This window comes from Pecten maximus, chromosome 10, assembly GCF_902652985.1.
Source record: "Pecten maximus chromosome 10, xPecMax1.1, whole genome shotgun sequence".
Lineage (NCBI taxonomy): Eukaryota > Metazoa > Mollusca > Bivalvia > Pectinida > Pectinidae > Pecten > Pecten maximus.
Window position 1 is genome coordinate 6,943,326 of NC_047024.1, and position 68,845 is coordinate 7,012,170.

The window sequence follows — 68,845 nt, forward strand, 5'->3', positions numbered from 1 at the left end:
GGTAGGATACCTTCAGTGGCGTCCTCTCTAGATCATCAGATTGTGGGGGTAGGATACCTTCAGTGACGTCCTCTCTAGATCATCAGATTGTGGGGGGTAGGATACCTTCAGTGGCGTCCTCTCTAGATCATCAGATTGTGGGGTAGGATACCTTCAGTGGCGTCCTCTCTAGATCATCAGATTGTGGGGGTAGGATACCTTCAGTGACGTCCTCTCTAGATCATCAGATTGTGGGGGTAGGGTACCTTCAGTGGCGTCCTCTCTAGATCATCAGATTGTGGGGGTAGGATACCTTCAGTGTCGTCCTCTCTAGATCATCAGATTGTGGGGGTTAGATACCTTCAGTGACGTCCTCTCTAGATCATCAGATTGTGGGGGTAGGATACCTTCAGTGGCGTCCTCTCTAGATCATCAGATTGTGGGGGGTAGGATACCTTCAGTGGCGTCCTCTCTAGATCATCAGATTGTGGGGGTAGGATACCTTCAGTGACGTCCTCTCTAGATCATCAGATTGTGGGGGGTAGGATACCTTCAGTGGCGTCCTCTCTAGATCATCAGATTGTGGGGGTAGGTTACCTTCAGCGGCGTCCTCTCTAGATCATCAGATTGTGGGGGTAGGATACCTTCAGTGGCGTCCTCTCTGGATCATCAGATTGTGGGGGTAGGATACCTTCAGTGGCGCCCTCTCTATATCATCAGATTGTAGGGGTAGGATACCTTCAGTGGCGTCCTCTCTAGATCATCAGATTGTGGGGGTAGGATACCTTCAGTGGCGTCCTCTCTAGATCATCAGATTGTGGGGGTAGGATACCTTCAGTGGCGTCCTCTCTAGATCATCAGATTGTGGGGGTAGGATACCTTCAGTGGCGTCCTCTCTAGATCATCAGATTGTGGGGGTAGGATACCTTCAGTGAGGTCCTCTCTATATCATCAGATTGTAGGGGTAGGATACCTTCAGTGGCGTCCTCTCTAGATCATCAGATTGTGGGGGTAGGTTACCTTCAGTGTCGTCCTCTCTAGATCATCAGATTGTAGGGGTAGGATACCTTCAGTGGCGTCCTCTCTAGATCATCAGATTGTGGGGGTAGGTTACCTTCAGTGGCGTCCTCTCTAGATCATCAGATTGTGGGGGTAGGATACCTTCAGTGGCGTCCTCTCTGGATCATCAGATTGTGGGGGTAGGATACCTTCAGTGAGGTCCTCTCTATATCATCAGATTGTGGGGGTAGGTTACCTTCAGTGTCGTCCTCTCTAGATCATCAGATTGTAGGGGTAGGATACCTTCAGTGAGGTCCTCTCTAGATCATCAGATTGTAGGGGTAGGATACCTTCAGTGGCGTCCTCTCTAGATCATCAGATTGTGGGGGTAGGATACCTTCAGTGGCGTCCTCTCTAGATCATCAGATTGTGGGGGTAGGATACCTTCAATGGCGTCCTCTCTAGATCATCAGATTGTGGGGGTAGGGTACCTTCAGTGAGGTCCTCTCTATATCATCAGATTGTGGGGGGTAGGATACCTTCAGTGACGTCCTCTCTAGATCATCAGATTGTGGGGGTAGGGTACCTTCAGTGAGGTCCTCTCTATATCATCAGATTGTGGGGGTAGGATACCTTCAGTGGCGTCCTCTCTAGATCATCAGATTGTGGGGGTAGGGTACCTTCAGTGAGGTCCTCTCTATATCATCAGATTGTGGGGGTAGGATACCTTCAGTGAGGTCCTCTCTATATCATCAGATTGTGGGGGTAGGGTACCTTCAGTGACGTCCTCTCTATATCATCAGATTGTGGGGGTAGGATACCTTCAATGGCGTCCTCTCTATATCATCAGATTGTGGGGGTAGGATACCTTCAATGGCGTCCTCTCTAGATCATCAGATTGTGGGGGTAGGATACCTTCAGTGGCGTCCTCTCTAGATCATCAGATTGTGGGGGGTAGGATACCTTCAGTGACGTCCTCTCTAGATCATCAGATTGTGGGGGGAGGATACCTTCAGTGGCGTCCTCTCTAGATCATCAGATTGTGGGGGTAGGATACCTTCAGTGGCGTCCTCTCTATATCATCAGATTGTGGGGGTAGGATACCTTCAGTGGCGTCCTCTCTATATCATCAGATTGTGGGGGTAGGGTACCTTCAGTGAGGTCCTCTCTATATCATCAGATTGTGGGGGTAGGGTACCTTCAGTGAGGTCCTCTCTATATCATCAGATTGTGGGGGTAGGATACCTTCAGTGAGGTCCTCTCTATATCATCAGATTGTGGGGGTAGGGTACCTTCAGTGAGGTCCTCTCTATATCATCAGATTGTGGGGTAGGATACCTTCAATGGCGTCCTCTCTAGATCATCAGATTGTGGGGGTAGGGTACCTTCAGTGAGGTCCTCTCTATATCATCAGATTGTGGGGGTAGGATACCTTCAATGGCGTCCTCTCTAGATCATCAGATTGTGGGGGTAGGGTACCTTCAGTGAGGTCCTCTCTATATCATCAGATTGTGGGGGTAGGATACCTTCAATGGCGTCCTCTCTAGATCATCAGATTGTGGGGGTAGGGTACCTTCAGTGAGGTCCTCTCTATATCATCAGATTGTGGGGGTAGGATACCTTCAGTGAGGTCCTCTCTATATCATCAGATTGTGGGGGTAGGGTACCTTCAGTGAGGTCCTCTCTATATCATCAGATTGTGGGGGGTAGGATACCTTCAGTGGCGTCCTCTCTAGATCATCAGATTGTGGGGGGTAGGGTACCTTCAGTGAGGTCCTCTCTATATCATCAGATTGTGGGGGTAGGATACCTTCAATGGCGTCCTCTCTATATCATCAGATTGTGGGGGTAGGATACCTTCAATGGCGTCCTCTCTAGATCATCAGATTGTGGGGGTAGGGTACCTTCAGTGAGGTCCTCTCTATATCATCAGATTGTGGGGGGTAGGATACCTTCAGTGACGTCCTCTCTAGATCATCAGATTGTGGGGGTAGGATACCTTCAGTGGCGTCCTCTCTAGATCATCAGATTGTGGGGGTAGGATACCTTCAGTGACGTCCTCTCTAGATCATCAGATTGTAGGGGTAGGATACCTTCAGTGGCGTCCTCTCTAGATCATCAGATTGTGGGGGTAGGATACCTTCAGTGAGGTCCTCTCTAGATCATCAGATTGTGGGGGGTAGGGTACCTTCAGTGGCGTCCTCTCTAGATCATCAGATTGTGGGGGGTAGGATACCTTCACTGGCGTCCTATTTAGATCATCAGATTGTGGGGGTAGGATACCTTCAGTGGCGTCCTCTCTAGATCATCAGATTGTGGGGGTAGGATACCTTCAGTGGCGTCCTCTCTATATCATCAGATTGTGGGGGTAGGATACCTTCAGTGGCGTCCTCTCTAGATCATCAGATTGTGGGGGTAGGATACCTTCAGTGGCGTCCTCTCTAGATCATCAGATTGTGGGGGTAGGATACCTTCAGTGGCGTCCTCTCTATATCATCAGATTGTGGGGGTAGGATACCTTCAGTGGCGTCCTCTCTAGATCATCAGATTGTGGGGGTAGGATACCTTCAGTGGCATCCTCTCTAGATCATCAGATTGTAGGGGTAGGATACCTTCAGTAGCGTCCTCTCTAGATCATCAGATTGTGGGGGTAGGATACCTTCAGTGGCATCCTCTCTAGATCATCAGATTGTGGGGGTAGGATACCTTCAGTGGCATCCTCTCTGGATCATCAGATTGTGGGGGTAGGATACCTTCAGTGGCGTCCTCTCTAGATCATCAGATTGTGGGGGTAGGATACCTTCAGTGGCGTCCTCTCTAGATCATCAGATTGTAGGGGTAGGATACCTTCAGTGACGTCCTCTCTATATCATCAGATTGTAGGGGTAGGATACCTTCAGTGGCGTCCTCTCTAGATCATCAGATTGTGGGGGTAGGATACCTTCAGTGGCGTCCTCTCTAGATCATCAGATTGTGGGGGTAGGATACCTTCAGTGGCGTCCTCTCTAGATCATCAGATTGTGGGGGTAGGATACCTTCAGTGGCGTCCTCTCTAGATCATCAGATTGTGGGGGTAGGTTACCTTCAGTGGCGTCCTCTCTAGATCATCAGATTGTGGGGGGTAGGATACCTTCAGTGTCGTCCTCTCTAGATCATCAGTATGTGGGGGTAGGATACCTTCAGTGGCGTCCTCTCTATATCATCAGATTGTGGGGGTAGGATACCTTCAGTGGCGTCCTCTCTAGATCATCAGATTGTGGGGGTAGGATACCTTCAGTGGCGTCCTCTCTAGATCATCAGATTGTGGGGGTAGGTTACCTTCAGTGGCGTCCTCTCTAGATCATCAGATTGTGGGGGGTAGGATACCTTCAGTGTCGTCCTCTCTAGATCATCAGTATGTGGGGGTAGGATACCTTCAGTGGCGTCCTCTCTATATCATCAGATTGTGGGGGTAGGATACCTTCAGTGGCGTCCTCTCTATATCATCAGATTGTGGGGGTAGGATACCTTCCGTGGCGTCCTCTCTAGATCATCAGATTGTAGGGGTAGGATACCTTCAGTGGCGTCCTCTCTAGATCATCAGATTGTGGTTGTAGGATACCTTCAGTGGCGTCCTCTCTATATCATCAGATTGTGGGGGTAGGATACCTTCCGTGGCGTCCTCTCTAGATCATCAGATTGTGGTTGTAGGATACCTTCAGTGGCGTCCTCTCTAGATCATCAGATTGTGGGGGTAGGATACCTTCAGTGGCGTCCTCTCTATATCATCAGATTGTGGGGGGTAGGATACCTTCAGTGGCGTCCTCTCTAGATCATCAGATTGTGGGGGTAGGATACCTTCAGTGGCGTCCTCTCTAGATCATCAGATTGTGGGGGGTAGGATACCTTCAGTGGCGTCCTCTCTAGATCATCAGATTGTGGGGGTAGGATACCTTCCGTGGCGTCCTCTCTAGATCATCAGATTGTGGGGTAGGATACCTTCAGTGGCGTCCTCTCTAGATCATCAGATTGTGGGGGGTAGGGTACCTTCAGTGACGTCCTCTGTAGATCATCAGATTGTGGGGGTAGGATACATTCAGTGGCGTCCTCTCTAGATCATCAGATTGTGGGGGTAGGATACCTTCAGTGGCGTCCTCTCTAGATCATCAGATTGTGGGGGGTAGGATACCTTCAGTGGCGTCCTCTGTAGATCATCAGATAGTGGGGGTAGGATACCTTCAGTGGCGTCCTCTCTAGATCATCAGATTGTGGGGGTAGGATACCTTCAGTGGCGTCCTCTCTAGATCATCAGATTGTGGGGGGTAGGATACCTTCAGTGGCGTCCTCTCTAGATCATCAGATTGTGGGGGTAGGATACCTTCAGTGGCGTCCTCTCTAGATCATCAGATTGTGGGGGGTAGGATACCTTCAGTGGCGTCCTCTCTAGATCATCAGATTGTGGGGGTAGGATACCTTCAGTGGCGTCCTCTCTAGATCATCAGATTGTGGGGGTAGGGTACCTTCAGTGGCGTCCTCTCTAGATCATCAGATTGTGGGGGTAGGATACCTTCAGTGGCGTCCTCTCTGGATCATCAGATTGTGGGGGTAGGATACCTTCAGTAGCGTCCTCTCTAGATCATCAGATTGTGGGGGTAGGATACCTTCAGTGGCGTCCTCTCTAGATCATCAGATTGTGGGGGTAGGATACCTTCAGTGGCGTCCTCTCTAGATCATCAGATTGTGGGGGTAGGATACCTTCAGTGGCGTCCTCTCTAGATCATCAGATTGTGGGGGTAGGATACCTTCAGTGGCGTCCTCTCTGGATCATCAGATTGTGGGGGTAGGATACCTTCAGTGGCGTCCTCTCTGGATCATCAGATTGTGGGGGTAGGATACCTTCAGTGGCGTCCTCTCTAGATCATCAGATTGTGGGGGTAGGATACCTTCAGTGGCGTCCTCTCTAGATCATCAGATTGTGGGGGTAGGATACCTTCAGTGGCGTCCTCTCTAGATCATCAGATTGTGGGGGTAGGATACCTTCAGTGGCGTCCTCTCTAGATCATCAGATTGTGGGGGTAGGATACCTTCAGTGGCGTCCTCTCTAGATCATCAGATTGTAGGGGGGTAGGATACCTTCAGTGGCGTCCTCTCTAGATCATCAGATTGTGGGGGTAGGATACCTTCAGTGTCGTCCTCTCTAGATCATCAGATTGTGGGGGTAGGGTACCTTCAGTGGCGTCCTCTCTAGATCATCAGATTGTGGGGGGTAGGATACCTTCAGTGGCGTCCTCTCTAGATCATCAGATTGTGGGGGGTAGGATACCTTCAGTGGCGTCCTCTCTAGATCATCAGATTGTGGGGGTAGGATACCTTCAGTGGCGTCCTCTCTAGATCATCAGATTGTGGGGGGTAGGATACCTTCAGTGGCGTCCTCTCTATATCATCAGATTGTGGGGGGTAGGATACCTTCAGTGGCGTCCTCTCTAGATCATCAGATTGTGGGGGTAGGATACCTTCAGTGGCGTCCTCTCTAGATCATCAGATTGTGGGGGGTAGGATACATTCAGTGGCGTCCTCTCTAGATCATCAGATTGTGGGGTAGGATACCTTCAGTGGCGTCCTCTCTAGATCATCAGATTGTGGGGGTAGGATACCTTCAGTGGCGTCCTCTCTAGATCATCAGTATGTGGGGGTAGGGTACCTTCAGTGGCGTCCTCTCTATATCATCAGATTGTGGGGGTAGGATACCTTCAGTGACGTCCTCTCTAGATCATCAGATTGTGGGGGGTAGGATACATTCAGTGGCGTCCTCTCTAGATCATCAGATTGTGGGGTAGGATACCTTCAGTGGCGTCCTCTCTAGATCATCAGATTGTGGGGGTAGGATACCTTCAGTGGCGTCCTCTCTAGATCATCAGTATGTGGGGGTAGGGTACCTTCAGTGGCGTCCTCTCTATATCATCAGATTGTGAGGGTAGGATACCTTCAGTGGTGTCCTCTCTAGATCATCAGATTGTGGGGGGTAGGATACCTTCAGTGGCGTCCTCTCTAGATCATCAGATTGTGGGGGTAGGGTACCTTTAGTGGCGTCCTCTCTGGATCATCAGATTGTGGGGGTAGGATACCTTCAGTGGCGTCCTCTCTAGATCATCAGATTGTAGGGGTAGGATTCCTTCAGTGGCGTCCTCTCTAGATCATCAGATTGTGGGGGGTAGGATACCTTCAGTGGTGTCCTCTCTAGATCATCAGATTGTAGGGGTAGGATTCCTTCAGTGGCGTCCTCTCTAGATCATCAGATTGTAGGGGTAGGATTCCTTCAGTGGCGTCCTCTCTAGATCATCAGATTGTAGGGGTAGGATTCCTTCAGTGGCGTCCTCTCTAGATCATCAGATTGTGGGGGGTAGGATACCTTTAGTGGCGTCCTCTCTAGATCATCAGATTGTGGGGGGTAGGATACCTTCAGTGGTGTCCTCTCTAGATCATCAGATTGTGGGGGGTAGGATACCTTCAGTGGCGTCCTCTCTAGATCATCAGATTGTGGGGGGTAGGATACCTTTAGTGGCGTCCTCTCTAGATCATCAGATTGTGGGGGGTAGGATACCTTCAGTGGCGTCCTCTCTAGATCATCAGATTGTGGGGGGTAGGATACCTTCAGTGGCGTCCTCTCTAGATCATCAGATTGTGGGGGGTAGGATACCTTCAGTGGCGTCCTCTCTAGATCATCAGATTGTAGGGGTAGGATTCCTTCAGTGGCGTCCTCTCTAGATCATCAGATTGTGGGGGGTAGGATACCTTTAGTGGCGTCCTCTCTAGATCATCAGATTGTGGGGGGTAGGATACCTTCAGTGGCGTCCTCTCTAGATCATCAGATTGTGGGGGTAGGATACCTTCAGTGGCGTCCTCTCTAGATCATCAGATTGTGGGGGTAGGGTACCTTTAGTGGCGTCCTCTCTGGATCATCAGATTGTGGGGGGTAGGATTCCTTCAGTGGCGTCCTCTCTAGATCATCAGATTGTGAGGGTAGGATACCTTCAGTGGTGTCCTCTCTAGATCATCAGATTGTGGGGGGTAGGATACCTTCAGTGGCGTCCTCTCTAGATCATCAGATTGTGGGGGTAGGGTACCTTTAGTGGCGTCCTCTCTGGATCATCAGATTGTGGGGGTAGGATTCCTTCAGTGGCGTCCTCTCTAGATCATCAGATTGTGGGGGTAGGATACCTTCAGTGGCGTCCTCTCTAGATCATCAGATTGTGGGGGTAGGATACCTTCAGTGGCGTCCTCTCTAGATCATCAGATTGTGGTGGTAGGTTACCTTCAGTGGCGTCCTCTCTAGATCATCAGATTGTGGGGGGTAGGATACCTTCAGTGGCGTCCTCTCTAGATCATCAGATTGTAGGGGTAGGATACCTTCAGTGGCGTCCTCTCTAGATCATCAGATTGTGGGGGGTAGGATACCTTCAGTAGCGTCCTCTCTAGATCATCAGATTGTGGGGGTAGGATACCTTCACTGGCGTCCTATTTAGATCATCAGATTGTGGGGGTAGGGTACCTTCAGTGGCGTCCTCTCTAGATCATCAGATTGTGGGGGTAGGATACCTTCAGTGGCGTCCTCTCTAGATCATCAGATTGTGGGGTAGGATACCTTCAGTGGCGTCCTCTCTATATCATCAGATTGTAGGGGTAGGATACCTTCAGTGAGGTCCTCTCTAGATCATCAGATTGTGGGGGTAGGATACCTTCAGTGACGTCCTCTCTAGATCATCAGATTGTGGGGGGTAGGATACCTTCAGTGGCGTCCTCTCTAGATCATCAGATTGTGGGGGTAGGATACCTTCAGTGGCGTCCTCTCTAGATCATCAGATTGTGGGGGGTAGGATACCTTCAGTGGCGTCCTCTCTAGATCATCAGATTGTGGGGGTAGGATACCTTCAGTGACGTCCTCTCTATATCATCAGATTGTGGGGGGTAGGATACCTTCAGTGGCGTCCTCTCTAGATCATCAGATTGTGGGGGTAGGATACCTTCAGTGGCGTCCTCTCTAGATCATCAGATTGTGGGGGTAGGATACCTTCAGTGGCGTCCTCTCTAGATCATCAGATTGTGGGGGGTAGGATACCTTCAGTGACGTCCTCTCTATATCATCAGATTGTGGGGGTAGGATACCTTCAGTGGCGTCCTCTCTAGATCATCAGATTGTGGGGTAGGATACCTTCAGTGGCGTCCTCTCTAGATCATCAGATTGTGGGGGTAAGATACCTTCAGTGGCGTCCTCTCTAGATCATCAGATTGTGGGGGGTAGGATACCTTCAGTAGCGTCCTCTCTAGATCATCAGATTGTGGGGGTAGGATACCTTCGGTGGCGTCCTCTCTAGATCATCAGATTGTGGGGGTAGGATACCTTCAGTGGCGTCCTCTCTAGATCATCAGATTGTGGGGGTAGGATACCTTCAGTGGCGTCCTCTCTAGATCATCAGATTGTGGGGGTAGGATACCTTCAGTGGCGTCCTCTCTAGATCATCAGATTGTGGGGGTAGGATACCTTCAGTGGCGTCCTCTCTAGATCATCAGATTGTGGGGGTAGGATACCTTCAGTGACGTCCTCTCTAGATCATCAGATTGTGGGGGTAGGATACCTTCAGTGGCGTCCTCTCTAGATCATCAGATTGTGGGGGTAGGATACCTTCAGTGACGTCCTCTCTAGATCATCAGATTGTGGGGGGTAGGATACCTTCAGTGGCGTCCTCTCTAGATCATCAGATTGTAGGGGTAGGATACTTTCAGTGGCGTCCTCTCTAGATCATCAGATTGTGGGGGTAGGATACCTTCAGTGGCATCCTCTCTAGATCATCAGATTGTGGGGGTAGGATACCTTCAGTGGCGTCCTCTCTAGATCATCAGATTGTGGGGGTAGGATACCTTCAGTGGCGTCCTCTCTAGATCATCAGATTGTGGGGGTAGGATACCTTCAGTGGCGTCCTCTCTAGATCATCAGATTGTGGGGTAGGATACCTTCGGTGGCGTCCTCTCTAGATCATCAGATTGTGGGGGTAGGATACCTTCAGTGGCGTCCTCTCTAGATCATCAGATTGTGGGGGTAGGATACCTTCAGTGGCGTCCTCTCTAGATCATCAGATTGTGGGGTAGGATACCTTCGGTGGCGTCCTCTCTAGATCATCAGATTGTGGGGGTAGGATACCTTCAGTGGCGTCCTCTCTAGATCATCAGATTGTGGGGGGTAGGATACCTTCAGTGGCATCCTCTCTAGATCATCAGATTGTGGGGTTAGGATACCTTCAGTGGCGTCCTCTCTGGATCATCAGATTGTGGGGGTAGGATACCTTCAGTGGCGTCCTCTCTAGATCATCAGATTGTGGGGGTAGGATTCCTTCAGTGGCGTCCTCTCTAGATCATCAGATTGTGGGGGTAGGATACCTTCAGTGGCGTCCTCTCTAGATCATCAGATTGTGGGGTAGGATACCTTCAGTGGCGTCCTCTCTAGATCATCAGATTGTGGGGGTAGGATACCTTCAGTGGCGTCCTCTCTAGATCATCAGATTGTGGGGGTAGGATACCTTCAGTGGCGTCCTCTCTAGATCATCAGATTGTGGGGGTAGGATACCTTCAGTGGCGCCCTCTCTATATCATCAGATTGTGGGGGTTAGATACCTTCAGTGTCGTCCTCTGTAGATCATCAGCTGGTAGGGGTAGGATACCTTCAGTGGCATCCTCTCTATATCATCAGATTGTGGGGGTAGGATTCCTTCAGTGGCTTCCACTCTGTATTTTGCTGAAAAACATATTTTTTTTACTGACCCGAGCTAAAATAAACCATTTATCTCACAATACTAACAACAAATCAATCAATGTGTTATCTGGTTCACAATCTGGTAGTGTGTATTTTCCATGTCGTGTAAGAAAATTTCTGTCGACTTTATATGAGATATAAGTACAACTTTCACGTACTGAAGGTACCATAGGATATAAAACTAATTTTGCTTTCCTTACGAAGTATAATTTTACATGTTTGTGTACGATCAAAAATATACAATGTATATATATATATATATCTAAATCTGATAAACAATTAATGACACTACTGATGGATATGAGGTACAGGTATAATCGTCGCTTCCGGAATAAAAAAAAATAGCTTTGATAACAAGAGATTATTTCTGATGAAGAATGTCTGATGCAATGTTGTAAAAATATAAAGGGGGAGATTCAGAGTTTAAAATAGTAAATATTGTTTAAAACTATTCTTATCTTAATTCCGGTATCCATACAGTGATATTTACATTTGCTCCGCATTTCCATATTGACACAATGCTAAGAGGCAGTTGCCACCATACGCCTATAACACTCAGTGCCTCAGGCTATAACACCCAGTGGGTCATGTGACATTATAAAGGCGGGATTTTTTGTGTCGGTTTAGTTTTTTTCAAAGTTGACGAAAATGGTAAGACAATGTAAATATAAGTATTGAACAGTGATTTTAATGTTGTTATAGTCGATATGGAAGCAAGATGTATATGGCACGGGTTCCCATGCCATTTGCCCATCATACATCTTGCTGCCATATCGACTATAACAACATTAAAGCCACTGTTCATTGCTTAATTATTTGCGCATGATTTTAGTGTAATTACCTATTTTGTGGAACACTCTTTCGTGTCGTTCAGCACTCACCTCGTGAGCCTATAACTTCCTAGTGGTCAGGTTAATACCAAACTTTCGAAAGCTAGGATGCATTTACTACACCTGGTATCCAATCACCTGATTAACTTATATCATTAAGTGGCTTACCAAGTCAAGAATAGTTTTGATGGTTGTTGTAGTTGTTTACATGTATATAAAAGTCAGTCTCTCCTCGATCGATTACCTATTTAGGTCCATGTTAGGATCGCGTGCTGTGTAAATGACTTGAAATACCACATTACCTATAGTGTTAACGTAGGTCTTCAATAGCTGGGATTGAACAGGTTTTTGTTTTGATGTGTGATGAAGATGGACTCCTAATGGTGTTACCTTTCCTAGATCAAAGCCATGGGCCGCGTTACACCTGTTAGAACACCTGCCAGAAACCAGTTAACAGTTATTTTACCCGTCTCTACTGCGAGCTCGAACGCTATTCAATGAATATTGTAGTTACTTTATAAGAATCAGCCATTTCGTGCCGCCAGCAAAACTCCTTATTTTATTTGGATATATCCTACAAGTTTTACATATATATACATGTATATTGTATAAGCATGTAATGTTTATGTATAAAACGGACTCATATAATATATATTTGAGATGAAAATATTTCTTTTAAATCAGAAGCTATTAAAAAAGAAGAAGAAGAAAATGTCTAGATTGTAAGTGGGCTTGGTCTTACTCAATTTATCATGACCTACAGGGATGTTAGAAGTTAAGGACAATGACGATGCTCGCAGACGATGGACCGCTACTTTAGATAATCACGTTCAGCAATAGATAAGAACAATTTGTAAGAAGTGTACCATATCGTCACACCAAACACACGGAATATATTACACCGTCAACAAGCCTTTCTAGTTGTAATTCTGTGTTTCCACATTCTGTGTATTGATTGATGAAAAGTTCCGCTTCTGTGAACTCTCCGAGCAATGCCTCTGTCGTGTCTATGTTCATTTGGGTTTTCGGGAAATGCCTCTGTCGTGTCTATGTTCATTTGGGTTTTCGGGAAAATCACCGAAGACTTGATTGCTTTTCGTAGACCTCCAGTAAGGCTTTCTTTCAGCGGTTCTCCTTTTCCTTTGTAACAGTACCAACAATACTATGTGTATTTATGTTGTTTTTTTAAAGTCATCAATTCTCTCAAAGATATGTACAGATATTTCGAGCTCGTTGACACACAATGACAAAACATGCCACACCGTCAACACGCTAGGACATAACTTTAATAAATGCCTTTGCCAATCAACCAAATCTGATGTAACGAGTTTCTTTTAAATATATATATATATGTATGTGAAAAGAGGAGTGCATTTATTGATAAATAACTCAAAAGAACAAAGGTTACTTCATCTAGGTAACACTGACTTCCACCTTTTAGAGCTTCACCGAGAGTTTCCCAGAGAGTGAAATCCCAAATAAAATGGAACCTCATCCAGTCCACTAGCCCGACGCCCGGCGCTACCAGATTTATCATTTTAATGTTGTTTTGTCGCACATCTACCCATTACCTACACGTCGTTGTCCGTTATACAGGTTAATGTAGCGAATGTTTCTGTTATACTGTATCCTAGACTGAATTATAACTAAATTATCATTGACATCTTTATGTTTGTTTTTGTAAACCTGTCGTTGTTGTTACCGTTAAGCGTTGTGAGATAATTATACTATATAAAGCAACACGAGGTGAATCCTAATGATGTACAAAATTGTCGACATGTGTCACATTTTATTTCGTTTTAAAGTTGTTTAGCAGTTTATGCTTCTGAAAATAATTGACGTCTTTAAACCAGAAGAAAACTATACACGTCTTAGAGTAATGAACACCAATGTTTCTAATGATCTCGCCTTTGGTTGAGATTGAGAAATAAAGAATAATAATCAATATTGGTTTATATCTCAGCACATTTCACCAGATACGCATGCGTTATTATTTAATGCTCTATTAAAAATAACAAATTTATACGTAATCAAAATTTCAAAAACAATTTAGAAACATTTCGAATGTCATTTTTCAGCAAAAGCCATAGATTATTCAGAGACGAATTCCATACGAATATATATTTTTATTTCAAAAGAAGGCATTAATTAAATCTAAAAATGTCGAATTCCAGAATACCAGCGAAAATTGAATCACAGTTATTACATTAAATTGCAATGACTGAATTGAGAAAATGACGTTTTAATGAAACTAAATCTCCTATGACTGTCCCCACAAAGCCCTTCCCCGGAACTACAATTCCTCCCGACTACGAACCCTAACCTAAATGCACACTGGTTAATGCTAAAGCAATACATGTCCCCTACCGGCCCCCGCTAAAAGAAGTTGTAGTGACATTGACGTAGACCCAAAATCTATAAATCTAAAACCGAGATATGATGGTCCTTTATCATTGTGTGAAGTTGGACCAAAATCCCTCAAAGAATGAAGCTCCTAGAGTGCTGACAAACTTTGGCGTTACATACAACCAATAGTCCTATCGGTTACACCGGTAGGGGACTAATAAACACATAATCACGCCAATAAATAAGCCGTCATTTGTTCTGTAGACAGTGAGGAAACTAGATATCGACAAAACAAAACGGTCTGCATTGTTCTAAAAAAAACTTCAAAATGGCCAAGCATTCCACAAACAAAAGGCTACGATCTTTCTGTAGTTCAGCGCCTCAGCCCGCCGATATAGCTTTCATGGAGGTGTTTTAGTGTTCAAACTACGACGAAGGCCTACACACTATTGCTTGTTTGATTGATTGATTGGTTGGGATCTTAGAGGAAGACAGACAGTGTTATATGAGGACGGGTGTCTAGGGAGTCGCCACACAGCTAGGGTAATATGAAATGGGTGTCTAAGGTGTCGCTAATAGCCAGTCATTTGTGGATCGGTGTCTAGGGGGTCGCCAATAGACAGGGTCATATGAGGACGGATGTCTATGAGGTCATTTATACAACCACGTTCATGTGACGACGGGTGTCTTGCAGGAGAACAACAGCCAGGGCTATACGAGGACGGGTGTCAAGGGTCGTCAACAGTCAGGGTCATACGATATTGGGTGTCTAGAGGGTCGTCAACATCCGGGTCATACGAGGACGGGTGTCAAGGGTCGCCAACAGTCAGGGTTATAAGATATTTGGTGTCTAGATGGTCGCCAACAGCCAGGGTCGTACGAGGACGGGTGTCTAGGGGTCGCCAACAGACAGGGTCGTACGAGGATGGGTGTGTAGGGGTCGCCAACAGCCAGGGTCATACGAGGACGGGTGTCTAGTGGTCGCCAACAGCCAGGGTCATACGAGGACGAGTGTCTAGGGGTCGCCAACAGACAGGGTCGTACGAGGATGGGTGCCTAGGGGTCGTCAACAGCCAGGGTCATACGAGAACGGGTGTCTAGGGGGACACCGTAGTCAGAGTCAGACGTGGACTGGTGTGTAGGGGTCGCTAACAGCCAGGGTCATACGAGGACGGGTGTCTAGTGGTCGCCAACAGCCAGGGTCATACGAGGACGAGTGTCTAGGGGTCGCCAACAGACAGGGTCGTACGAGGATGGGTGCCTAGGGGTCGCCAACAGACAGGGTCGTACGAGGATGGGTGTCTAGAGGGACACCGTAGCCAGGGTCAGACGTGGACTGGTGTGTAGGGGTCGCCAACAGACAGGGTCATACGAGGACGGGTGTCTAGTGGTCGCCAACAGCCAGGGTCATACGTGGACGGTGTCTAGGAGGTCCCCCAGCAGCCGTGACCATACGAAAACGGGTGTCTAGGGGAACACCATCAGCCAGGGTAATTCGTAGGCATGTGTCTAAGTGATTGCCTACAATAAGGGTCAAGCAAGGATTGGTGTCTAGAGGGTCGTCAACAGCTAAGACCTCTCTACAGATATATTATGATAATTGATAACGGTACATATGTAAACAGCAAATCAAGTCAAAACAGTGATATTTTACAAGGTTTTAAATACCTACAAGGGTGTACATTAACAGAAGTAACTTCAACGACTTTTGATCATGTCAAACTGTGGGTCTTGCTGTTGACATTTAATTTGTTTGTAAATTTCAACAAACCTTGAGAAAAAATGCATGTTTCAAGAGGACATAATTAGCTCATTTGTATCGCATATAGTACACAAAATAGCCATACCGTTTTGCTCACCAGTGTCTAAAGCACACAATAAGAGTATTGGTTTGACCAGATTTGACTTAATAATATGTATCAACACTGATTTTATTTTGACCTTGAAATGCAAATGGCGGTTGTGAATAATATCATACAATTATGGCATATAAGGAGGTATTTTAAACATCAAAAATGCTCTTATTAGATACTACATTGTGTATAAAGAACTCTAGACATAGCAGGAAGAATCCGATGTCTTAAAAGTATTTTACAGGCGCATTTTTATTGACTAAATGCCTCTCTTTATGCCATGTTTGTGTACTATCATTCACAGCCAACATTTGCATTTCAAGGTCAAACAAAATAAGTGTTTATACGTACATAATGTCAAATCCGGTCAAACAAATGTTCCTACCCTGTGCTATAGACACTTGTAACCATAACATCTTGGCTATTTTTCAGTTTTGGTTATTTTTGTGACTTAGAATTATTCCATGCTACAACTTACCACTAAGTAACTCTATAGAAGACATTGTAAGCAACTACAGCAAATCATTTGTGACTTTAAACTACATGTCCAAATAAAGATTTTGGTACATTATATGAATATTTTTGTGTCACATTTTTAGATATGTATTCGTGTTTAAATTCAACATTATTCTGCTATAAAGATGACCCTTAACAATGCTCAAAACACATAGCATGTTTTTGTCGTCTGGACGAAGAACCGTTCACTAACATCCGTCATATGTCGTCTGTTTACGACAGGCCATTAAGGTAAACCAATAACAGACAAAGCTAAAAATAGAATTGTGTTCAACACTTAACAGATCTTTTATGTCGACGTCAAATGCCAAGTCCGTTTCAAGTTAAGCCTCCCCGCTCTTAATGGTTCCTGCTGGAATAACACTACGGTCTAGATCGGTACTAACTCACATGTTTTAGAAAAGTCAACTTTATTTCCAAATTGTTTTCTTATATTCTCGGAGAGGCGTTTTATCTTTTTACTATCAGACGATGATATGTCAGTCGCACTGATGTTTCATAATCTTACCTTTTTGATGCTTCACTATTGATGTGGCATGGCCAGACGGCCATGTCGGTTTGTTTCGACGTTCTATGAGGGAAACCCAGGATTTTGTAAGGCATAATTACTTAAATCGCTTTTAAAAAATTGGTACTAAAAAAATAGTCATTCTAACTCCCCCTGAAACAGGATCACAGTAACCAAGTTATCCCCCCTGATACAGGATCACAGTAACCAAGTTACCCCCCCCCCCCCCCCCCTGATACAGGATCACAGTAACCAAGTTATCCCCCCTGATACAGGATCACAGTAACCAAGTTATCCCCCCTGATACAGGATCACAGTAACCAAGTTATCCCCCTGGTACAGGATCACAGTAACCAAGTTATCCCCCCTGATACAGGATCACAGTAACCAAGTTACCCCCCCCCCCCCCCCCCCTGATACAGGATCACAGTAACCAAGTTATCCCCCCTGATACAGGATCACAGTAACCAAGTTATCCCCCTGATACAGGATCACAGTAACCAAGTTATCCCCCTGATACAGGATCACAGTATCCAAGTTATCCCCCTGATATAGGATCACAGTAACCAAGTTATCCCCCTGATACAGGATCACAGTAACCAAGTTATCCCCCCTGATACAGGATCACAGTATCCAAGTTATCCCCCTGGTACAGGATCACAGTAACCAAGTTATCCCCCCTGATACAGGATCACAGTAACCAAGTTACCCCCCCCCCCCCCTGATACAGGATCACAGTAACCAAGTTACCCCCCCCCCCCTGATACAGGATCACAGTAACCAAGTTATCCCCCTGATACAGGATCACAGTATCCAAGTTATCCCCCTGATATAGGATCACAGTAACCAAGTTATCCCCCCTGATACAGGATCACAGTAACCAAGTTATCCCCGCTGATACAGGATCACAGTAACCAAGTTACCCCCCCCCCCTGATACAGGATCACAGTAACCAAGTTATCCCCCCTGATACAGGATCACAGTAACCAAGTTATCCCTCCTGATACAGGATCACAGTAACCAGGTTATCCCCCCTGATACAGGATCACAGTAACCAAGTTATCCCCCCTGATACAGGATCACAGTAACCAAGTTATCCCCCCTGATACAGGATCACAGTAACCAGGTTATCCCCCCTGATACAGGATCACAGTAACCAAGTTATCCCCCCTGATACAGGATCACAGTAACCAAGTTATCCCCCCTGATACAGGATCACAGTAACCAAGTTATCCCCCTGATACAGGATCACAGTAACCAAGTTATTCCCCCTGATACAGGATCACAGTAACCAAGTTATTCCCCCTGATACAGGATCACAGTAACCAAGTTATCCCACTGATACAGGATCACAGTAACAAAGTTATGGAAATTCTTCTGCAGTTACCGACCAAACACGGGTAGCCAGTGTTTCATATAGACATTCTTGCTACCGAAGAAAATATCCAAAAGGGATTTTTTAAATTTTCGCACTACACCAACACTTTTCTCTCATATGTGTTGTATTTGATTTTTTTTGTCGAAGCAAACAAATCCACAAATCGTTTGCATGCTGAGGAACGAATAAAGAACCTTTTATTTCTTATTGACTCACTATTACGACCATCCTTTTTAATCTATTGAGCCAAAAATGAGATTTTTGTCCTTTAGAAAATGTATTTATTTAAAGACGGTTATATATATAAAGAATAGACAGCTTTAACTTCAGGGCTATTTTCCTTAAACAATGCTTCTGTTCTTTGTTGCCAACACGAAAAGAAATTTTGAACCAGGAAGGGTAAAAACACGTACGCAATACAAATAAATGTAAACAAATTCGCTTTGATGATCATTTGTGTTATAAAGACAGTATTTTCCTTTTCCTTAAAGTTAAAACGGCCTTGCTGTCTAAATCATGAAACTGCATTACTCAGCAGCGATACTTAGGGGGGAAATAAATAAAAAAAAAAAAAAACCTTCCATTTATTAAAGACATTATTTTATAACAGTCTAATACTACTAATACGACACCGATGTTTGCTATTCGCTAATGATGGCACTTCTTCATAACCATAACTATGTACTGTTTGCGCAGAGTTTAAGAAACTTGGATAAAATTTGAAGGGAACAGTACGCCAATGCTGTTAAATCGAGATTTAAAACAATTCAGAGTGGGTGCTAGAACCACATGATCAGGGAGGCCATTCCAATGGCCAAGTACCCTCCTAGCAAAGGTTCCCTGTGTCATGGAGGTCCTGCTCTTGAACAATTTACAAGAGTTTCCTCTATTTGAATATACAGGTGTAAATAGCACATCATTCTCTCGGATATCTATGATGTTCATAATTTTGTAAGTTTCCACTATATCGTTCCTTAATCTTCTGTATTCAAGTGTTGGAATGCCAAGTTTGAGTAATCGTTCAGGATTGGAAAGACTTTCTAAACATACAACTTTTGGTAGCTCTTCGTTGGACATTCTCAACTGCGATTTGATCTTTTTTAAGCACTGGAGACCAAACTTTGGTGGCGTACCCTAACATTGGCCTAACAAGGCTTTTATATAGGCACTGGAACATATTTTCATCCATATAGGTGAAGGTCCTAAATATAAGGCCTAGATTTTTATTCGCTTTTTTGACAGACTGATTCACATGTTCACTATATGTAAGCTTGTTGTCAAATATTAAACCTAGATCTTTCTCGTTTTCAACTTTTTTTTTTATCTCAATTTGATCAAGACATGATTTAAGGAACCAATGTTCATGTGTTTGTATTTAGCAATATTTACTTTCATTTTCCAGTTTATAGTCCATTCTACAATTTTGTCTTGATCGTTCTGGAGTTCTGTTTCTTTATTACTACTACTAAATAGTTTAGAACCATCTTCAAAGAGTGTTACCATGCTAGACATTACATCTGGAATATCACTTACGTAAATAAGAAACAGAACAGGACCTTCCCTGAGGAACTCCACTTGTGACGTTGACCTGACCAGACCTTTCATCGTTTACTATAACACATTGTCTTAATTCCGACAGGAAATCTTTAATTCAATTAAGAGTGTTTCCCTCCACTCCATAACCTCTCAGTTTGGTTAGTAGATCTTGATGAGGAACCTTATCAAATGCTTTACTGAAGTATGAATATACTGCCGTTATCAATGATTGTTGCCTAGTGCTCCAGTACTTCTAGTAGATTTGTTGTACAGGATTTACCAGCACGGAATCCATGATGTTACAAAACAAATTGTTGTCATCCATGTGTTTAACAAGGGCATCCCGGACTATTCTTTTCAAAATTTTCCCAACTACTGATGTGAAGCTGATTGGACGGTAGGTCTCCACCTTGGAATGTTTGCTGCTTTTGTAAATAGGGGTAATATGGACAATACTCCAATCATCCGGTATTTTCCCCTCGCTAAGTGGTGATTTGAACACGTTCTAAAGGCACTGCCAATTGATCCTTAGTTTCAAGCCGTAATTTGGGATGGAATAGATCTTGTCCTGGAGATTTGTTGGCGTCAAGCTTCTCAATTGCCTTTATAATTTTGGTTCTGTTGATTACTACATCAGCTAAGATAGTGTTACAAGGTCTTCTAGGGAAAGCTGGAATGGTTTCGTCGTTGTAGGGGTTAAACACAGTACTAAAATAGTTGTAGAGTTCTTCTGCTGTTTAGGTCTGTCAGAGTATATGTCCCATATCTTCTTTCTCCAAGTTAGTGACAGAAACGGTTGTTCGAGGTTTTGGCGGACGTATTTCCAGAACAGCTTATTATTACTTTTGATGTTTTCGGCCAGGTGTTTTCCATAAGTGTATTGGAACTTCTTAATGGCTTTGGTAGTCAAGGTCCGAGCAGATTTGTATTTCTTCAGATTGTTTTCATATCTACAGTGTTGATAACTGATTCAAGCTCGTCTTTTAAGACGTACCACCAATTTGGCATCTCTGTCAACAGTAGGTTTCCATGCAACTCTGGACAGGTTTTCTGGTATAGTGTTTTCTATAATGTTTGATACGTTACTAACCAAGGTATTCCATGTTTGCGAGGTGGATCGTTTACCTAGGACTTTCTGCCAGTCTACGTCTTTTAGCCGCCTACGTATAGTGTTATATTGGCCATTGTGAGAGTTCCCTTTCCTAGTCTTCGTTTCTTGCTTCTCATGTGTATATACAGTTTAACAGATAAAAGCATGTGATCACTCTTCCCAATACTTGGGAGGTAGTCTATATGTTCGATCATGCCCTCCTCGTTAGTGAGTCCAATATAGAGGGATTCTCACCCTCACGAACCCGCGTCGGCTTACTTACATGTTGATAGAGGAAATAGTCTCTAATAGCCTCTAGAACAAATAGTTGAGTGATGATGTTCCGCTACTCTACTCCTTTCATGTTCCCAATCAATTACATGCATGTGGAAATCCCAATGAGTAATATTTGGCTGTTATTACGTGACAGAGAGCTTAGTAGTAGGTTAATATCCTCCTTATTGGGCTGACTACTGTTAGGACCTCTATATACATTTACAACTTGGAGTTGGTTGTTTTTCTCAGAATGAATAGACACTGCAATGTACTGCTTGAAGTTAAAGTCAAGATCTGTTTGTTCTGATCTTAGTTTCTCAGAGATATACAGTATGGTTCCTCTACCACTGGTATCGTTGATATAACTCCGAAATCCAGGGATGTCGTAGAAGGTATTATCATGGGGTAACAATTTCCTTTTTTGGTGAATTTCTATTAGTGCAATAATATCAGGCTTTTTATCCCGGATAACAAGCTTCAACTCTCCTTTCTTATTCACCCTGAGTATGTCGACGTTCGAATATAGGGCCTGCAGATCACCCTACGTCGTGATTTGAGGCTGGACTTGTGGAATTCCACCAGGTACAGTGTCGTCCATATCGTCCTAGTTGATAATGGTCTCTGTATGGAAGTAGTGAGACATATTACTCACTGACAATGGGTTGAGGTGTGTCATCTCAATCGTCGCTGCTGCTTTGTATGGGCTCCCAATAGGTAGGGAGTTCGTATTCTGTTCGACGGGCATTAAATGACACTGAATCGAGTGAAGCCTTTCTTTAATCAGGGTTTGACTACTGTCCAGGTCTTGTTGGGTGATCGTGGTTTCGTGATCGTCTAGAACCCTTAAAATCTGAGTATTCTGTTTCCTGGGGTTTTTTTTTTTGCTCTTTTCCCCACTCGTTGGTTTGATGTAAGATCTTTTGATATGATGACCTTGGAAAGATGAGGGGGGCATTTAGATTTGATTCACTAACATTTTCAAGATTTTTTTCCTCTGTTGCTTATTACTCATGATAACTTTCAGGGGCGAGTGTTGTTAGCTTTATATTTTCACAGTCTAAAATTCGTTGTGATGTCAATATTTGGGATACCTATGCATCTTGAAATAGCTAGTAGGTCCTCCTCACCGCTTTCTTTGTGTCTAGTCCTACTCCTGTGGTTTTTTCCGGTATGTGGAAGAACATCATATTTAATTCCCTTCTTTTACGATCTTCCATTTCCCTAAAGCGTTCATCTACTAAATTCTTGATGTCTCCCCCGACCATTTGTACATTTACACTCTTTTTGATTTTAACATCCTGGTTCTGTCCAAGATTTAATACCTTGTTCTCAAGTGAGCATAGCCTAGGTTCGTTGGAAATCTTTAGCTGATGAAGGTTTTCATTAATTTTGTTAAGTGTTGGTAACTTGGCTTTACAACTCTTGCATGCCCAGGATAGCCCATCCATCTCACCGTCGTTGATACCTTCGATTATACCAGTACTTAAGTTTGAACAAGTCCTGCAGAACGCAAGTTCACATCCATTACATAGGAAAAACAGTTTTTGGTCCAAAGGCGTATTACATATGGCACAACAGTCTGGTATAGACTCGCGTCTGCGTTTGTCTACAGGATTAGCGGTAGTCATGATTGGAGTGATTCAGATGTTGGTGAGGTTATGGAGTATGGAGGCTGAATAAGTAGATAGTTGCACGGAGTTCATACAATTGTGATTCAGATAACCACAACTAAAAACGTGATTCAGATAACTTCAACTAAAGACGTGATTCAGACAACCTCAACTAAAAACGTGATTCAGATAACCTCAACTAAAAACGTGATTCAGATAACCACAACTAAAAAAGGGGTTTAGACAACCTCAACTAAAAACGACCTGATACTATAAAATATCATAAAGATCGTGCACTAGTAGGAATAAGTTAGTACATTTTATCTTGTACTCTGTTTAAGTTTCCACAATGGAAGTCATGTAACTCAGATGTTGTTTGTTTGTCAGCACGAATTCCATGCTAGAACATGATAAAATATAATCAATCTGGCATCTTGAGTTGAGTTCACATTCAAAAGTACAAGATTACAAGTCCTCTTGTTCTTCCTGAACGACCGGAATGTCTTCCTCTGGGACATCACAGCTCCTGCTAATGTCGTTCCTTAAGTATATGGACCAAGCAGTGGCTAGTTTGGGGGTAGGGTGGACACCATCACGATATAGTCTTAAGTTGTAGGAATATTTGCAGGACGATTTGTTTTACCTGCCACCTTTGCTGCGTTGGATACAATTGTTCAGATGGATACTACTCTCCGCTACTTAGCGTTAACTTCGCAAGTTTTACACTGGACATTAGTATGAATGGTAATTATGTATTTTGCGTATACAAGACGATTATGACAATAACAACAGAGTCAATAATAATAGACAATATTTAAAAAACAAAAATATAAAAGGATATGGCAGGCATACTGATAGTGCGTAAACTGTAACTCGTGTTAACACTACCACTAACCCTGACAATTGGTGACAACATGTCACGTTAGGCCTGTATGTTGTCCTCGACCCTAGAATTTTGTTCTAACATTCTAAGAAGTTAGTATAAATTTTGTTCTAACATTCTGACAGAATTGGTGATTATACTTGTTGGATTGACAAACTTGATAGCGGTGCTACAATACTGTACTTACGGATTAATTAATCTTTAGGGTTTATCTAACATAGCCACAAGGATACGCGTACCTTGATGACCAGGACTGTCATAATGGCGACTGAAAGCTATTTTAAGTAGTCCTACATGTTAGCAATACTTAGACGAAAGAAGATGTAATTCAGTTTTGCAGTAAAAGATACGATTGTAGTTGCTTAAAATACAATTTCATTGTACATGGTTTCGTTAAGACTCAATAGGAACCTACTTAAACTAGGCTACGACCAGAAAAAAAACAAGATGGCGTCCCTCCCACTACATGAAGGTCGAGGAGATATATTAACAAACAGTCAGGTGCATTTGGTGGCGAAAATTAGACAATTGTTATCACCGAAATATTAGTAAAGCATTATAAAATCGTTCTGACAAGGATACATAGCATGATGGCTCGAATTGGTCACATTTTTGTTGGATTGGCGGAGCAGTCAGAAACACCTCCGAAGGGTCCTCTGCGCAAACCGGAAGTCCAAATACTATGTATTATAACAATCCAGTACTATGTATTATAACAGTCCACTACCATGTATTATAGCAATACACTAATACATATTATCTCATTCGGCGTTCACTGGTTGATGGCAGTGCACGTGCCTTATATGACGTCAGAGGCACTCGAGGACCAGACAACACCATCCCAATTAAAGCCCTATTTCTGTCCCGATATGGAAACATCTGATAGAAATCAGATTAACAAAATTTAAATGTGCTTTCGTGTGCCTAAAATTAGCAACGAATGCACAGACAATGATTAAATATTTGGAAAGTTAGGGGGGCATGCCAAGATCCCATCCTCATTACCCCAAGTACTTAAGTTTGAACAAGTCCTGCAGAACGCAAGTTCACATCCATAATATAGGATAAACAGTTTTTGGTCCAAAGACGTATTACATATGGCACAACAGTGTGGTATGGACTCGCGTCTGTTTTTGTCTACAGGATGAGCGGTAGCCATGATTGGAGTAATTCAGATGTTGGTGAGGTTAATTCAGGTTATGGAGTATGGAGGCTGAATAAGTAGATAGTTGCACTGAGTCCATGCAATTGTTACCGACTTATTACTTATTCAACCAACCGCTAGTGTGATAGGACGGATTTCATGTATTTACTTAGTGGTTATGTACATACACCTAATATCGGAACGATATAGAAAAGGATCTGGTTATGTCATACACTGGCATTGTTAAACTAATGAACTAGTATAACCTCAACTAAAAACGTGATTCAGATAACCTCATTAAAAACAACCTGATACTATATAATAGCATAAGGTACATTTTATCTTGGACCCTGTTTAAGTTTCAACAATGTTATTCATGTATACCTACATGTAACTCAGATTTTGTTTGTTTGTCAGCACGGATTCCATGCTAGAAATGATAAAATATAATAAATCTGGCATCTTCAGTTGAGTTCACATTCAAAAGTGAAAGATTACAAGTCCTCTTGTTCTTCCTGAACGACCGGGATGTCTTCCTCTGGGACCTCACAGCTCCTGCTAATGTCGTTCCTTAAGTATATGGACCAAGCAATGGCTAGTTTGGGGGTAGGATGGACACCATCACCATATAGTCTTAAGTTGTAGGAATATTTGCAGGACGATTTGTTTTACCTGCCACCTTTGCTGCGTTGGATACAGTTGTTCATATGGATACTACTCTCCGCTACATATGCCCCCATCACACTTAGACAAAGACCACGAAGACCGCACTGCGTCCTTAAAATTTCGAGAAACGCAACGGGGTCGTGGCAAAAATGGAGAATTTTGCAGTTGTCACGTTCATATTACGCCCTCATTACGTCCTTGCTGGGTTCTTACTACGTCCTACACGTTTCCACTAAGACCTTATCTCGCGCATGTTCGCGCGTGCACCACGCTCTGTGTGTTCTTAATACGCTCTTACTACGTCCAAAAAGATCTTTCTACGCTTGCATTACGTAATTACTACGTTCTCTCTGCGTTTGCCCGTTCCCTATAAATACAACTTGACTTGTTTCTTTTTTCCATTCCCCTGCAATATTCACAATAGGCCGTGGTGGGAGAGGCAGAGGTAAAATGCTAAAAAAATCCACCACCAGTTGCCAGCGTTGTTGCATCCGAAGCAAGCAACGATGATGACGAAGAACCGCATTTTTCGACTGGTACAGGTAGGGCAGAGATAGAGGGCCATGACAGTGGCGACGAAACAGAATTTGAATTGAGTATTTATACAGCCGATCCTCTGGACGTGGTTTTGACGTGGTCGTAACCTGTGACAGACGTGTCGTAAACTTAATGAGCACCGTAAGAACGTACTGGAAACCTAACGTGGTCATCAACAACGTGGTATTGGCGTACCTTGGTCATTGTACAAGCGTAGAGAGGTCGCAATAGGAACTACATTGACGTAGCAAGAACGCACTGACAACGCAATGAGAACGTAATACAATCCTTTCCATCAGCGCTACGCTTCCACTGCGTCAACGAAGTTCTCATTGGGTTTTGGTTACGTCATTACCCCGTCAATACCGCTGGTACTGCGTCCCTGTTACGTTCTTGCTACGTCCTGATTGGACCACGTCCTCGCTACGCTTTTTTTTAACATGCTCAAAGTTTGTTCACGTCCTCCAGGTCCATGAAGACCATAACACGTCCTAATCGGTTTCTATTGAGTCTTTACTACGTTGTACAAGTTCTTTCTGCGTTCGCATTGCGTTCTTCAATTTTTTCGAGGACGTGGTTGGACGTAGTGGAAACGTGACCTAGTGTGATGGGGGTATTAGCGTTAACTTCGCAAGTGTTACACTGGACATTAGTTTGAATGGTAATTATGTATATTGCGTATACAAGACGATTATGGCAATAACAACAGAGTCCATAATAATAGACAATATTTAAAAAACAAAAATTTAAAAGGATATGGCAGGCATACTGATAGTGCGTAAACTGTAACTCGTGTTAACACTACCACTAACCATGGCAATTGGTGACAACATGTCACGTTAGGCCTGTATGTTGTCCTCGACCCTAGGATTTTGTTCTAATATTCTAAGAAGTTAGTATAAATTTCGTTCTAACATTCTGACAGAATTGGTGATTATACTTGTTGGATTGACAAACTTGATAGCGGTGCTACAATACTGTACTTACGGATTAATTAATCTGTAGGGTTTATCTAACATAGCCACAAGGATACGCGTACCTTGATGACCAGGACTGTCATAATGGCGACTGCAAGCTATTTTAAGTAGTCCTACATGTTAGCAATACTTAGACGAAAGAAGATGTAATTCATATTTGCAGTAATAGATACGATTGTAGTAGCTTAAAATACAGTTTCATTTTACATGGTTTCGTTAGGACTCAATAGGAACCTACTTAAACTAGGCTACGACCAGAAAAAAAACAAGATGGCGTCCCTCCCACTACATGAAGGTCGAGGAGATATATTAACAAACAGCCAGGTGCATTTGGTGGCGAAAATTAGACAATTGTTATCACCGAAATATTAGTAAAGCATTATAAAATCGTTCTGATAAGGATACATAGCATGATGGCTCGAATTGGTCACATTTTTGTTGGATTGGCGGAGCAGTCAGAAACACCTCCGAAGGGTCCTCTGCGCAAACCGGAAGTCCAAATACTATGTATTATAACAATCCAGTACTATGTATTATAACAGTCCACTACCATGTATTATAGCAATACACTAATACATATTATCTCATTCGGCGTTCACTGGTTGATGGCAGTGCACGTGCCTTATATGACGTCAGAGGCACTCGAGGACCAGACAACACCACCCCAATTAAAGCCCTATTTCTGTCCCGATATGGAAACATCTGATAGAAATCAGATTAACAAAATTTAAATGTGCTTTCGTGTGCCTAAAATTAGCAACGAATGCACAGACAATGATTAAATAGATGTTAGATTTTCCTGGAATCGAATGCGGAAAAAGATAATTGGTCGTCTGCTCGAGGGCTGTCCGTTATACAACAGGACATTAGGGTCGATGGCCTTAGACCGGCCAATGACCATACAAATAACCTAAAGGACACCGGGCATGGGACGTGTAGTCCATCATTCCCTGTAGTTACTTATCAGAATTTCTGTACTCCATTAACCAAATCGTCGCATAATCTAACCCTTTTTTTTTTTACATCTGTGTAAATTGGCACCAGAAAAAAATACGGCTATTCTCGTCCATAGCTGATTGGTGGAATCCAATTTGACAAGAGATGCTTTGTAAATTGAGTACTGACTATTAGTCGAGTGTAAAACTCTATAACTACTGGGAGATTCGATGGCAAAATGAATGGAGGCCCTCATATACTGCTGATGTTTGTTTTGTAGTGGCGGACCTCGAGGGTTTCCGAAGGCTCGTAGAGCATCTGCCCGCCATATCACTTATTTTTTGTACCAATATCACGCCACTACCGTTTTCTGAGTTAGGATGAAATAACTGGTCAGATAATTAGAATGTAGCGCCTTCTAGAAGATCGGATTCCTCTAAATCATATACAGAATATCTACAAACTAATGGACATAACATCCACATTGCCGGGCTCATTTAGTTCCGAAATTTTGCAGATTTTGTGATAGGCTGTCATTTATACAAATGTATGTAAATATTGATGCAATAATAATTACATCATCTTTAATAACTTTACCCAAGTTATCATGTTGTACAAAAAACCGTAATGTTCACCTACATCATACGGCTGTCCCGTCCTACAAGGGCTCGTGGATATTATACAGCTGCCCCGTCCTACAAGGACTCGTGAATACCATACAGTTGTCCCGTCCTACAGCGACTCGTGAATATCATACAGCTTTCCCGTCCTACAGCGACTCGTGAATATCATACAGCTGTCCCGTCCTACAAGAACTCGTGAATATCATACAGCTGTCCCGTCCTACAAGAACTCGTGAATATCATACAGCTGTCCCGTCCTACAAGGACTCGTGAATATCATACAGCTGTCCCGTCCTACAAGGACTCGTGGATATCATACAGCTGTCCCGTCCTACAGCGACTCGTGGATATCATACAGCTGTCCGTCCTACAGCGACTCGTGGATATCATACAGCTGTCCCGTCCTACAAGGACTCGTGGATATCATACAGCTGTCCCGTCCTACAATGACTCGTGAATATCATACAGCTGTCCCGTCCTACAATGACTCGTGGATATCATACAGCTGTCCGTCCTACAATGACTCGTGAATATCATACAGCTGTCCCGTCCTACAAGGGCTCGTGGATATCATACAGCTGTCCCGTCCTACAAGGACTCGTGAATATCATACAGTTGTCCCGTCCTACAAGGACTCGTGAATATCATACAGCTGTCCCGTCCTACAAGGACTCGTGGATATCATACAGCTGTCCCGTCCTACAAGGACTCGTGGATATCATACAGCTGGCCGTCTTACAATAACTCGTGGATATCATACAGCTGTCCCGTCCTACAAGGACTCGTGGATATCATACAGCTGTCCGTCCTACAATGACTCGTGAATATCATACAGCTGTCCGTCCTACAATGACTCGTGAATATCATACAGCTGTCCCGTCCTACAAGGACTCGTGAATATCATACAGCTGTCCCGTCCTACAGCGACTCGTGAATATCATACAGCTGTCCGTCCTACAATGACTCGTGAATATCATACAGCTGTCCCGTCCTACAGCGACTCGTGAATATCATACAGCTGTCCCGTCCTACAATGACTCGTGAATATCATACAGCTGTCCCGTCCTACAATGACTCGTGAATATTATACAGCTGTCCCGTCCTACAAGGACTCGTGAATATCATACAGCTGTCCCGTCCTACAGCGACTCGTGAATATCATACAGCTGTCCGTCCTACAATGACTCGTGAATATCATACAGCTGTCCCGTCCTACAATGACTCGTGAATATCATACAGCTGTCCCGTCCTACAGCGACTCGTGAATATCATACAGCTGTCCCGTCCTACAATGACTCATGAATATCATATAGCTGTCCCGTCCTACAAGGACTTGTGAATGATGTTAAGGATATCATACAGTTGTTCCGTCCATCAAGGATTTGTTGGTGATGTTAAAGAAATTATACAGCTGTTCCATCTTTCTAGAACTCGTCTGTGATACAGCTGTTCTGTTTTCTAGGGCTCGTCAATGGTATTACGGATATATCATACTGCTTTCTGTCCCTCTTAGATTCGTCAGTGATGTTAAGGGCACCATACAGCTGTTTCGTTCTCCTATGACACGTCTGTGATGTTATAGACACCAACAGCCGTCTAGTCCTTCTAGGTCTCGTCAGTGATGCTAGGGACATCATACAGCGTTTCGTCCTTCTAGGGACTCGTCAATGGTAGGGGCATACAATTCACAGCCGCTATTTGCATTTCGTAAGGTCAAAACAGGATCAATGTATAATGCTTTAAAAAAGGCAAATCAGGCCAAACAAATACCTCTACTACCTGTTAAATTACACGTCAACAGCAAGAGTCGTGGTTAGTCATGATATATATTAACAATTGATTAAGTTATTTCTGTTACATTGCACCAGAGTATTGATATACTTGTAAAATATCATCAGATTTCCTATTTAGATTGACCTCAGTAGTATTTCTGTTGACGTTCCCCAACATCAACATATTGTAATTCAGCGCGAGAAATAACTGTCACTTTACCACTTCCACATACCACGTGATACTTGAGATTGAAAATATATCCGATTTCATTTTCTCTAATGCAAGTTCAACGACTACTTACAAAATCAAACATTATGTAACATAATATCGAAACGGCGAACACAATGGACATACTATTGATGTCTAATTCTGGCCGACGTCATGTAAGACAACCACGCCCAATATATACAGTCACGCTAATGAAAGTCGAACATCTGAGTAAAAATAAAATCTTGTATGTATACAGAATCGTGTATGGAAACATGTTTTAAAAATGTAGAAATGTCGTCAGCCATTGATCGTTAACATAAAGCTCTTGGTTAAAAAATATTTTTAACAGAATATGAAATACAACGTTGACAGGGAACCCCGCGAGGATGGTGATGGTGAGTATATTGTTGTTGTACATAGACTGTGATAGTTAATCAACATGTTTAAAAACTAACGAAGGTCCTAAGTCTACCGGAATGTGTATGTTGGGGAAACAACGTGTGAATCATGACGTCATGTTACCATAGGAGTGGTGACACATGCGCGTCATTGTACACTTACCGAGGTATAACACAATACTGAGACAAATTTAAGATTATATTTAATACATAGCTCAAATACACGTGTAAATAATTGAAAACTCTCAAACTTTCCTGTAAGATATCCAAATTTTGAACCGGACATTACGCTACAATCAAATGACGTCTTTTGTTGATGACGTCATAATAGTGTTATTACACGTGCATCATCATCATCATCATCATCATCATCATCATCAATTATTCTGCTCCTTAAGTGAGGACATATCGATTGTGATATCCTTCGATTCTATGATTGCATTAAGCTTCCCCTGTAGTTGTGTTTGACTTACTCCACGTTTCTGGTAATCGCTGTCTTATAAGATAAGTTTATTTATCAATATTGTCAAACATTTCCCAGAAGGACTCTGCGTTTGATGTTCTTCATACATTGGTGACAAGTGACGGAAACAGACGGCTTTTCTGATTGATTTTTTCAGAGTTTGCATTAAAAAGGATCGCCTATATGTACGCGACCGTATGTAGAGCCCCTCCCAAACTGGAACCACGGTAATCTTACCAGAAAATCTGGGGCAATGGACCTCAAGTAAATGGCAGTAAATACCAAAACGAAAAAAAAAAAAAAACACAAAAAATCTGAACACAAAATATGAGAGTTAAAACATATATAGAGTTGAAACATATACCGTTTAACTAGTATCATGTTCTATAACTACTGGTGGGCCGTAAAGCAAAAGTTCATAATAAATAAAATGCATGAATGAAATGATACAAGGATGCACTTGAATGGATATTTCAGTATTCAAGCTGGTATAATAAGTCATACATACATATCATGATTGCATCAAAACTAATGAGCACAGGACTGTTTAAGTTTAAGGGATATGAGTATATTTCCTATTATTGTGGTATTAAAACCTATAAAGAAGAATGTCAATAAAATAACATTCCTGAAAAATCCTCTGGTGGAAATAGGAACATTTATTTGATATCGGGTACATATATCATTACCTGTTTGTAATAAATAAAATTCGTTAAGTCATATTTTGTTTATACATTGTGTAATACAATCAATCAATCAATCAATCAATCAATCAATCAATCAATCAATCAATCAATCAATCAATTTGTTTAATAAAGTGTCATTATATAATTATATAATACATATTGTTTGATTAAGACATCGACAGTTTTCTTTATGATATTCGCTTTAATTTTAATTTACATAAAGGATTATTTACATAAAGGATAATTTACATATAGCATATCTTACATATAGCATGCTTTACATAAAGGGTAACTTACATATTGAATAATTTACATATAGGATAATTTACATATAGGATAATTTACATATAGGATAATTTACATATAGAATAATTTACATATAGGATAACTTACACATTGAATAATTTACATATAGGATAATTTACATATAGGATAACTTACACATTGAATAATTTACATATAGGATAATTTACATATAGCATATCTTACATATAGCATACTTTACATAAAGGGTAACTTACATATTGAATACTTTACATATAGGATTATTTACATATAGGATATTTTACATATATGATTATTTACATATAGGATAACTTACACATTGAATAATTTACATATAGGATAACTTACACATTGAATAATTTACATATAGGATAATTTACACATTGAATAATTTACATATAGGATTATTTACATATAGGATAATCTACCAATAGGATAATCTACATATACGATAGTTTGGTTTGTATATTTCGACCCTAGTGAGTTCAGGCTGATATTTTCTGATAATTTATGGTTCTCGACTGTCCACGTGTTTTAATAGCCGCCAGACAGAAGTCAGTGGCGGTCATTCCCAGAGTGATGTGTGAGATTATGATGGCGAGATGTTGGGTAAATATCGTATAACATGCCCCCAGACTACAGATTCAATATAACCCTGCTAGACGTCCGTCTAATCAAATGTTTGTCGCAGATTTTGTCAGCGTAATCATCAATTCTGTAGCCGAGAAAACATTTCCACGCCACAGACAAGGAAGTATTAAAGATCTATAAAATAAATCTTAGTAACAGAATCCCACTCACTGCGAACTTTAAATTGTATCGTCATATGCTGTTTACACGGATGTAATGAAGAAAAGATATTGATATTGGCAGCAATCCAAAACAACAGCTGATTTATATCGTTTTGATATCGGTGTACAATTGTCCCTGCATAGGAATCGGACGTTCTGTAATTAAATGATTAATATATTTTTTTCACATTACAAAACAATACAATGTAATATAGTATGACACAATACACAATTACAAAAGAACATGTACATTACGCTTAATAGTCTAACATACACAAATGACACCATTAGCCCTCTTACTTAAAAATAAAGAGTCCAACGACTTCGGAGCACGCAGGTAGGGTACCTCGACTTACTGGTCTTTTTGTATGATCATCGTGACATCTTGGTAAAACACGTCACACATCGGTAAAACACGTCACACCCCGGTAAAACACGTCACACATCGGTAAAACACGTCACACAACGGTAAAACACGTCACACCCCGGTAAAACACGTCACACATCGGTAAAACACGTCACACCTCGGTAAAACACGTCACACCTCGGTAAAACACGTCACACCTCGGTAAAACACGTCACACCTCGGTAAAACACGTCACACCTCGGTAAAACACGTCACACCCCGGTAAAACACGTCACACATCGGTAAAACACGTCACACCTCGGTAAAACACGTCGCATCTCGGGAAAACACGTCACACCTCGGTAAAACACGCCACACCTCGGTAAAACACGTCACACCTCGGTAAAAAACGTCACACCTCGGTAACACACGTCACATCTCGGGAAAACACGTCACACCTCGGTAAAACACGTCACACCTCGGTAAAACACGCATAGGAATCGGACGTTCTGTAATTAAATAACTGATATATTTTTTTCACAATCAGATTATTTTATTTCTTTATGTTTTTCAACACATTAGAGAGAAGACATTACAAAACAATACAATGTAATATAGTATGACACAATACACAATTACAAAAGAACATGTACATTACGCTTAATAGTCTAACATACACAAATAACACCATTAGCCCTCTTACTTAAAAATAAAGAGTCCAACGACTTCGGATCACGCAGGTAGGGTACCTCGACTTACTGGTCTTTTTGTATGATCATCGTAACATCTTGGTAAAACACGTCACACATCGGTAAAACACGTCACACCTCGGTAAAACACGCCACACCTCGGTAAAACACGTCACACATCGGTAAAACACGTCACACCACGGTAAAACACGTCACATCTCGGGAAAACACGTCACACCTCGGTAAAACACGCCACACCTCGGTAAAACACGTGACACCTCGGTAAAAAAACGTCACACCTCGGTAAAACACGTCACACCTCGGTAAAACACGTCACACCTCGGTAAAACACGTCACACCTCGGTAAAACACGTCACACCTCGGTAAAACACGCCACACCCCGGTAAAAAACGTCACACCTCGGTAAAACACGTGACACCTCGGTAAAACACGCCACACCTCGGTAAAACACGTCACACCTCGGTAAAACACGTCACACCCCGGTAAAACACGTCACACTCCGGTAAAACAAATCAGACTTCAGTAAAACACGTCACATGCGTCCAGGAAACACTATTCATTTAAGTTATTCGCGAAACAACCGTGAAATGTGTTAATTATCCAAAATAGTACTGAATTTGCAGTTTACACAATCGATATACATTTGTATCATTGAGGTCGTTGCATTCCTTGTATTTATTTTAATATTTTAAATATTTAATCACAGAACGCCCGATTCCTGTGGTCCCTGCTGTGTGCGTTTTTCCAGTTCGTGTTGATGTGGGTTTTTTTTGTTTTTTGTTGTTGTTTTTTTTATGGAAAACGAGGCTATATCCATCAGGTTCCGGTTGTGTTAACCGAATTTCTGCGACACGGTATAAGGTACATATATTTCAAGACAAATTTCACCAGTTTTTGTGTACATTTTGTCACACTGAAACTTGTTTATGGTTTGGCATCTAATCCCGCAGACGTCAAACCCACGGATGACGGCTTCCTCCTCATCAACCCCTCACATTTCGTATAGGCGGTAAACACGCAACTAACCGACTATTGTTTTAGAACAATAATGACGGTTTAGAATGAAACCTAAACAGCAGTTGGAAATTCAGAGACAACAAGAAAATACTGAAGCGTGCAGTGCCATAATACAACACGGTAAAAAGGGATTACATATGAACCAAGGACAACAATATACACATCGGATATATACAATGTATATATATAAACATGTGGTGAATCGGGTGGCACAGTAATAACACACTTGCCTTTTAACTAAGCGGTCGGGGTTCGATTCCCCGATCGGACGTGAAAAGGTATGGGGTCACCTGTCTGACCATGTGGGTTTTCCCCGGGTACACCGGATTCCTACCACAGTAAGACCCCCCGCGCGCTTCCATCAGGGCCGACAAGAGTGATTATTATAAGTTGATATAACTTCTTTCGCAATTATTGTAAAATAAATAAATTATGTATTTATATGGTGAATCAGGACGTTTCCTTTTAATATTTTATATTAAAAATCGTATAATTAGTTTTTGACTTTGATTATGAATGGTTGTACATTGTCTTGTTGGCTGGCCATATTAATGTTGTTCAAAAATCGAAAGTACTTATGTAATCTGTCTCAGTTATACGTACGTACATGTATGGTTGACTGAAAACAGCATTTAGTCAATTTACAAAACGTTTTCATCTTGTTATTTTAGAAAGACAAAAACAACCACAGCTATGGCATGTTATGTATTTGTTACCATGAATTAGAACCTCATCGCTTGAGTGAAAGGAAGGGAAGTAACTCTAATAGATCAGAATGGAACTTTATCTACAATATCCCATGTACTGTGTTCTGAATTATTTTGTACAGCTAAGGTGAAGCTATTTTAAAGTCTATATACTCATCAGTAGATGTATATAACCCTCATGTGTCGTATATCTACATCTACTTGCATCGACAAGTCGAACTCCTTCATACCAGGAAACCCAACGTCCCCTTAGTTTTAATCACCCTACATCATCTATCGAAACCCAGAGTTTGTTGTTCCGACAACAGTCGATATTTGCCAGTTGGTTAACCTAAACAATATGATTTGCGGGAAATGTGATTAGATATTAAATACAACATATCCGTCGTAGGTTGGGGAAGCAACGATGCTATCCAGAAATGGAATGTTCACAATAAATAACATATACATACAATAAACATAGACGTAAGCTGTCAATGTTGCATTTGTATGTTTCCAGTTTAGAATCAGTGTACTGGCGCACGTTACAGTATATATATGGAAGGTCGTATTGAATCTGGTTTCTGCATCGTTTAACGTCCCATCAATAGTTATGGCCCTTTAGGACGGTCTCTCCTGAATGCGAGATATATACTCATGTTTGTCGCATTGTGATAGCGCTGAGCTAAGACTGACTTTATAGTGCTACCTCATTGAAGCATACTGCTGAAGACATCCAGCAGGACACCCCACCCGTTCACATTATACTGACAACGGGCAAACCAATCGTCCTACTCCCAAATGCTGAGCGTTAAGTAGGAGTAACAAATACCAATTTTATAGATTCTGGTATGCCTCGGCCAAGGGACAGGGTTGTTTATCTTTCATGAACTGTCAACTGACAACTGATCAGTTTTCTTTGAAAATGACCACTTCTTCCACTTTGCATCGTTTTATCGATTTTGAACTAGAATTTCGGGTTTGTTTGAGATGCGATATTCTGTGCTTGTTTATCCTTCATCAGTATAACAATTCTTTATTGTCCCATTGTCTAGCTCATTCCTGTTATCTATAAAAAATTATCGGGGTCTAATATTTCACAGGGCTGTCGCAGGATGTCTATTCATAGCCTGCAATGCTTTCCTAAAAACCGTACAGCGGGTACCTGTTAATATCGAAAATAACGGAATGGTTTATCAAAGCCTAGTTAATTACAACTTTACCGTTGTAGTTTAAAATATGTGTAATTCCTATAAATTCGGTAAGGCACTTTTTGCAAAGCTTCGCCATTTCCAAATGGGGGACAGTCCGTCCTCTTAAACACTTGCCATGTTAGATAAACAGACTGTAACGCTGTTCGGTTATATCAGTCTCTTGTGGAAAGTCCGTCCTCCTGTCTATTGGGGACAGTCCGTCCTCCTGTCTATTGGGGACAGTCCTCCTCCTGTCTATTGGGGACAGTCCGTCCTCCTGTCTATTGGGGACAGTCCGTCCTCCTGTCTATTGGGGACAGTCCGTCCTCCTGTCTATTGGGGACAGTCCGTCCTCCTGTCTATTGGGGACAGTCCGTCCTCCTGTCTATTGGGGACAGTCCGTCCTCCTGTCTATTGGGGACAGTCCGTCCTCCTGTCTATTGGGGACAGTCCGTCCTCCTGTCTATTGGGGACAGTCCGTCCTCCTGTCTATTGGGGACAGTCCGTCCTCCTGTCTATTGGGGACAGTCCGCCCTCCTGTCTATTGGGGACAGTCCGTCCTCCTGTCTATTGGGGACAGTCCGTCCTCCTGTCTATTGGGGACAGTCCGTCCTCCTGTCTACTGGGGACAGTCCGTCCTCCTGTCTATTGGGGACAGTCCGTCCTCCTGTCTATTGGGGACAGTCCGCCCTCCTGTCTATTGGGGACAGTCCGTCCTCCTGTCTATTGGGGACAGTCCGTCCTCCTGTCTATTGGGGACAGTCCGTCCTCCTGTTTATTGGGGACAGTCCGTCCTCCTGTTTATTGGGGACAGTCCGTCCTTTTAAACACTGGCCATGTTAAGACAAACAGACTCTGTAACGTTATTCGGATCAGCTGACCTCTATTTTACAGAATATTGAGATTCGGATCTGTCCATGGTCCCGTGAGTTGGATACAGTTCTTCCAGTCGTGCCCTTGACTATCGTATCAGTGACGTGACTGGGGACAATATCCTCATTATAAACACAAGCTACAGAACCTCAATCACAACACGGGAGAAACGAATCTGTTCTCGTTACTCATTCTCCATCTCAAAATTGATTTTGTGAAAATATCATTTTACAATAAAATGCTGTGAATTTTCGACGATTTTATTTAGTTTAAACACAAGTTCGTGGCTTAAAGCATTAAAATCAATAGAGACTATTCCACCATATTGGTATTAAACATTACATCATCGTGACTAAATTTAATATGTCTAAATAAGCGTGAGATATGTGTTATATCTACAATAACTACAGAATTAGATGCTTTCTTATTGATCTCCATGATAACAGCAGGGAGATAGCATTCAAAATTAATTTCTAAGATAATATAAACAAATTATATGAAAACTTTAGTAAAGCAATTTTCGTCGGTTATAGTTTTTATTCGCGATTAAGCGATATATACGATCGATTACATGCTTGCTGCGAGTATGCATGTACATTACATACATATACATGTACTTGTGTAAACGTACACGTGTAATCTGTATTCTACATGTATACGTAGTACACCTGTGTATACGTCACATGTACGGCACCGGCCAAGTAACTTCAGGTGAAGATCCCTACTCGTATCGGGTTGTTTCTTCGTGGTTGTGTCCTTGGGTAAGACACTTTTCCCCAATTGCTCTGAATGGCTTGCGACAGGCATCTCACATGTTGTTCATTGAGGTAGTCACCAACTACTACAAGGAGACCCCGCCTCAAAATGATCCTGGATGTTCACGGGGCGATAAACCAAGCAAACAAACAAACGATTAACACACGTTCGGACATCTGGACAATCTGAATCCATCACAATAGAAATGACAGCCATTTTGTTTACTTGATTATAATAATAAGATAAGGCATTGTAGAATTATGACAACAATCAGCAGAAGGGCTTTGAAATGTTTTAGAGACCGCCTTCCCCGTTACATGGTATACTGGACAATGTTTTAGAGACTGCCTTCCCCGTTACGTGGTATACTGGACAATGTGTTAGAGACTGCCTTCCCCGTTACGTGGTATACTGGACAATGTTTTAGAGACTGCCTTCCCCGTTACGTGGTATACTGGACATTGTTTTAGAGACTGCCTTCCCCGTTACGTGGTATACTGGACAATGTTTTAGAGACTGCCTTCCCCGTAACGTGGTATACTGGACAATGTTTTAGAGACTGCCTTCCCCGTTACGTGGTATACTGGACAATGTTTTAGAGACTGCCTTCCCCGTTACGTGGTATACTGGACAATGTTTTAGAGACTGCCTTCCCCGTTACGTGGTATACTGGACAATGTTTTAGAGACTGCCTTCCCCGTTACCATACTGGACAATGTTTTAGAGACTGCCTTCCCCGTTACGTGGTATACTGGACAATGTGTTAGAGACTGCCTTCCCCGTTACATGGTATACTGGACAATGTGTTAGAGACTGCCTTCCCCGTTACGTGGTATACTGGACAATGTGTTAGAGACTGCCTTCCCCGTTACGTGGTTTACTGGACAATGTTTTAGAGACTGCCTTCCCCGTTACATGGTATACTGGACAATGTGTTAGAGACTGCCTTCCCCGTTACGTGGTATACTGACAATGTTTTAGAGACTGCCTTCCCCGTTACGTGGTATACTGGACAATGTTTTAGAGACTGCCTTCCCCGTTACATGGTATACTGGACAATGTGTTAGAGACTGCCTTCCCCGTTACGTGGTATACTGACAATGTGTTATAGACTGCCTTCCCCGTTACGTGGTATACTGGACAATGTTTTAGAGACTGCCTTCCCCGTTACATGGTATACTGACAATGTTTTAGAGACTGCCTTCCCCGTTACATGGTATACTGGACAATGTGTTAGAGACTGCCTTCCCCGTTACATGGTATACTGGACAATGTGTTAGAGACTGCCTTCCCCGTTACGTGGTATACTGACAATGTGTTAGAGACTGCCTTCCCCGTTACATGGTATACTGACAATGTTTTAGAGACTGCCTTCCCCGTTACGTGGTATACTGGACAATGTGTTAGAGACTGCCTTCCCCGTTACATGGTATACTGGACAATGTGTTAGAGACTGCCTTCCCCGTTACGTGGTATACTGGACAATGTGTTAGAGACTGCCTTCCCCGTTACATGGTATACTGGACAATGTTTTAGAGACTGCCTTCCCCGTTACGTGGTATACTAGACAATGTGTTAGAGACTGCCTTCCCCGTTACATGGTATACTGACAATGTTTTAGAGACTGCCTTCCCCGTTACATGGTATACTGGACAATGTTTTAGAGACTGCCTTCCCCGTTACATGGTATACTGACAATGTTTTAGAGACTGCCTTCCCCGTTACATGGTATACTGGACAATGTTTTAGAGACTGCCTTCCCCGTTACATGGTATACTGACAATGTTTTAGAGACTGCCTTCCCCGTTACATGGTATACTGACAATGTTTTAGAGACTGCCTTCCCCGTTACATGGTATACTGACAATGTTTTAGAGACTGCCTTCCCCGTTACATGGTATACTGACAATGTTTTAGAGACTGCCTTCCCCGTTACATGGTATACTGACAATGTTTTAGAGACTGCCTTCCCCGTTACATGGTATACTGGACAATGTTTTAGAGACTGCCTTCCCCGTTACATGGTATACTGGACAATGTTTTAGAGACTGCCTTCCCCGTTACATGGTATACTGGACAATGTTTTAGAGACTGCCTTCCCCGTTACGTGGTATACTGGACAATGTTTTAGAGACTGCCTTCCCCGTTACGTGGTATACTGGACAATGTGTTAGAGACTGCCTTCCCCCGTTACATGGTATACTGGACAATGTTTTAGAGACTGCCTTCCCCGTTACGTGGTATACTGGACAATGTTTTAGAGACTGCCTTCCCCGTTACATGGTATACTGGACAATGTGTTAGAGACTGCCTTCCCCGTTACATGGTATACTGGACAATGTGTTAGAGACTGCCTTCCCCGTTACGTGGTATACTGACAATGTGTTAGAGACTGCCTTCCCCGTTACATGGTATACTGACAATGTTTTAGAGACTGCCTTCCCCGTTACGTGGTATACTGGACAATGTGTTAGAGACTGCCTTCCCCGTTACATGGTATACTGGACAATGTGTTAGAGACTGCCTTCCCCGTTACGTGGTATACTGGACAATGTGTTAGAGACTGCCTTCCCCGTTACATGGTATACTGGACAATGTTTTAGAGACTGCCTTCCCCGTTACGTGGTATACCAGACAATGTGTTAGAGACTGCCTTCCCCGTTACATGGTATACTGACAATGTTTTAGAGACTGCCTTCCCCGTTACATGGTATACTGGACAATGTTTTAGAGACTGCCTTCCCCGTTACATGGTATACTGACAATGTTTTAGAGACTGCCTTCCCCGTTACATGGTATACTGGACAATGTTTTAGAGACTGCCTTCCCCGTTACATGGTATACTGACAATGTTTTAGAGACTGCCTTCCCCGTTACATGGTATACTGACAATGTTTTAGAGACTGCCTTCCCCGTTACATGGTATACTGACAATGTTTTAGAGACTGCCTTCCCCGTTACATGGTATACTGACAATGTTTTAGAGACTGCCTTCCCCGTTACATGGTATACTGGACAATGTTTTAGAGACTGCCTTCCCCCGTTACGTGGTATACTGGACAATGTTTTAGAGACTGCCTTCCCCGTTACATGGTATACTGGACAATGTTTTAGAGACTGCCTTCCCCGTTACATGGTATACTGGACAATGTTTTAGAGACTGCCTTCTCCGTTACGTGGTATACTGGACAATGTGTTAGAGACTGCCTTCCCCGTTACGTGGTATACTGGACAATGTGTTAGAGACTGCCTGCCCCGTTACGTGGTATACTGGACAATGTTTTAGAGACTGCCTTCCCCGTTACGTGGTATACTGGACAATGTTTTAGAGACTGCCTTCCCCGTTACGTGGTATACTGGACAATGTTTTAGAGACTGCCTTCCCCGTTACGTGGTATACTGGACAATGTGTTAGAGACTGCCTTCCCCGTTACCATACTGGACAATGTTTTAGAGACTGCCTTCCCCGTTACATGGTATACTGGACAATGTGTTAGAGACTGCCTTCCCCGTTACCATACTGGACAATGTTTTAGAGACTGCCTTCCCCGTTACATGGTATACTGACAATGTTTTAGAGACTGCCTTCCCCGTTACATGGTATACTGGACAATGTTTTAGAGACTGCCTTCCCCGTTACGTGGTATACTGGACAATGTTTTAGAGACTGCCTTCCCCGTTACGTGGTATACTGGACAATGTTTTAGAGACTGCCTTCCCCGTTACGTGGTATACTAGACAATGTTTTAGAGACTGCCTTCCCCGTTACGTGGTATACTGGACAATGTTTTAGAGACTGCCTTCCCCGTTACGTGGTATACTGGACAATGTTTTAGAGACTGCCTTCCCCGTTACATGGTATACTAGACAATGTTTTAGAGACTGCCTTCCCCGTTACGTGGTATACTGGACAATGTTTTAGAGACTGCCTTCCCCGTTACATGGTATACTGGACAATGTTTTAGAGACTGCCTTCCCCGTTACATGGTATACTGGACAATGTTTTAGAGACTGCCTTCCCCGTTACGTGGTATACTGGACAATGTTTTAGAGACTGCCTTCCCCGTTACGTGGTATACTGACAATGTTTTAGAGACTGCCTTCCCCGTTACGTGGTATACTGGACAATGTTTTAGAGACTGCCTTCCCCGTTACATGGTATACTAGACAATGTTTTAGAGACTGCCTTCCCCGTTACGTGGTATACTGGACAATGTTTTAGAGACTGCCTTCCCCGTTACATGGTATACTGGACAATGTGTTAGAGACTGCCTTCCCCGTTACCTGGTATACTGGACAATGTTTTAGAGACTGCCTTCCCCGTTACGTGGTATACTGGACAATGTTTTAGAGACTGCCTTCCCCGTTACGTGGTATACTGACAATGTTTAGAGACTGCCTTCCCCGTTACGTGGTATACTGGACAATGTTTTAGAGACTGCCTTCCCCGTTACATGGTATACTGGACAATGTTTTAGAGACTGCCTTCCCCGTTACATGGTATACTGGACAATGTTTTAGAGACTGCCTTCCCCGTTACGTGGTATACTGGACAATGTGTTAGAGACTGCCTTCCCCGTTACATGGTATACTGGACAATGTTTTAGAGACTGCCTTCCCCGTTACATGGTATACTGGACAATGTTTAGAGACTGCCTTCCCCGTTACATGGTATACTGACAATGTTTTAGAGACTGCCTTCCCCGTTACGTGGTATACTGGACAATGTGTTAGAGACTGCCTTCCCCGTTACATGGTATACTGACAATGTTTTAGAGACTGCCTTCCCCGTTACATGGTATACTGACAATGTTTTAGAGACTGCCTTCCCCGTTACATGGTATACTGACAATGTTTTAGAGACTGCCTTCCCCGTTACGTGGTATACTGACAATGTTTTAGAGACTGCCTTCCCCGTTACGTGGTATACTGGACAATGTTTTAGAGACTGCCTTCCCCGTTACGTGGTATACTGACAATGTTTTAGAGACTGCCTTCCCCGTTACGTGGTATACTGACAATGTTTTAGAGACTGCCTTCCCCGTTACATGGTATACTGGACAATGTTTTAGAGACTGCCTTCCCCGTTACGTGGTATACTAGACAATGTTTTAGAGACTGCCTTCCCCGTTATATCTTATACTGGACAATGTTTTAGAGACTGCCTTCCCCGTTACATGGTATACTGGACAATGTTTTAGAGACTGCCTTCCCCGTTACGTGGTATACTGGACAATGTTTTAGAGACTGCCTTCCCCGTTACGTGGTATACTGGACAATGTTTTAGAGACTGCCTTCCCCGTTACGTGGTATACTGGACAATGTTTTAGAGACTGCCTTCCCCGTTACATGGTATACTGACAATGTTTTAGAGACTGCCTTCCCCGTTACATGGTATACTGGACAATGTGTTAGAGACTGCCTTCCCCGTTACGTGGTATACTGGACAATGTTTTAGAGACTGCCTTCCCCGTTACGTGGTATACTGGACAATGTTTTAGAGACTGCCTTCCCCGTTACGTGGTATACTGGACAATGTTTTAGAGACTGCCTTCCCCGTTACGTGGTATACTGGACAATGTTTTAGAGACTGCCTTCCCCGTTACGTGGTATACTGGACAATGTTTTAGAGACTGCCTTCCCCGTTACATGGTATACTAGACAATGTGTTAGAGACTGCCTTCCCCGTTACGTGGTATACTGGACAATGTTTTAGAGACTGCCTTCCCCGTTACGTGGTATACTGGACAATGTGTTAGAGACTGCCTTCCCCGTTACGTGGTATACTGGACAATGTTTTAGAGACTGCCTTCCCCGTTACATGGTATACTGGACAATGTTTTAGAGACTGCCTTCCCCGTTACATGGTATACTGGACAATGTTTTAGAGACTGCCTTCCCCGTTACGTGGTATACTGGACAATGTTTTAGAGACTGCCTTCCCCGTTACATGGTATACTGGACAATGTTTTAGAGACTACCTTCCCCGTTACGGGGTATACTGACAATGTTTTAGAGACTGCCTTCCCCGTTACATGGTATACTGGACAATGTTTTAGAGACTGCCTTCCCCGTTACGTGGTATACTGGACAATGTTTTAGAGACTGCCTTCCCCGTTACGTGGTATACTGGACAATGTTTTAGAGACTGCCTTCCCCGTTACATGGTATACTGACAATGTTTTAGAGACTGCCTTCCCCGTTACATGGTATACTAGACAATGTGTTAGAGACTGCCTTCCCCGTTACATGGTATACTGGACAATGTGTTAGAGACTGCCTTCCCCGTTACGTGGTATACTGGACAATGTGTTAGAGACTGCCTTCCCCGTTACGTGGTATACTGGACAATGTGTTAGAGACTGCCTTCCCCGTTACATGGTATACTGGACAATGTGTTAGAGACTGCCTTCCCTGTTACGTGGTATACTTGACAATGTTTTAGAGACTGCCTTCCCCGTTATATCTTATACTGGACAATGTTTTAGAGACTGCCTTCCCCGTTACCATACTGGACAATGTTTTAGAGACTGCCTTCTCCGTTACGTGGTATACTGGACAATGTTTTAGAGACTGCCTTCCCCGTTACGTGGTATACTGGACAATGTGTTAGAGACTGCCTTCCCCGTTACGTGGTATACTGGACAATGTTTTAGAGACTGCCTTCCCCGTTACATGGTATACTGGACAATGTTTTAGAGACTGCCTTCCCCGTTACGTGGTATACTGGACAATGTGTTAGAGACTGCCTTCCCCGTTACCATACTGGTGTTTTAGAGACTGCCTTCCCCGTTACATGGTATACTGGACAATGTTTTAGAGACTGCCTAACTAGCAAAAACACTCCTGTGTTGTGGAGTTCTACCTTGGTTAACAATAGGAACCTCCAGCTCACTAGTGTGTTGTTGAGTTTGTCAGATAAACAGTAATATGAACCTCCAGCTCACTAGTGTGTTGTGGAGTTCTACTTTGATAACAGTACTAGGAACCTCCAGCTCACCAGTGTTGTTGAGTCTATCATATAACAAAATGTTCTTCCTTGGGTAAACAGTAATAGAATGTGACCTTGGCCTCTTCATTCCAAAATTTTTCGGATTCCTTTTTTTCTGTGAAATAAAAGGTCTCCCTGACACAATGTTCTACAATTTGACTGCAAAATCAATGATATCTACTTGATACACAGATTTTTTTCTGGGTTTTTGTGTCACAGCAACAGTTTCAAGGTCAAATTCTGGAATTCATTTGCATATTTCTTTTTTTACTAAAGTTACTCTGACCTTTGAATACAGCAGTGTGTCAGTCCAGGATGTCCACTACCAAAAATCTGCAAGACCTTAAGGGGCATCTAAACAGCAAATCCAGCCAAAACAGTTGATATTTTACAAGGCTATAAATCCCTACTAGGGTGCAATTTAATAGAAGTAACTTGATAAAATGTTGATATGTAACATGTAAAACTGTCGGCCTTGCTGTTGACATTTAATTTGTTCAGTTGTATGCAAATTTCAACAAAACATGAGAAAAATGCATGTTTCAGGGGGACATAATTAACTCATTTGTATCGCATTTATTGTGCAAAACAGTCATGTCGTTTTGTTCACAAGAGTCTAAAGCACAAAATAGGAGCATTGGTATGACTATAGATTTGGCTTTATGATATGTATTAACACAGATTTTATTTTGACGTTGAAATGCAAATGGCGGTTGTGAATAATATCACACAATTACGGCATATAAGAAGGTATTTCAAATGTCAAAAATGCTCTTATTAGATACTATAAAGAACTCTAGACATGGTAGGAAGACCGTTTTTAGGAAAAATTGTTCATCCGTTCAGTTTGAGGTAAAAGCTATATATTTCCGAAAAAGGTCCAAAACTCACCAGTTTGCCAATTTGTCTTAAAAAGGTCATTCTTACTATAATCAGATGTCTTAAAAGTATGATATAGGAGCATTTGTAATGGCTGAAATGCCCCCCTTTATGCCATATTTGTGTAATATCATCCACAGCCGCCATTTGCATTTCAAGGTCAAAACAAAATATGTGTTTATACCTACATAAAGTCATATCTGTTCAAACAAATGCTCCTACCCTGTGCTATAGACACTTGTGAGTATGACAGCTGGGCTATTTTTCAGTTTTGGTTATTTTTGTGACTTAGAATTATTCCATGCTACAACTTACCACAAAATAGCTCTATAGAAGAAATTGTTAGCATCTACATCAAATTATTTGTGATTTTAAGACACTACATGTCCAGACAAACATTTTGGTATATTATATGCCTATTTTTGTGCAAATTTTAAGATATTTATTCATGTTTGAAATTCAACATTATCTTGTCAAGACTCGTCTAAAAACAATATAAAATCACCAGGTCCGTCTTTATTTCATAAACAAACAACACCGGTGCAAGTGTTCTAACCGTTTGGACAGCAAAAATGAAAACGGCCCTAAACACTGTCATTACAATCATGGTACAAGTCCATACCCGTCAAGTCTCTAGTTGATCTCAGTAAAGTTGGAATCTATAGTACATAATTTTGGCATCCTGAACTCCTCGGTTGTTATTTTCTTTTTAACAAAAGAAACTGAGGAGTTCCAGATGATAAGTTTGGTTCCAAGCGTGGAAGTTTTGATAATGACAATTATCATTTTAAAAACTGAGTTGATTACAGTACATGATTTGTAAAATGATATTTTGGGCATAAAATGATTAAAGCATATTCCAACCTTGAGATCTCTAGATTTCCTGTTTTGGTCAGTACAGAAAACAGAAAAACAGTTCTGATACGAGAGACAAATTTATTCACCACTTACAATAGAATGATTTACAATTAACTATCAGCTTTTCTTACAATTCTTTCCACCAATACAATAGCCAATCAAATACACTGGTAGAAACCAATACCAGTTAAATCTATTACAATTCTCTCCACCAATGAGTTCCTACAATACGATAGCCAATCATATACACTGGTAGAAAAGAAAGTTGGCAAAATAGCTTCTTTATTATCTAAAACCACAAAATGAAACTGCACAATACTGATCTAACATATTATATGTGCTTAAAATTAATGAAAAAACATGATCTGAGCATTGTAACTGAAAACTGGTAATGATGAAGTGAAGAAATGATGTCACATTGTATATTAATTATGATCTAGCAGTAGGATGGATTTCCCCAGGAGCCATTATCCAGCTATACATATCTGGCACGGAATCTAAAGCCTGTCTGGCAGAGTGAGTAGTACCGTCTCATATGATGTTAACTCACAGATATGTAAACTACTCTACTGGAAGTCTCGTTCTCGGTACATATAAACTCTGTGATAGTGAGAGATGACCTGTAGATGACAGGAACGATGATGAGAATGATGTCAGTGATGAGATATGACAGTGAAGGATGATTGAATCATCTATTGCATTGAAGTACATAAACAATGGTTAAACATCGATAACATCAAACCATATACAGTATAATACGAGGCAGATTTCTCACTGCTAAACATTATCCAGTGTAAATTTAAAGACTTTTAATGTCTTAATTTTATATACATTTTAATTTTTAATTTATCTATTTTCAATCCCCCCCAACAGATCCTAAACATGGTTTCTGGTACCATCCCCGTCTATTCCACCATTTTCTGTGTTTCCTCGTTATACATTTACAGGGTACGATGGACCAACATGGCTAACACATGCCATCCCCTCGTAAACCCCGTCCAATACTCGGTGGTCTGTACATTAACATTGAATTGATGACAGGCTGTTCAAAGCTCCCTTGCATTAAAGACCTCTTTAGTCCTCACACTTGGACTATCATGGACAGGTTTTTCAATCAATGGTACAATAATTGAAATCCAATAGTTTGTGCTGTACACAATAACAAGCTAGAAATTCTAACAAGGATTTTATTTTGACTTTCCCTCTTACCTGTTGAAAATAATTGTTTTTCTCAAGGAAATGTATAAAGGAGAAATTAATTGACATCTGTACATGTCTCAGAACAGGTGTTACAAATCAACAGTGGAGACAAAGTCACTTATCACCTGTGATTACTGCTCAGCGGATCACATAGAGCAAAGAAATTTGAAGATTGTCTTTAAACAGATTAAAATTGAAATAAAAACATTAAAAAGCAATACATGCACATATCACAAAATGTAGTGTGTTAAGTGTTTCAGGATGGTGTAAACAGGTGCTTATCTAGGTCACAAAACAACACCCACTTCAATATGGTCTGGAAACTATACACAAATGACCAATGCAGTCATCCCTAAACAATTATTAAGCGATACCACAGGCAAATTTTCTAAGTTCCAAAAAGAAGTGTCCACATTTTATAAGTACTTCCATTTTATTTGTTTTATTTCAAGACTGGTTCAGATTTTAAAATTGGACATTTTTCTTTTGAACAATAAATTGGGGACACCAGAAACATGTTCAAAAGAAAGTGTTCACATAAATGTTTGACTGGTTCAAGTCTGGCTGTCCGGTATTCATTGTTGGTATTCCTGTTCCTCCTCTGCCCTGTCATCTTTGGGTCTTTCCTCCTCTGTTGGGAACTGCTCTTGCTCTCGCTCTCGGTCATCATCAGTTTCCTCTCGGAACTCACGAGGGAACCCATTAGGCTCTTCATCGGGGTAGCCCTTGTTCTGATCCTCTTGTTTTATGAGAATCTTTCCATCGAAGTCGAGGGGCATGTCCTGCATTATTTCATCCGGCTGGCCCTCCTGTCTGTCACGACGACGGTCACCACGATCACGGCTCCTACTACGACGTGAACGTTTGCGGTCCCTGTCTCGTGATCTGCTCCTCTTTCGCTCTCGAGATCTACTCCGCCTTGCCCTCTTCCTGCCCCTGTCCTCATCTGAAATTGAAAACGTATTACCTGTCAGAGGTTTTATCAAAACAAAGAAGAAAAAAACCCTCCAAAAACACAAAACTTTAAACAGTGATCTATAAAAACCGTTTAAAAAGTGATCTTTCTTAAAAACAAGAGATCCCAGAGGGATCTTGGCGCCCACCATTGAATGTTCTTCATAGGTTCCATGTCAGATTGATCTTTTCTCTACTTTTCTCTTCTTCTAAGTCTTACTAATCTGTGTAAACTCAGAAGAAACCTCTAGTACTTTTCAAACAAGGGAAACCTATATATAAAATTTAAGATTTAGGCACCAAGGGGAACCTATATATATGGAATTTGAGAAAGATTCCTTCAGTGCTTTCTGAGAAATAGTGATAACAAACTTCAATTGTCAAAATCCAAGATGGCTGCTTGTCGGCCATGTTGTTTTCCGATTGGTCTCAAAATGCAATATGCATAACTAAGCACCTGGGGGAACCTACATATGAAATTTCAGGAAGATCCCTTCATTAGTTTCTTAGCAATAGTGATAACCAGTTTCAATTTTCGAAATCCAAGATGGCTGCCTGTCGGCCATGTTGTTTTCTGATTGGTCTCAAAATGCAATATGCATAACTAGGCACCAAGGGGATCCTACATATGAAATTGGAGAAAGATCCAATCAGAACTTTCTCAGAAATAGCGATAACAAACTTCTATGGTCAAAATCCAAGATGGCTGCCTGTCGGCCATGTTGTTTTCCGATCAGTCCCAAAATGCGATATGCATTACTAGGCACCAAGGGGAACCTACATATGAAATTTGAGAAAGATCCCTTCAGTACTTTCTCAGAAATGGCAATAACAAACTTTAATGGTCAAAATCCAAGATGGCTGCCTGTCGGCCATGTTGTTTTCCGATTGGTCTCAAAATGCTATATGCATAGCTAAGCACCAAGGGGAACCTACATAACAAATATGAAAAAGATCCCTTTAGTACTTTCACAGAAATAGCGATAACAAACTTCAATTGTCAAAATCCAAGATGGCTGCCTGTCGGCCATGTTGTTTTCAGATCGGTCTCAAAATGCAATATGCATAACTAGGCACCAAGGGGAACCTACATATGAAATTTGAGAAAGATCCCTTCTGTGCTTTTTGAGAAATAGCGATAACAATCTTCAATTGTCAAAATCCAAGATGGCTGCCTGTCGGCCATGTTGTTTTCCGATTGGTCTCAAAATGCAATATGCATAACTAGGCACCAAGGGGAACCTACATATGAAATTTGAGAAAGATCCCTTCAGTACTTTCTTAGAAATAGCGATAACAAACTTCAATGGTCAAAATCCAAGATGGCTGCCCGTCGGCCATGTTGTTTTCCGATCGGTCCCAAAATGCAATATGCATAACTAGGCACCAAGGGAAACCTACATATAAAATTTGAGAAAGATCCCTTCAGTACTTTCTCAGAAATAGCGATAACAAACTTCAATGGTCAAAATCCAAGATGGCTGCCCGTCGGCCATGTTGTTTTCCGATCGGTCCCAAAATGCAATATGCATAACTAGGCACCAAGGGAAACCCACATATCAAATTTGAGAAAGATCCCTTCAGTACTTTCTTAGAAATAGCGATAACAAACTTCAATTGTCAAAATCCAAGATGGCTGCCTGTCGGCCATGTTGTTTTCCGATCGGTCCCAAAATGCAATATGCATAACTAGGCACCAAGGGAAACCAACATATGAAATTTGAGAAAGATCCCTTCAGCTCTTTCTCAGAAATAGCGATAACAAACTTCAATGGTCAAAATCCAAGATGGCTGCCTGTCGGCCATGTTGTTTTCCGATCGGTCCCAAAATGCAATATGCATAACTAGGCACCAAGGGGAACCTACATATGAAATTTGAGAAAGATCCCTTCAGTACTTTCTTAGAAATAGCGATAACAAACTTCAATGGTCAAAATCCAAGATGGCTGCCCGTCGGCCATGTTGTTTTCCGATCGGTCCCAAAATGCAATATGCATAACTAGGCACCAAGGGAAACCTACATATAAAATTTGAGAAAGATCCCTTCAGTACTTTCTCAGAAATAGCGATAACAAACTTCAATGGTCAAAATCCAAGATGGCTGCCCGTCGGCCATGTTGTTTTCCGATCGGTCCCAAAATGCAATATGCATAACTAGGCACCAAGGGAAACCCACATATCAAATTTGAGAAAGATCCCTTCAGTACTTTCTTAGAAATAGCGATAACAAACTTCAATTGTCAAAATCCAAGATGGCTGCCTGTCGGCCATGTTGTTTTCCGATCGGTCCCAAAATGCAATATGCATAACTAGGCACCAAGGGAAACCAACATATGAAATTTGAGAAAGATCCCTTCAGCTCTTTCTCAGAAATAGCGATAACAAACTTCAATGGTCAAAATCCAAGATGGCTGCCTGTCGGCCATGTTGTTTTCCGATCGGTCCCAAAATGCAATATGCATAACTAGGCACCAAGGGGAACCTACATATGAAATTTGAGAAAGATCCCTTCAGTACTTTCTGAGGATTAGCGATAACAAGAATTGTTTACGGACGGACGGACGGACGGACGGACGGAGGGAGGGACGGAGGGAGGGACGGACGGACGACGGACCACGGACGCAGGGCGATTTGAATAGCCCACCATCTGATGATGGTGGGCTAAAAATTCTGATAATAATATTGCAAGATATGTACACTAAATAGGTACAAAATTTAAGTGTTCTATCTATACCTGTAACTCTAAAACTCAATCATGAAGAATATCACAAACTGGGGACACATTCAGGGAAACATCAAGCATTTAATTTCTTTTTTAACTTACCACAAACAACCAATATACAGGATTAAATATTGACATTACAGGGATTTGATCTCAGTAATTTCTACTGAGATTTTAAATAAAGGCAAACTTTTAACATACTTTAGATATGCAAGCTTAAATCCTATTGTGAAACTGAGAGTTGTCTTCCCACAGCATGCACAATTCTGTTCCAAGAAAGACAACTCTTGTTGAATGTCCTCCCTAACTTCAAAATTTCCTGCTACATACCCGATACAAACTATACACATGGATATCACAAAGATATATATTTTTGCCACAGCCACATTTCAGCTGGCATACCAATACTTTAAATTTTTATGGTAATCAATCCAGCATCACATCAAAATGTCACTGATAGAACTTTCTTAATCAACTGTGTTATGTTTTGGCTGTTAATTGATCATAATTGTGTAGGGACTAGAACATTAAGATGCTACAGACTCCAGTAGGACATTACTAACAGTAAGATATATCACCAGGACTAATATTGAGAAAAAACTAGATCAAAGCAGACATACATTAGGACTCTCACTCTGTAAACCATACCCTTAAAAAGTCATGCTGGTAATAAGCCATCTTAAACGACATTTTAGAATTTACCTTCATCGATGCCCCTCCTATGTTCCCTACTTCTGCTTCTCCTCCTTGTTGCGTCCCTCTCACGACTGCGAGAGCGTGGACGTCTCTCCCGGGATCTGCTCCTAGGTCGTCCTCTTCGGTCTCCGCCTCCGCCTCCGCCTCCTCCTCCGCCTCCTCTCTCCCGTGAACTGTCACGCTCTCTGTAACACAAGGTACAAGATTCACACTTCCAATACCACACATCAAATCATGATGCAGCAACTTTTCTTTTTTAATAAAGAGATTTTAAGTTAATTCTACTTCAAAAATTATCACACCAGATATAGCAGTTTTTTTTTCATTGAAAGTCATCAAAAAGTACTGCAATTCTTGTGACTCTTTCAACTCAAATGAAAACCCATGTTTTGTCAGTCTCAACAATGTAATTTACAAGTAGCCAACATTGACTAAGAGTTAGCTCCCTTCCTGTATAAGATCTGGCCCCAGTTGTTCAAAAGCAGATAGGCTTATAACAGTTTAAAAACAATTTTAAATTACTCATAAAATATTTCTTGTAAGACTTACTTCACAAAATTTTATGTAAAAACTTGCAAATGTCTAAAACATAAATGCCCCCCCACTGCCACTTGACGTCCCAAAACACAGGTTGGTGAGGATCGCATTAGTAGTCCTTGAAATTAGCTACAGTAGTTACATTACATCGCGACGGGATGGGATGAACATGGGTAACACTATATATGTCCTCCATTTCATGGCGGGACATAAAAATGGTGGCTTAGATCATGATAGATCGGAAACTATCACTACCAAAATTTACCTGTATTCGTCCCGGCCGGAGAACCTTGTGTTCTCTTCAGGTCCTCCCTTCCTGGTGCCCCCAAGACCTCCGCCTGAAATAAACAAACATAAATCTATAGATGGATCTACAAATCAAAACACCATTGGATTTTATTTCTTTACCATTACATCAAATTGTATCATATTGTAAAGTGACAAACAAATGTCATTTCAACTATTTAGATACAGTATAAGTATCTGAAGTTAATTTTTTTTCACCGAAAAAAAACAACAACAAAAACAACAACAACAAAAAAAAAACCAACCCCAAATGAACAAAGTCATATTCCCTGCCAACTTTGCCAAGGGAGCCAAGTCATAGGGGCATGATCTCTTGCGAAGATAAATAGAATCTTTCACCCATTGGGAGTGAGACGGGGGTGATCTCAAACTGAGCAAGCCTCATGTTTTCAATTTAAAGAATCTTTCCCTCAGGTTGATACCCCCCTGCCTCACTCCCGAGGGGCTGAATGATTATTTTTCTCTTACCCTGTTTACCCTCATATGTGTCTAAAATTAACGTTACATCAATGCAAGACAAAGTTGACATGACATGATCCAATTGTCGGTGTGATGTTAGTGTATTGTTGCTGTGACATCATAAACTTGTGGAGAACATAAAAAGAGCAATGATTAGGTCCATACTGTAAACTCCTCTATCCACTTGACCACTTGGGTGTGCAGAAACAGGCATGGAGATATACTCTGGAAATGCTTTAATAAGGGATTTTAACGATTTGTTTTGAAGATAACTATGAAGAGAATGAAACTACAAAAATACTTCATAGAAAAAGTTACTATTATTAGACCATGTGAATGATGTGTATAGAGTCCTGCTATTCTGATCTTTATATACACCCTTATAAAGACTGTGGCTTATTCAATATGGCAAACACATTTTTTAAGTGTCAAAACAACTTGTTACAAGATGTGATTTGACAAAACCGAAAAGCCTGAAGCCAGTCATTTTCTGCATGTTACCACCCAACTAATGGTGTATTGAGGAGTGCCATGATGTTGATTGCCTTCACTGTATCCGTGTTTTAACACTTGATTAGGTATCTGTCTGCTACTACACAGACCCACACTTATTACTGCTCTACCAAAATTGCCCCTATTTGACCTGACTGCTCCGAGCAGTTTCAATACAGAGGAAAAAAAATTCCAGCTAACTTATTTTACCTCATTGCCCGATTTAAATACATTTCGTGTCCATAATTATCTGTCTGTACTTAAGAAAAGTACCTTTTAACACTATCAGTATGTAAAGGAAGATGGATATCGCTGTTCTGCAGGCTTCCGCAACAAATATAACTTAAAGATCAACTGATCAGATCTAGTATGTCTAGCAATGGTAAAATGAACGTAACAGTCAGTCATGAAGCTTCCTGAAAACACCCTGCTCCCACATAACAATTAATGTAAGGGGCGTAACTCCCAAAAACAATATTTATAGAGAAAGTCTTCTGTACCCAAAACTGATACATACTCTTTACATGTTAACAAAACATTGAACTTTTTAAAGTCTTTTCCACTGGTTTCAGGAAAGGAAACTACATATTTAGAAAAGGAGAATGAAAACAGATGTTATTTTTTGCATGTTTAGATTCTACAACTCTTGAATGAAACAAAATCAAAGCCTTCCCTTGAAATTGAACATTTATTGTGCAGTGATGAAAAAACCATACAGAAGCCTGACCAGAATCGATATATAGCTCGTCAACCAGGATTTCTCATGGTGACAAAATACAATATTGCATAATCTTGGTGAAATACACTAATGAAGGCAGGCCTATTGTGGAGACATCTCCCAAGCTAGCCCTTCCCATAAGTACCACTTTATCAATGGTGGGGGACACAAGTCATTTAGCTAATCCGCCTCGCTGCAATATATTGGTCTGTGTATGTGATTGTCTGTCATCCTTGAGTCCAGACTAACGAGTCATTTAGCTAATCCACCTTGCTATAATGTATCGGTCATTACAATAAGTCGGTGCACATGGTTGTCTGTCGTCCTCGTGTCCAGACCGACAAGTCATTTAGCTAATCCACCTTGCCACAATGTATTGGTCGGTGCATGTGATTGTCTCATCCCGAAGACCAACTCTGTGTTATGTTATGGCAGTTAAAATCTCTATCATTTCACAATGCAATGACTTGTGAAGAGGCTTGATAACGAAGGAAGAGAGAAACAATTAGTTAATGATAATGAGTATGATCAATGTTCCTGGCCGCATCAAAACATTCACACCTGTTACGATATCTTAACAGGAAAGCACCAGACAATCATCTGTAAAATTTCAAGGTTGACAATTCACGAGCCGAGTGTTCCCATAAAATGGTTTTGGTTCTTAACAGAAACTAAAACCAGCTTCAAGGTTAACAAATGAGACCCAATGGTAAAATGAGACAATGCAACCTTGATCTGTAAGTCAAATCTAAATAGGGACATTTGAGATGACCTTGTCTCATCCCCAAGGGGTGAAAGGTTAACCTGTAGGTTCTCCGATATATCTTATATTGATATTACATCAATACGTTTTTGATGTGACAACATTGTATCAATATTACTATGATGACACTATATTGTTACTGTGGCGACACTATATTGTTACTGTGGCGACACTATATTGTTACTGTAACGACACTATATTGTTACTGTGGCGACACTATATTGTTACTGTGGCGACACTATATTGATACTGTGGCGACACTATATTGTTACTGTGGCGACACTATATTGTTACTGTAACGACACTATATTGTTACTGTGGCGACACTATATTGTTACTGTGGCGACACTATATTGTTACTGTGGCGACATTATATTGTTACTGTGGCGACATTATATTGTCACTGTGGCGACACTATATTGTCACTGTGGCGACACTGTATTGTTACTGTGGCGACACTGTATTGTTACTGTGGCGACACTGTATTGTTACTGTGGCGACACTATTTTGTTACTGTGGCGACACTATATTGTTACTGTGGCGACACTATATTGTTACTGTGGCGACACTATATTGATACTGTGGCGACACTATATTGTTACTGTGGCGACACTATATTGTTACTGTGGCGACACTATATTGTCACTGTGGCGACACTATATTGTTACTGTGGCGACACTATATTGTTACTGTGGCGACACTATATTGTCACTGTGGCGACACTATATTGTCACTGTGGCGACATTATATTGTTACTGTGGCGACACTATATTGTTACTGTGGCGACACTATATTGTTACTGTGGCGACACTGTATTGTTACTGTGGCGACACTATATTGTCACTGTGGCGACACTATATTGTCACTGTGGCGACACTATATTGTCACTGTGGCGACACTATATTGTTACTGTGGCCACACTATATTGTTACTGTGGCGACACTATATTGTTACTGTGGCCACACTATATTGTTACTGTGGCGACACTATATTGTTACTGTGGCGACACTACATTATTACTGTGCTGTCGTTATATTGTTGCTGTGATGTCATATTGTTATTGCGACATTATAATGTTGTTGTAATGTCCTTCAATTATTGTGAATGAGGTATCCGCTTGTCTTAACCACAAGGAGACTGATGTAAGGAAGTCTCAAACCAGCTAAAGTGTGGATACACCGAACTGTCACCTGGTCACATTCATATCCTGTCCAGGATTGGGGAAATGTTTAGGATACACCGGACTATCACCTGTCCAGGATTGGGGAAATGTTTAGGATACACCGGACTGTCACCTGTCCAGGGTTGGGGAAATGTTTAGGATACACCGGACTGTCACCTGTCCAGGATTGGGGAAATGTTTAGGATACACCGGACTGTCACCTGTCCAGGATTGGGGAAATGTTTAGGATACACCGAACTGTCACCTGTCCAGGATTGGGGAAATGTTTAGGATACACCGGACTATCACCTGTCCAGGGTTGGGGAAATGTTTAGGATACACCGAACTGTCACCTGTCCAGGGTTGGGGAAATGTTTAGGATACACCGAACTGTCACCTGTCCAGGATTGGGGAAATGTTTAGGATACACCGAACTGTCACCTGTCCAGGATTGGGGAAATGTTTAGGATACACCGAACTGTCACCTGTCCAGGGTTGGGGAAATGTTTAGGATACACCGAACTGTCACCTGTCCAGGGTTGGGGAAATGTTTAGGATACACCGAACTGTCACCTGTCCAGGATTGGGGAAATGTTTAGGATACACCGAACTGTCACCTGTCCAGGATTGGGGAAATGTTTAGGATACACCGAACTGTCACCTGTCCAGGGTTGGGGAAATGTTTAGGATACACCGAACTGTCACCTGTCCAGGGTTGGGGAAATGTTTAGGATACACCGGACTGTCACCTGTCCAGGATTGGGGAAATGTTTAGGATACACCGGACTGTCACCTGTCCAGGATTGGGGAAATGTTTAGGATACACCGGACTGTCACCTGTCCAGGATTGGGGAAATGTTTAGGATACACCGAACTGTCACCTGTCCAGGATTGGGGAAATGTTTAGGATACACCGAACTGTCACCTGTCCAGGATTGGGGAAATGTTTAGGATACACCGAACTGTCACCTGTCCAGGATTGGGGAAATGTTTAGGATACACCGAACTGTCACCTGTCCAGGATTGGGGAAATGTTTAGGATACACCGAACTGTCACCTGTCCAGGGTTGGGGAAATGTTTAGGATACACCGGACTGTCACCTGTCCAGGATTGGGGAAATGTTTAGGATACACCGGACTGTCACCTGTCCAGGATTGGGGAAATGTTTAGGATACACTGGACTGTCACCTGTCCAGGATTGGGGAAATGTTTAGGATACACCGGACTGTCACCTGTCCAGGATTGGGGAAATGTTTAGGATACACCGAACTGTCACCTGTCCAGGGTTGGGGAAATGTTTAGGATACACCGAACTATCACCTGTCCAGGATTGGGGAAATGTTTAGGATACACCGGACTGTCACCTGTCCAGGATTGGGGAAATGTTTAGGATACACCGGACTATCACCTGTCCAGGATTGGGGAAATGTTTAGGATACACCGAACTATCACCTGTCCAGGATTGGGGAAATGTTTAGGATACACCGGACTGTCACCTGTCCAGGATTGGGGAAATGTTTAGGATACACCGGACTATCACCTGTCCAGGATTGGGGAAATGTTTAGGATACACCGGACTATCACCTGTCCAGGGTTTGGGAAATGTTTAGGATACACCGGACTATCACCTGTCCAGGGTTGGGGAAATGTTTAGGATACACCGGACTATCACCTGGTCACATTCATATGAAACACAGGGCTCCGATAAACCACTCGTCCACTCGTCTTGCCCGGGTCAAAACAGTCAAGTGCCGAGTGAACTGTTGGGTCAGACTCGTCCTAGTGCCGAGCAAAAGTTTAGACCACACTGTGTCGAATTGTTACTAATCCAAAGACATTTTTTTTAAAAAGATTTTAATATCATAATATGTCGATAAGATGAACCATACACATACCTTAGGCTAACGTGACATGTGTTTACAAATGACTTCACTAGTACGGGCCGGGTCGTTCAAACGCTTGTAATTTACTAAAGCATGCGTCTGATAATAAAGCAGCAAAGAGATGCTGTTAACAAACCAGTGCGCATGCAGGCGTTTCTTCACAACTTCATTTACAACAACGAGCGAGCGACTCGTTGATTTCTTTTTCAAAACAATCACTGACGAACGTTAAATGACGGTAATGAGGAAGTCCGACAAACTAGAGATCGAAATGACACAAGTGTTTGGTTTAGTTTGGTTTGATTCATTTAACATATGGACTGCCTCCTGTGCGTGCGATATGCATGATTGTGTGTGGCGAGTGCGTATGTGTTTTTTGAGGTTTCAGCGTATTCCTGTTTAGTTTCTTTACGACTCAAGTGAGGGTGAAAGATGAAGGGTAATTCCATAAAGAATGGATGACGAAATACGACATTTAAGATATCATGAACTGTACTCCTATAATATAAGAGGCTGCTGGTCAGCCCTTTTTCTATCGGAAATGATTTTGCCGACTGCGCTGTGTACATGTAAAACGTATAACATTGTTGGAGTATCACGAACTGTTGATATTGTACAGAGTGCCCCAATCTTGCAGATACTTAGTTGACACTTTTTATAGGCACTGGTTCTATGAGATTAAAAACTTACAAAAGATAATTTTATGATGTTTTCTTTCTTCTATAACTAAATATATTATTAAGACATGATAAGATGTATGCACTCACACAAGGACATACAATATAAAAGTCTTAACTTAAAACCAGAGGGATCTTGGCGCCCACCATTGAATGATCTTTATAGGTTCCATGTCAGATTGATCTTTTCTCTACTTTTCCCTTCCTCTAAGTCTTACTAATCTGTGTAAATTCAGAAACAGCCCTCTATAGCTAGTACTTTTCAAACCAGGGGAACCTATTATATATAAAATTTAAGATTTAGCAATAATGGCTGTCTGTCGGCCATGTTGTTTTCGGATTGGTCCCAATATGCATAACTAGGCACTGAGGGAAACCTACATATGAAATTTGAGGAAGATTCCTTCAGTACTTTCTGAGAAATAGCGATAACAAACTTCAATTGTCAAAATCCAAGATGGCTGCCTGTCGGCCATGTTGTTTTCTGATTGGTCTCAAAATGTCCCCGAGGGGAACCTACATATAAAATTTGGGAAAGATCCTTTCATTACTTTCTGAGAAATAGCGATAACAAACTTCAATTATCAATATCCAAGATGGCTGCCTGTCGGCCATGTTGTTTTCCGATTGGTCTCAAAATACACTATGCATAACTAGGCACCAAGAGAAACCTACATATGAAATTTGAGAAAGATCCCTTCAGTGCTTTATGAGAAATAGTGATAACAAACTTCAATTGTCAAAATCCAAGATGGCTGCCTGTCGGCCATGTTGTTTTCCGATTGGTCTCAAAATGCAATATGCATAACTAGGCACCAAGGGGAACCTACATATGAAATTTGAGAAAGATCCCTTCATAACTTTCTGAGAAATAGCGATAACAAACTTCAATTGTCAAAATCCAAGATGGCTGCCTGTCGGCCATGTTGTTTTCCGATTGGTCTCAAAATGCAATATGCATAACTAGGCACCAAGGGGAACCTACATATGGAATTTGAGAAAGATCCCTTCAGTACTTTCTCAGAAATAGCGATAACAAACTTCAATTGTCAAAATCCAAGATGGCTGCCTGTCGGCCATGTTGCTTACCGATTGGTCTCAAAATGCAATATGCATAACTAGGCACCAAGGGGAACCTACATATGAAATTTGAGAAAGATCCCTTCTGTACTTTCTCAGAAATAGCGATAACAAACTTCAATTGTCAAAATCCAAGATGGCTGCCTGTCGGCCATGTTGTTTTCCGATTGGTCTCAAAATGCAATATGCATAACTAGGCACCAAGGGGAACCTACATATGAAATTTGAGAAAGATCCCTTCAGCACTTTCTGAGGATTAGCGATAACAAGAATTGTTTACGGACGGACGGACGGACGGAGGGAGGGACGGACGGACGACGGACCACGGACGCAGGGCGATTTGAATAGCCCACCATCTGATGATGGTGGGCTAACAAGATGAAATCACAAGTTAGCTATTTGGTGCCGAGTGGATTTCAAATAGTGCCGAGTGCTTGTACTATTGCTACTAGGCACAGTGCCTAGTTGTTCTAAAATTTCTATCTGAGCCCTGGAAACAGAGCTCAATTTCTGGTCACATTTATATGAAACACATGTCCACAATGGAGTGTGTCACAGGCATAAAATGCATGCTTTATTCTAAGGACAGTTTAATGATCAGAAAAATGTTTCGATAACATCAACACCAAAAGAAAAAGATAACCACTTGTTACCAAGTGATATAGATAGCTCCACATATTCAGTACAATATTATTTTTTTTATGGATTCGAAGTGTGGATAGTATAACCACTTGTTACCAAGTGATATAGATAGCTCCACATATTCAGTACAATATTATTTTTTTATGGATTCGAAGTGTGGATAGTATAGAATTACAAATAATTTGCTCTGTAACACCGAGACTATGTTTATCGATGCATGTTTAGGTATTTCAAAGCATTAACTGAGGAACAGCTGTGATAAAAACAGCACTACACTGAAAGCCTTATAAGCGCTGAACAATTTTTTTCTTTCTTAATTTTATCAAAACTTATAAACACGTGCTTGGCATTCCCATCAAACCAGCTCTGCTTTTAGCAAAATACCCTACCGCAGTATGAGCGAGTAAATAGCTTCTGTCAAACACAGAGCAGTTTATTGAACTTCCTACAGTATGCATTGTCCAGCTTACAGTGTGATTAGCATGCATTCTACTCCCATCTGCAGAACTCTGATAGGCATGCAATGAAATTTAAAAATAGCAAAATCCATGAAGAAATCATTCAAAGAATCAATCAATTTCCAATTACGTTATCAATGCTGCCTATTATTGGTCAATACTGTGCTGAGCTGAAGCTATGTATTAAATAAATTTTACAAGTTTCAGTGTCACATAATTACGGCAACAGTTGGCCTTGGATTATATTTCCTTTTGAAACATCCCAGCGAGATACAATTTGAGACATTGTGCAGATGTTTCAAATGCTTCTACTAATAAAGAACCATACTGCACTGGGTTGATGTTGTCTCCTGTACAAGCTGCACATTTAGCTTTATAACCGGCTGCTTTTATGATTGGTCGTTTATATGATGTCCCTGCAATGATCTTGGGACAGATCTAGAAATGCATGTACAGAGATATAGCTTGCATTATTTATATGCCAAATACATTACCTATGTATGTATACATGCAGAATTCAAAACCCTGTTCAGTGGCTCTCTATGTAGTCCTGATTTCAATTAATTTTTATCTGTACAACATATTCCTCATGCCTTTTAGCGAGGCTAGGTTATTATGCCTCTGTATGCACCGATCATCATCATATATGATTTTCAATTAACTGGATCAAAGAGAAAGAGATTTGTATTTCTCACAAATCTATATCTAGACAGGCAGTTTTCATTTCTGCTTGTTCTATTGTCATGTGAACGACTGTTGCTTAGCAATTTCTGTCAGTGATGTGCTTTAATGCTTCCTAAAATAGCATCTATTTATAACACACACAAACCAAAAATGTTTTTGGTTGTCAGCTCATTTACTTTATCATTATGTACCCCTGAACAGGAAAACAAAAAACGAAGAAACCCTACACTGCATCTTAACACTAAATTTACTCCTCAGGAGACATCAAGCATTGGACATCTATGTGTTGCTGAGATCGGACAACATTTCTGCATTTGGCTTCCAATTATGAAATCCTGGCTGACTGATAAAGACTCCTCTGACAGAGCCCCATTAGTGTCAACTTCCTATTCCGTAAGAAATGTGACCCAGCGGAAACACGTTTGGCATATTAACATGTTTCTAGAGCCCTACCTTGATTCTGAAGACGGAAGTGCTGATTTTCCATCAAGTCAGCCGGATTTCTTTCAGTTGCATTTCTAGAATTTTTTTTTTTTTTGAAAATCCAATTCCTTTCCATTATTTATATTAATTTTCAGCTTAATGTAGTTATTAATTTTTATTTTTTCAAATGTAAATAACATGAAGAAATATTATGATTAACACAGCATATAAATGGATGTTTGTAGGATCTTTGATCATCAATCAACGTTATCTATGTCATTAAATAACCACTTTTTGAACACTACAAATCAATCATACAGGTCCAGAATTCCAAGTATCTCAGAGAGTCAATGGTTTTCTTGTAGATGGGCGTCAGCATTAACTTGGTATGTAATGTACATATTTGTACAACTAGGTGGGCTTAACAGTTTTAGATACCAAAGGTGAAGACATTTTTTAATGAGTATAGGTTGAAGCAACTACACCATAAGCTTGCTGATGTCACAGATGTCCTGGCTAAAAAATAATGTCTTGCAAATTTAAAATATGACCTCCTGCAAAGAAACAGTTGCCAAGGAGACAGGAGTTCAGGCATTCTAACCAAATATGCCCATTGCTATGGAAATGTCACCCAGAGTATCTAGCCCATGTCATTTGTACAATGATGAATCTATATCCACGATGATATATTTCTTCGTAGAACTTCGCCATGGTAACTGCTTCTTGAGGAAAGATTACCACCAGATTGATATTCATGGGATATATTTTGGCTTTCCACCAAAAAACCCAGGACGCTCTCACTTCTAGGAGCACTGCACACATATTTATCAAAATACAATATTAGCACCAATTACTTCCGTATCCGACCAACTCTGATTAATTCAATTTCCATTCTGACGGTTGACGTGATTCCATATAAAGAGTTTGACCTTCCGCCAATCTACAATTTGTACCCTGTATAGAAGAAAGAATCTCACAAAAATTGTTTGTCTGCTCTTGACAAAAGTATGCAGATAGAATAGGGACAACTAATATAACCTGTTCCGCCAGTGTGTTGGGAGAAATCTCAATAATGTCTTGTTCCCGTTTTCAGTACACTGTCGAGAAATTAGAAAGTTCTTGTGTTCCACGGATTTACACAGTTTAAGCAATGATAAAATTTGAAACACCAATATTTGTTATTTCCGATTGACAAAAGTGTGAATCGTGGACTTGGGGTATGCTGATGTGTCGACAGGTAAGACTTGATACAAAACTCTTAACTTTTCAAAACTCTATCTTTTTGTGAAGAAAAACCAATGTCATAGTTTGAAAAATTAAATCTTCAGTGATAAATACATTCTAGTGCATATGACCAAAGTAAACTTCTGATAAGACATTATTTCACAGTTTCATGTTTTACCTACATGTATCTGCAGTTACCACTGTATGAACAGGCTGAATTCTCGTCCCTAAGCTGATGTTAGGGCGTCTCTGACCACAATTGGTATAGTCTACACTTGGTCAAGCCCGTAAATGGTTTTACTGAGCTCGTGTAATTGTAGTCTACACTTGGTCAAGCCTGTAAACGGTTTTACTGAGCTGGTGTAATTCATTGTAGTCTACACTTGGTCAAGCCTGTAAATGGTTTTACTGAGCTGGTGTAATTCATTGTAGTCTACACTTGGTCAAGCCCGTAAACGGTTTTACTGAGCTCGTGTAATAGTAGACTACACTTGGTCAAGCCTGTAAATGGTTTTACTGAGCTGGTGTAATAGTAGACTACACTTGGTCAAGCCCGTAAATGGTTTTACTGAGCTGGTGTAATTGTAGTCTACACTTGGTCAAGCCCGTAAATGGTTTTACTGAGCTGGTGTAATTGTAGACTACACTTGGTCAAGCCTGTAAATGGTTTTACTGAGCTGGTGTAATTGTAGACTACACTGTCAGTATTTTATATTACTATTCGTCCTCCTGTAGATAGAGGATCTTACACTGGTGTACATCTCTTTGGAATTCTATCAAAACAGTATTCAATAATTTGATATGCCTCAAGCCTTTGAAATAATTGAAATAATTAAAACAATTTGTTATCAAATCGTTGAACAAGGTTAATAAATTCCATGACATAACCAGGAGTATAAGATTCTGTTTATCACATAACTCATATCTATTAGAATAGAAGTGAAAATTTTCCAAATATTTTTGATATAAGACAGGAGAATTTTTTTTCAGACAGAATGTTTTTCTCTACAGAGACAATCCTGTGACCTCATCTATTAACTGTGATACCATATATTATTATACAATCCTGTGACCTCATCTATTAACTGTGATACCATATATTATTATACAATCCTGTGACCACATCTATTAACTGTGATACCATATATTATTATACAATCCTGTCACCTCATCTATTAACTGTGATACAATATATTATTATACAATCATGTGACCTCATCTATTAACTGTGATACAATATATTATTATACAATCATGTGACCACATCTATTAACTGTGATACCATATATTATTATACAATCATGTGACCACATCTATTAACTGTGATACCATATATTATTATACAATCCCGTGACCTCATCTATTAACTGTGATACCATATATTATTATACAATCCTGTGACCACATCTATTAACTGTGATACCATATATTATTATACAATCCTGTGACCTCATCTATTAACTGTGATACCATATATTATTATACAATCCTGTGACCACATCTATTAACTGTGATACCATATATTATTATACAATCATGTCACCTCATCTATTAACTGTGATACCATATATTAACTGTGATACCATATATTATTATACAATCCTGTGACCTCATCTATTAACAGTGATACCATATATTATTATACAATCCTGTGACCTCATCTATTAACTGTGATACCATATATTATTATACAATCCCGTGACCACATCTATTAACTGTGATACCATATAGTATTATACGTCCCTAACACTACACATGTGTCTATATTGAATACATGTAAGAATGGACGAGTTATGTGATAAATCAGTTTTCACCACAACGTTATTATACATGAACTTAAATATTAGAGGCATAACGGTAGATACGCATAGTGGATATCATCATCATCATCACCCCCCCCCCCCCCCCCCCATCATCACCCCCCCCCCCCCCCCCCCCCCCCCCCCCCCCAATGAAAACCTACAGGTTGAAATCACAATAACTTGACTATACATACATATCTTTTAACAAGCATTCTCCAGATACAAAATCAGTAAAATATGTTACATGTCAATATACCATTTGGGAAATAGTGGTGTACATTTGATAATTGATATTGTAGCTCGATAATTGAGGGACTTATTGCCAAATCAAAGCCCCTTTTTAAACCGTCTTTTGTGTATTATGAATTGGGTTTTTGGGAAAATCCGTTTCCTTATACTATTCACCCCCCCCTTTCAAAAACTTTGGGTTCTCCCCCCTTCCTTTAAAAACATTCATTTTTTTAACCTTTTTTTTCTGAAAAAAGGAAAACCTTTTTTATTAAAAAATTTTTTTCTAACCATTTTCACCAATACTTTAGGAAAAATTAAACCCCTAAAAAATTTAAATTTGTTTAAACACTTTGTCGAAAAAGGGACAGTAATTATGGTAATATTTTTTAATTCATTTTTCAAATGCAAAAGAAATTAATCCCCAGAAAAAGGGTTTATTTTTAAAATGTCCCCCCTTTACGTGAAAAAGGACCTCAATTTTTTTCCATCTGATCTTTAACGCAAATTGTTTTTAAAAAAAAAAACAAAATAAAAAATAAACAAACTTTTCCCCCTTTTTTGGCCTCTTTCCAAAAGTTTGCCCCAAGGAAAAACCGCCGGCCTAATTTTTTTTATCCCGTGCGTACCAATTTTGGGTTTTTTTTAAGAAAAGAAATATAAATTTTTTTAAAAAATAAACCAATCTTCCCCTTTCCTTTTGTTGTTTAAAAAAAAATTTTTTAAAAAAACCTTTTTTTAAACTCAAAAGGGAAACTATGTTGTCTAGCCTTTTTAAAATTGTGGGGGACAAAATTTTTGTTTTAAATTTGAAATAAAAAATTTTGTTTAAAAACAAAATTTTTTCTAACTTCCTTTATTCCAAAAAAAAAAACCCTTAAAAAAAAATTTTTCAAAAAAAAATTAAAAAATGTTATTTTTTGATCCCTTATATTTTTTAAAAAAAAAAGTTTTTAAACATGCACATTTTGGGACAAATTTGTTTTAACCTGGAAAAATAAACAATTAATTAAAAGAAAAACAACCCTCCTTTTTCCTCTTTCTTTTTTTTTTTTATAGAAAAAAAAAAACCACCTCAAAAAATAAATAAAAAAAAAAATTTTTTTTTTTTTGGCTTTTTTATTTTTTTAAAAAAAAAATGTTTTTTAAAATCAAACACACAGCCAAAGGGGGGGGGGGAAATGGAAAAATAAAAAAAGGAGGGAAAAGGGGGGGGGTTTAAAACCCCCTTTTTTGGCCAAAAATTTTTTCCCTTTTTAAAATTTTTAATTTTAAAAATTTTTTCCCCAAAATTCCCCAAAATTTTTTTAAATTTTTAAAAAATTAAATTTTTTTTTTTTTTTGGGCTTTTTTTTTTTTAAAAACTTTCCCATCTGTTTTTTTTCTTTTTTAAAAATTTTTTTTTTTTATAATTAAAAAACCCCCCACATTTTGAATATTTTTTTTTTTTTTTTTTTTTTAAAAATTTTTCATTTTTTATTTTTTTAAAATTACCGGGTATTTAAAGTACCCAAATTTTTCCCAAACTTTTTTTCCCAAATTTTGGTTGCTTTTTTTTATTCTTTTAAAGGAATCTTTCATGTTGTTTATTTTTTAATACCAAGAACCCCATAAATTTTAAAATTTTTTTCCCTGACAGTTAATGAACCTTACCCCCCTCCCCATCCCTTCTCCCCTCCCCTCCAAAACCCATCCAAAAATTTACGTTCAGCTTTAAATTCAATCAAGTGTACCACTGCGCTACCAAATTTCAAAATGGCTTTTCAAAATATAACAAAACTTTTCGGTGAAAATTTATTTTTCCAAAAAAAATTCCCCAAATAAAGTGCTTCCCCCCACTTACCCTAAATGAAAAAATAAAAAATTACCCATCCGAATGTCCCAAATCCTTGACCTTGCCCATTTCATTTTTGCTGAACATTTTTTAAAATTTCAACCCAATTTTTATACAAATTCAAACCCAGCATTTCCTTTTCCAGGGTTTTGGTAAAATAATTTGGGTCACGGGACAGACTTTTTTTAAGGGCCCCCATTGGGGACAGGGACTTTTCCTCGTATTAGAAAAAAAAATAAAAAAAAAAACAGAAGAAGAAAAAAAATTTTAAGACAAAAAAAAAAGAAATTTGATTTTTTAAACAAACATATAAATTTGAGAAATGGGCTGTAATTTTTTTTGGGGTTTTTTAAAAACAGGGGATTGGACAGTTCTAAGGTTACGGGAAGGGTAATGGGACACATGTCTTCCACTCCCAACAAAACCCATATGAGTGGCCACAATTTTTAAAGGAAAAGAATGGCAAGCCCCCAATTCCCCCCAAACTCTGTCTGAAGTGAAAAAAACAAGGAAA

The 68,845-nt window shown here is 41.0% G+C and overlaps 1 protein-coding gene across 1 annotated transcript; it reads right to left on the reverse strand.

The window, feature by feature from the left end:
- Positions 1–49,161: 49,161 nt before the first annotated feature.
- Positions 49,162–54,186, reverse strand: LOC117335959 (U1 small nuclear ribonucleoprotein 70 kDa-like). The gene is made up of 4 exons (XM_033896253.1): positions 54,141–54,186; positions 53,761–53,833; positions 52,965–53,143; positions 49,162–49,532 (listed from the first exon to the last, which is right to left on the reverse strand). Exons 1-4 carry the CDS (start codon positions 54,184–54,186, stop codon positions 49,162–49,164), a joined length of 669 nt encoding a protein of 222 aa, XP_033752144.1.
- Positions 54,187–68,845: the final 14,659 nt, after the last annotated feature.

Coding starts and splice junctions, on each gene's coding strand:
- LOC117335959 (XM_033896253.1), bottom strand. CDS start 54,186: ATGAGGCTTGCTCAGTTTGAGATCACCCCCGTCTCACTCCCAATGG. Junction 53,144..53,760: donor TCCGGCCGGGACGAATACAG/GTAAATTTTGGT, acceptor CTTGTGTTACAG/AGAGCGTGACAGTTCACGGG. Junction 49,533..52,964: donor TAGGAGGGGCATCGATGAAG/GTAAATTCTAAA, acceptor TTTCAATTTCAG/ATGAGGACAGGGGCAGGAAG.